Here is a 72089-nt window from a genome sequence, read left to right as displayed (position 1 = left end):
GTGGGCTTGCTGCCATAAGAATAATAATGAGTTAAGATATCTGCCAATTGCAGCACATACACAGTATCCAAAGGCTTTTTGGTCATGCAGCAAGCGCAAGGTTAGGTAGGATTAAGATTACATGTAAGTAATACATAGACATAGTGACAAGGCAGACTGCAGAGAGTTTTTTAGACTCTCCTTCAAGTTCACTTCTGACTCCTATACCAGGCTGGGCAGTGCCAAGTGCACAAGCACTGGAAGCCTCTAAAATTATTTCCAATGTCCCAGTCCCACATGCTCATGTACAGACAGTACAGGTAACAGGTGAGGTAGGTAGGACCATAAGACTAAAGGGCCCCACACACCATAGAGTCCGATTCACGAGTCTAAATCGGCTAACCTCAAAACCCCCCAAATATGGCGCCAAACGGGCTGAGGTGGGCGAAATAAGGCAAGCCGAGCCAAGGCTTCCACTGCTTGCTGTGGGGCTTGGCAGTTGGTCGGCTCAAGTTCAGTTTCAACCCAGACGCCAAGCTGGTTGGGCGTGTGCAGTCATGGCGGTCTCCAAGCTATTCATGAGCCTGACTTCCTAAGTTTATTGAAAAATACCGCAATTTTTGAAAAATACCGCAAGTCCATGGCGCCTGATCTCGTTCCAAATGCGTAATGAACTCGACCCATACTCGTATGGTTCCCATAAAGTGCCATCGAAGCCTTATTTAAGACTTAAGAGTAACATTTTTTACTCAATACTCAGCCATACCTCAACAGGTTTAGGGTGTTTGTCGGACCACTAATTAACTGCCATGTCAGTTAGTTAGACAAGTTTTGCTAAATCTGCAATTAACTCAATTTAACTAGTAACTGTCTATGGCTCTATTAGCAATAAAGGGATAACTTGGCATTCTTCAACCCATGTTTTTGAATTGATTCATATCGTAATCGAAAAACTTGTTTTGTCTTAAATAATTAAAACAAATCTCGTCTCGTCTTGGTGTTACCGGGGGTTGTAAATACTATTTTTATAGCACAACCTTCCTGCGTTCATGATCTTTATTCTCATTTTTAATAATATATTGAGTGGACAGGTAGATCATTCATTTTACTTTGTGTTAGTTAATATTGTTCTTTTCTTATTTTCTTTACAGTATTACAGAATTACAGTATAAACAGAATTCAACCAGCAAGTGCAATAGTCTGATCAAGTGCTCATTCAATTTATCTGCACCATAGTATAGGCATCATCACCTGTCCATGTTCCTCTTTATTTGCTAATTCTGGACTACTCAGGTTCCTCTCTAGTCTCAAACTCTTTACTACTCCATGTTTCTCTTATTAGCTAATTCTTTACTACTTCTTGTCCCCACAATTTGCAATTTCTTAACGACTCATTTGGCACAATCCTTGATGTCTCTCATAAGCTGCTGATCCCATGTAATAAACTATGTAACTTGTTTTTAACTTTGCTTAATAAAACTTAGAAAACACCAACTTTAATTCCCCATAAACTAAGTAGCTGCAATAGACAAATACAAGCTGATGACGAGTTCATCACACCCGCATAACAATAGTCAAAACTGCTACATTGGTATGTCTCATTTCAAATCGGTCTGTCTTGTCCCGGTTCATAATTTACCAGGACACAAATTTTAAGTCCGGGACAGAAGTTTGTCTCGGTTCATACGTTTATTCCGGGACCAATTTTACCTTGTCCCGTTATTTTTTTCCTGGAATTTTCTCGTCTCGTTTCGTCTGTCCCGGTTCATTTCGAGAAAATTATTTTGAGACGCAGGAGTCTACTGCTGATGCTTCAAACCATGCAACAACAGCATAATCTGCCTACACAAAGCATGCCCAGTCACGTCAATGTGCACCACCAATCCATACAACTGACCTTTTGCATATCCTATTCCTAACCAACTTATTACCATTCCTTATACACCTAGGCTTCTTTATACATATTGCTGAGAAGGTTCAGTGCCTCCTCAAGAGAAGCCAAGTCTTATATGCTTACTCCATTGTTGCAGAAACACTTGTAGCTTTCAGGCCTTGATTTTATATAAAATTTACTCAAAAACTCTAGAAAAACCAATATTATCTTAATGAACTGCTGTTTATACCTTTCTGTCAGACCTGTGTTCTACTCTTTTACTCACTCAATTGCAGCCCTTGTACCCACTGCTGACCTGACTTCCAAAATTCTTCAGATTCCCTAAATGCCCTGTCTAAATATAGTGCAATCAGAAGTGCACAGAAAAGAAGCACCTAACAACAATACTTTCATTGGTGATGCCTTGTCCATCTCATCCTAATCAAGGTAAGTTCTTTCTTCACATTAATCCTAGAACTGGTACTGTGTTTAATGGGATGCTGTGGGCCACCAGATGTAATGGGCAACTGAACCAGGTATCATTTGTCCTAACGTTCAATGCTTCTGGGGAGTTGTTAATCTGTGACAACTCCCCAGTTCCTCTATAATTCTCCAGTACCCATAAATGAAAAACAATGTCTTGTGAAATTTTTGTTGTATCACTCACATGTACATAGTATTCTGTATAACATGTAGTTTATTCTAGTAAGTTACTGCTCTAGAACTAATGTCTATTATTAAAATTAGACTGGTTCCTGTATGTTACTGTTCTGTTCTTTGAACTACTGTTCTCCTTATAAGTATTTTGTAATTTCTTGATGTATGTGCAAGATATTCACATATCAATATATTCCCTTCATGTTGTGGCAGTACTGTTTTAATAGTAGTGCAATTTTGTTTCAGGATGTTGCATTCTTCTTGAATAAAGCTCTTAAAAAACACCTTGGCTTTCACTTATGACAATACAACACTGTAGTGATATACACTGTATATATGTTTTAAATAGAAGTGCATCCCACCTTGAAAATTGGTGGATGTTTTGGAACTACTTGATTCAACATCAGTTTTGGATAGATCTGGTCTAAAGGCCAGCTCTCAGATCCCTAGCAGATGAGTCAAGAACATTACAGAAATTGGCAAGTGGCCAAGCATGTTCTATTCTTTAATGCCAATATTACTATTCAATAATACTATCAAACGGCGTAATAAGGGATGGGCGGGGTTAATAATGACTGCTAAACTAATCAAAATATTGCAAAACTAAAAATAGTGGCGTAAAGATCTACATTTTTACTATCCTTTACTACTATCATTTTACTATGCTATTAGTACTATACTATTTTATTAAAGCAAATTAAGAAATCATACATTTACTATCTCTAAATAATCCTTGAAAAAAAGTTTGATAAGTGAGATTTTGGAAACGTACCTCTGCTAAGGTCTGTAGCAGAAAAAATTTGCTCTATTAAAAAATTTTACATGCATAAAAGTTGCACACTGGTGTTTCCTTAGAAATGTGATTGACGGAATTTGCATATCTCAAGTTCATTAAAAAATAGTGGCCATTTCCTCACGACAGGGCAATAAGGGACACCCCCCGGGGTAATAAGGGGCACCCCTAAAAACAGGGTTGGCGATTTTTTTGATTTTTTTTTAAAAATCAAAAATCAATGATTTTTTTGATTTTTTCATGATTTTTTTTATTTATTTGATTTTTTTTATTTTTTTGTATTTTTGAGGTGTTATTTTTTATGTTGCAGTTACCCTACTAACAATAACATTATATGGATCATAATGGATGGCTAATAAGGGCACTTATTGCCTTCAATAATGGCCAACAGGCCAAGGTGGTGTTCACCACTTAGGGATTTTTGGGTAAACAATTATTGATGAGTCTATTCATTAGCTTTGTAAAGTTTGTATGGAGCAAGGTAATGAGCTAAATATTGACCATTTAACTGGCTTCAACATACTACCAAAAACATTCAATTTATTGGAACCTAATGCACACTAAAGGCAACAAGTTTATATACCAATTTGTCATTCATAGTACATTTATACTAAAGCATGAATAACAATACCTCAATATAAATTAAAGACTGCCACTTAATATATTTAAATATATGAAAAAATAAAAAAAAAATAAAAAAAAATAAAAAATGCATTTACATTAGAACCTCAGCTAGCAAAGGCTCCAGTTAACCAAAAAATCAATTAACAACAAAAAATTTTGATTACATTTATCTTGCTCAGTGAAAAAAAATTTATTTACTTAAAATTAATGCATCAGCAGTCATCACAAAATGTCATAGATAGAATTGTGCACCAGGCAACATAGAATGAAAAGTAATTAACCTAAACTATGATTTGTTTCTCCAAAAAATATTATGGCTGTTATTAAAATATTCATTTCTGTTTCAGGTATGTTTTTATGATCTTTTGTTATAGTGAATTCACTTGACCAAATTAAAATGGTTTAGAAATTACAAGCCATCCTGTAAGCTGCAACATTTACCCTTGCAACATTCTAGAGACAACTGGACAAGTGGCTGAGAAAGATCCCGGATTTTCCAGTAATGGGAAACTACCCTCAGCGAGTGACAAGCAACAGCATCTTGCATCAGCTGGCCCAAAGGAGGGCAAATAGATGGAACACGTCCAACGTTTTATCTGGGACCCGAGGGTGGGGTGACCTGCCTAGCGACAACTCGGAGACAGAGGATGACGAAGGCAGCACATCAGCATGACCAGGGACTAGGAAATCCCAAACTCATCATAAGGTCATAAGGTCTTACAGACACAGATGAAATGATATGATACTTGGTGGCTGATGTGACGCTTGCAGTGGACAAGGTCATTGTAAATGCACAATGGCATTTCCATGGATACTGTAATATCACTTTAATAATATGATAATATATGGATATGTTAATATCATATCATCAAAGGAAAAACAAGTAAAAATAACAGAAAATGTCAGTTATTCTACATCTACACCATCTACAAGGACGAGGAGGACTAAAGAGTACTGTTAGGAATGGATGAGTGCACTTTGCATGCTTCAAACATTTTAAAATTGAGTTTTATTTCAAGTGTCCCAGATTACCCCATTCCCAGGGATAATTCAGGATGCTTTTATATTGCATCTGGCACTCTATTAATAGCATCTGGAATATTTTTTGGAGATGCAATTTGATAGCCCTTGCAAAGAGCTTTAAAATGAGCCCAAACTTGTTTTTGAAATGTTTAATGGTAAGAAGTTATTAACAAAAAATGCTCAAAACCGTCCCTTATTACCCTGTTTGATGGTACTATACTTGCCTGGCAAATTTTTTTAGAATCAGTTTATTTTTAATTCCCTGATCTAATTCAAAATTTCATTCACTGTCCATCTGGCAATGCTGGTTTCCATGTTACTTAACTGGTCATTGGATTCATAAAAAATCTTAAAAAAATTTCTTCTCTGCTACTGTATCTGGCTGTCATGTGATCAAGTCAAGCATAGATTGAGCAAACTCTGCATCCATTTGATCATCAACTTTATTTATGGTAATTTAGTGAGTAAAGGCATATGAAACATATCATTATTAAAGCAATGGGCACATGTCATACAAGTAACAAACGTATATAAGGAAGCTGTGAGGGGTAACGGGGAGCCCTGCAAGTGAAGAGTGTCTGATCAAAGAAGAAAAAAAAAGAAACTAATTTCATGTCAAATTGACCAAAGTAATTAAACTGCAAGTTGTGAAACTTCATCAAACTTTGTTGACCATAGCCATGTCCTGGTGTGAAAGGTGGCCTGTGTAAGGTCATCTTAACACCTTCAGCAAGTCAAGAACAACAACAATAACCAAAAATTTTTGAGGGAATTTTATATAGAAAATGTATAATTTTTTCAGTGGTTAACTGGTTATCTTGAAAAAAAAATGAGTACTGACCACCAAAACTTCATAGTTGAATAGTACCATCACCTTTTCTGACCCTTTTCTTCCATTAGTTATGTACTTACTTTTGTGCTAGTGTTGTGAGTGCTTCTGAGCTGTGCAAAAAAGAAAAACATTTGAAATGGAATGGGATTTGAATAAAAAAAGAGGTAAGTTTTCCTACATCCTAAGTCTTTATTAGCACCTAATTGAAATTAATTTGCAATATATTATATGTTGAATGATTTCATAGAATGAAATTTGTATACAATGAGAATACTATGATATGAACTGATTCTGATGTTCAATTACAAAGTAACATAAATATTAATAACACATTGAGTTCAATATAACCCTCCAGTGGGTCATTGCTGATTCCTATCTGCTGCAAAATGACCCACAGGAGGGGGTCTGTAGTAAAATGAAAAAAATATTTGAAAGAACCCCAAAAATTTAGTTATTGTTGTTAATTGTATCATATCCTGTTGATAATAAAATATAATAGTTTGAAATAATAGAAAATGTGCTTCACTATTTTATTTGTATAAAAGAAAAAGCATATCTGTTATTTTGAATTGGAAAGTTCAATTGGAGCCTCAACAGAATTGCAGTAGCAGGAAGTCAGCAGTTATGTGAACTGTATTGAACATGTTGATATATGCAGAGAGGAATTTTTAGGAGAAAATACTTTTAAAGGTTTTGCAATAATAGTGCAAATTTTTGCATGCAAGTCATTAATGACATAATTTGGAGGTGATTGAAAACATTGTGGCAAATGAGAGATTTTCTAGTTATCATTTCCTTTATATTTCCTTGAAATTGTTTAAAATTTTATTTACTATTTCATGCATGATGTTGCTTAAGGTGGTCCTCAACAATGGGGGCCAAAATTTGATTATAGTTTTTCCATGCTCCTACACCACACTATGATCCTTTTAAGGAGAGTTATTAATGTGTAAAAATTTCAAAAGAATCAGTTAATATTGAGATGTTGCTCAATGGCCCTGAAGCTTGACCCATGGCAGGCATTTGGTCCCATTTATTATTTATTAGCTGCTCAAGGTGGGGTTTCATGCTGCCCAGGCACTCATTGTTGCTCAGTTTGTGCTACAGTGGATTTCCAGGAATCCTGATACTGCCTGTGGTGATTTGCATTTTTTTGCAGCAGGAACTGCAGCTGTTCCTCATCCTTGGTGAGAAGCCCATTGTACTCTTGCAACAGGAACTGCAGCTGCTCCTCATCCTTGGTGAAAAGCCCATTGTACTCTTGTAACTGGTCAACCCCATGCCAGGATGGAATTCTAAAATTTACAGTTCATATATTATTTTCGCTACACCTAGACCAGTTTTTCGATACAACATTATTTGAGGCAAAAAAATAAACTTCTTATAGGCCTAAACATGTATAGGTAAAGGTATAAAAAGTTTCTATAAAGTAATCACTTCACTTGGAAATGTTACGTGTCTGCAGGGCAGCTTGCACTCAACAATTAAAATTATAAAAAGTACTAGTTCGTTAAAGATTTGTCTCTTAATGTGACAGCAAAGAACTTTTCCGTGATGCACACAATAAACACGCAATTCATGGGAGCGAGACTACATTGAACAACAACAAAAGCAGGCTCCCGGCATGCAACTGACAGAAATGAATGACGATCGCGGATGCGGCAGCACGAGGCATACCGTTCATATGCTCAATGCAAGAGAATGATTAATTATGATATTTTTGATAGAGGTTTGAAATATTTTCGGAAGCCTAAAACGTGAACAAATTATTTCGTTACTCTGACATGGTTGATTTCGAAATAAATATTTTAATGCGAATTCATGAGAAGCAATTAAAATATATTGAATGATGTTTTGATTATATTTTTATATTAAAAATTAATTTTTATTAAATTAATTTGTATTATTAATGCACTATATGGTACGTGCTCTATGTTTTATATAATGAAATAGTTTCCCATGTTTAACAACGAAAATTTTCTAAAAGACAAAAAATGTTTGGAAACGCGGGATGGCAGACGAAATCATTCAGAATTTGAAGTGAATTTATCAGGATAAGTTCAACATAATAGGGCAAAAAATTCAAATCTGGAACGTATAAATAGGTTTTTATAATTTAAAAAAAACTTTCAATCATTTAAATCTCAGAATGGAATGTGAATCAAGTCTATTTATTGTGAAATCAAACTAGACACAACCAAAACATAAGTTTGTGACACCATCTTGTGAGAAGTAAACAGAAAACGCCATGTGAATGTAAGCAGTGAAAGAGTTGAAGTTTATCTCATAATTTTGTGTGAAATCGAAAACTTTGTGGGTGCTGTCCAATCGTGAGAATTTTTTACGAAGCTGGATGTTTTTTCTTTATTTTAGAACGTATTCGTTGGAAAAATGTGTCCGCAAGCCTACAGATAAACGACTAGTTAACTTATTAGTCGTTGTCAACACGGGATTGGATTTCAAACCACGCGCGATTTTGGAAGCACGCTATGTAGTTTCCAGTGAGCTCAGTTTATAAATTTTCATTGCAGTGGAAGGTGGTGTAACGCTGTGGTAGGGTTGGTATTTCGATACGTTTTCTTATATTGACATGAGAATATATTACCTATACAGAATTCCACACTGCCCCATGCTCAGCATGATCATTGGTGACAGCAAGCTCCAGAACAACCTTAACTGCCTCCTTGAAATCTTCCCTCTCGTCGCACATCTCTGGGTCTTTGGCAAGAAACTCTGCATTCAGCTAATGCTTTGAGAAGAATTTCTACATGTTGGTTGCAAAGTCTTCTAGACACTGGCCATCAGCTTCACCCGACAGGACAACAGGGTACTTTGAGGACTCTGTACCACCTTCTCTCTTCTGGATGGCCATCACAACCTTGGTCTCTAAAAGCACCTTGTCATCAGAAAGAGAGACACTCAACTCAATTGGGTACCAGAGGTGTCCTTCCATCTTGGCAAGGGCAGGATCAATGTGCTTAAAAGCATCAGGAGCCTTCAATAGCTCCAGGTTGTTCCTGGGAGCAATGGCAGTGAATAGTGCATCATTCCAGGCTTGCACATACACCAGTGCTATAAAGATGTCTGAGTCCTCAGCTTTCCCTAGTTGTCAACTTGAATTGTTTCTGGTGCTTCTGCTGGTATTAGCAAATTGTGGAGCAGTTAATGTTAACCTCTTCTGGCTTGTGGCCAAAAGCTCAAGCTGCCGTAGTAAGAAGGAACATAGCTCCTCTATTGCTTACTTTAGTTTGGTCAAGAGAAGCTGCAAAGCCTGGGGTAGTACCATTCTTTGCCCTCTTTGGTGGAATAATGCCATGGTTTGACCCCACAGCTCCCTGTACTGATTGCATACAGAATTCCTTGTCCAATTCCTCCACTTAGGCACTGGTTGACGTAGAGGATGAGTTGCCAGGGCCAAGGCAGCAGAAGCTGACATTGACTGCTATTTTACCCAATGACAGCACTCTCATGCACTTGCAGCCATTTTTGGCTCTGCTCCTCTTAAGGGGCAAGTTCCACATCAATACCTCCCAGGTACCTCAGGCAACCAGGCTGCCATTGCACAACAACAAAGGCCTTATCTTCCTCAATCTTAATGATTGACAGCGCATCATTATGGGCCACATCAAAGACCCTCTCCAGTTCCTCATTGAAGTCGGACTCCATCTCAGTCTGGGCCTTGTATTCTGGATGATGATTGTTCTCAACCAGGTGATATTCATGCTCAATCTTTTCCAGTTTTGTTAAGATGTTTATCAGGATGCATGGTTGGAATCCTTGCACTCCTGCATAACTGCAGGACTATAGATGTTCTCCTTGAAGGCATCGTTGTAAGTAGCCCTGTTTCCATGATGGAAGTGGACAGCAGCCAGCACTGGCTTGCATGAAAGAAGCTTTGCTCTCATCAATGTGGGAGAAGGAGCCACAAAAAATCCCTTCTATGTGTGTATCGCAGTCACTGTTGCTTATCTTCAATCTGTGGATGAACACAACTGCCTGACTGTTAGAGGTGCACACTGCACTTATCACTCTAGAATGAAATCGGGTCATTTGGGGTGGGGCTGGAGAAAGAATCCCTGTTCAAGCATGTTCAGACTAATTTCTTTGTTCCCTCTATGTACCTAACAACTGAACCATTGCGGTGTAACTTTGACACCATTGAGCAACCTCTCAATATTAACCGATTTGAAAGATATTTTAGGGATATTATTTAGGCATCTAGACAAACTGGTTTTTAGGTAGGAACCTTTTAGAAAATAAAATTTTTAGGACCACTATAATGTTGCTGATATAACAAACTGGAAAATGCGGCTGAAGAGAACAATGAATGAGATAAGAATGCCCATGCCTATGGTAGATTTAATCAATTTTGATGGACCTTGCTTATTTTTCTTTAGTAAAAATTAGATAAAAGAATGTCTCATTTTTACCAATAATTCCACAAAATCATCCACATGAGTCATTTTTTACCTGCAAATTGTGTAAAATTGTGCTGGGTGGTATTCTGCATATTGGTGGTAGTCATGGTCATGCTGGTCTACTACTACTTATGTGGTCATGCTGGTCTACTACTTATGGGCCTCAAAAAGGAATGTAAACAGTCAAGTCACATTATCCTTCATGAACTTTTTTTATTTATACTGAATTATTAAGTAAAAGCAGCAGTGGGCACAGCTAACCAAAAAGTTAGCATTGATAAACATTAATCCACTAACTAAAAAGTTTGCTTTTACAGCGCTAATCCAATAAATCAATGAAAAGTTTAGTTTAATTTACTGTTAACCACCAACTTTTAGTACATCTATTTAGCTTTGGCTTTATCTTTTTGTGGGGTTCTAGAACTATGAAAAACAGATCTAGAGAGCTAAACTTTTAATATGTTGTAGCATTGACTAGGAGCTTTCCAAAAATGGTATAGCATGCCAAGATCAGATGATGATAAAGATGTACATATATAATTAAATAAACTAATTGAATTAAGCAGTAGTTTCCATTCAACATACAATTTATTAAATGAATAATAAAGTATTAAACAAATAAGAAATATAAAAAAATGCAGGGAAAAACAGGGTTACATGCTGCTTATGCTCCGGGCTTGCCCTTCATCTCCTGGAGGTGATGATTGTTGCCATGATGTTTATGATAACATTTATGATAACATACCTTGTCATCCCTGACACTGTAAGACTGTAACCTGTTATGTGACTAATGTCCATAGTGAACTACAGAATTACATAATGCTGCATCAACAATCATGTCTTGTGCTACTACATTATGTAGCAGTAACACAAGATGTGATTGGTTGGTTGACATTCATATGTTTATGTAGTCAGCCATCAGTGTGGCATATTTCCAACAATACTTAGCATTAAATATTAACACCAGAGTTTTGTATCAGAAGAGATTTTTAAACATTTTTAGCGGACTTCCAGTCCATGGAACTAAAATTAGTGGAAACTAATTGGTTGGCTGCTGGTTTTCAAAGTTGGCTGAAAAGCTAATCTGCTAATGAAAAAGTTAGCTTCACTGATTAGCAGTTAGCATATTAACTGAACTGTGCCCACCACTGAGCAAAAGCCATATAACTGGGAAAATTTTCTTAACACATTGACTCTGAAGTGGTACATATGTTTACCACGAAATGTATTTCTCCAGGAGGTAGTGGTACATAATTCATGTTGCCTAAAATTGGCCAAATCTGAGAACAAAAAAGGCTGATAACTCAATATATACTAGTTTATTTGTAGGTTCTGCTATAAAAATTTCATTTATTTTCTTTTTGCAGTATTTGAAATTTAATTTGGAAGTACCCCTATCATGATTTTAGCCGGCCAACGCAATTGAGAAAAACTAAATCACAGAATTTGTCCAGAAAAAATGACTGTTTGGCAACCCTGCTTAAAAACAGTACAAAAAATGAAATAATAGTACAAGATGAAGCAATCGTAGTCAACGTGTTAAGTAATAAGCATTTTTTCTCATTCAAAAGTTGCTTCTAGCAAATTTTCATCTATGTGTTGTGTTGATTTTGAATACATGAAACACCAATTTCAATACTTGAGCCACCACCCAAGCTGGCTTGGGCCAAAGCTGTGCAGCAGATGTTATGCCAACCCAGAGCCTGGGTGTTGCCAGCTCTGGGAACTTGAGCAGAAGAATGAGAAGGTACTTGATTGTGTGGGAGTTCATGACACTGGGGGCATAGGTCTGAGTGAGTGCTATCCAGGCAGTGTTTGTAGTAGTGTAGTGAGGGATAGTAGGAGTATAGTGAGGGATGGTTACCATAGTAGAGTGCCCCCTATCTGCATGATTTAACTGCTCCTCTATATGGCTGATGTCTGGCAGTGTGTCGTCTATGATAGTGTTGATTGGTAGAATTGAGAGTGCTTTCTGGGTTAGATGTGTTTTATAAAGTTGGCTCGGTCTCTGGTGGAGGCAAGGAGTTGAGTATTGTGAGATAGTAGTTGTAATGTATGGAGTGTGAGCTATTTGCCTTGGTGTAGGTGGTAAATGCTGAAAGTGATGGCAGTGGATGAAGAGTTTGTAGACTGCTGTTGCTGATGCAAGGAATTTGGTGCCCCTCATACATAGGTGTTCTTTCAGAAGGTTTCTGCATAGGTGTTCTTTGGTTTCTGCATGGACACTGTTCCCGTGTATGCCGCGGGGGGATTAACTCGTAACCCACTTAAGTGAAGCTGAATTGGTCTAATATGGTGTAAGTAAAGAGTTGCCAGAAGTGTTCTGTTTTATTATGGGATTTTAAAATACAACTGACATGCCGATGAATGTACAAAGAGAATATTGCATATAGTGCTTTAGGTCTATGGGACTTGTTTGTCTCTCACCAAAGATTGCCATGATTGTGTCTCACCAAAGATTGTCATGATTGCCTCTCACCAAAGATTGTCATGATTGTGTCTCACCAAAGATTGCCATGATTGTGTCTCACCAAAGATTGTCATGATTGCCTCTCACCAAAGATCTCATGATTGCCACTCACCAAAGATTGCCATGTTTTTGTCTCACCAAAGATACAAAAAATGGAACTCAGTAATCACTGCAGTGAGTGACAGAGCGCATTTTCTTGTCAACGAAAACACAAAGTCATGGATGGACAGACAGATGGACAGACGGACATGGCGAGCACAATAGTGCATTTTTTTCATAAATGAGAAAATGCGCTAAAAATCAAACAGCAAAAAGAAAACATGCCAAGACAACGTAATAATTATGCAAAATGATCTTGCTAAAACTTTGGGCATGCACAATTTTAGCATGTCACTGAAAGTTCTATCAAATGCTTATGGCTACATTGATCTGTCTGATTTTTGGTGGAGAGCTGGAGAAAAACATAGGGAACAAATCCTGACCTTCCAAAATTTTTTAACTCTATTACTTTTCGAGTTACAGCCATTCAAAGTTGAGTATCATTTTTTTGGGACACCCTGTATATTGTTTGTACACTAGTGTGAGGGTTTATTTGTTCTATCCAAATGTTAATCCTGTGAGGGCTCTAACTGTGTTTAGCCTAGGTCTACATTTTTTATGTTCTGTATATGTGGCCTGAAAAACATGGAAGTGTTTTATGTGACACCTAGAATCTTGGTTTCATATGTGTGGGATGATAGGATGGTTTATTTTAGTAATGTTCTTGTTGATTTAGTGGGAGGCTACTTGGAGTCTCTTGCATTCTAGACAGCCCTCTAGATGTGTGATGTAGGTTTGTACTTGTATGGAGCATGTGTTAGCATTGGTTTGTTGATGTAATTGTGATGTCTGTGTAGGATGAAATGTGAATGTTGTCTGGTAGGGCTGGAATGTCATGCATGTAAAAATTGAAAAGGGTTTGTGAGAGGACTGATGATCCTTGGGGTACCCAATTTTTAATATTCTTTGTGTGATGACTGCCATTGCAGTGTAAAAATGACTGTCAGCCTCTTGAGTAATTGGCAAACTGGCGGCATCTGGTAATGTGATGTATGTCAGATGCCTTTTGGTAGAGCAAAGTAAGGATTTAATTTATAATTCACAACAGGATCCAATAAGTTCTTAATTGTCCAATCAATACAATGGAAGGTGAATGAGGAGTCTTTTAATTCACTGAATACTTATTTAGGCTTAGACTCGAGGTTTATACAGATATTCCAGAGTTGGTACAGATAATAATATTGACACTATTGCATTAGACACAATTGCTGGAACCGTCATAAGTAGGTGTGAATAGAGGCAGACTGTCAAAGCAGCATTGGTTAGTTGGTTACTTTCTGTTCTGCGAGTGATACAGGGAACATTTGTGGAGCTTATAAAGACACACAACAATGATGTCACAGGTGACACAGTAACTGCATAGGCAAGTTTAGGAGGTAATGGCAGACAACCTGACATGTAGTGTTGTTTTGTAGATTTTGCCTGTGACTAGGGTTGGCATCAAAGGCTTTGCAATGTTGATTGTAATCAAGAGTGTGCATTGTGTGAGGAGCTCAAACTAAGCTGAAATTTTTGTATTTTGCTAGAAAGCTTGTTTATTACTAATTATATTAAACTCCCCATCATAGAATTCCACTCTGCTGTGACACTAGCTTCAGCATTGAACTCAAGACAGCTTCTCTATTAAGAGATACATAAGGCATTTTATAATAAGAAAGCAAAAATGTTAGAATGGTGGCGTTGCTACTCATAGACTGTTATATAGTATGCACAATTGATCAACAATGGTGATTCATTGACTTAAAAACAGCATCATATCTGGCAACCAACATTTTTGATTCCTCATTGAAATAGATAAAATTTTTGGAATGTTGGTTTCATGATTGATCTTATGGAACCCAGAAATAATTTATTACTTTTTTCAGGCAAGTATAATGATTGAGCTGAGCCATGATGGGCATAACATTTGCCCCTGCGTCAGAAGTATTAAAAATATAGCCAATGCACCACTTTATTGTAGATGTGAGCAACATTTACTGGTAGTTCAGGCTTGAAATGGGTACAGTGGGCAAACTAGATTTGGTTACTCAGCCATTTGTTGCTTCATGTGATATAGTAATGTCATATAAAGCTTTACTAATACCGTCAACTGGGGTGACTTCGGCCACACCTACAACAGAAACAAATGGCAGCAAAACAAAATAATAAAAATTGGCCAAAGTGACTGGAGTGACTTTGGCCAACATTTATTATTTTGTTTTGCTGCCATTTGTTTCTGTTGTAGGTGTGGCTGAAGTCACCCCAGTTGATGGCAAGAATTATTTTTAATCCATGTGAAAATTGGTGATGGTACCTTGTCCCAGCTACTGCTGTTTTTTTTTATTTGTTTGTAATAGCTTAAACTCCATCTCCATATGAAGACTAATTTATTTTTGACAAATTTCCATCACAATATATGATTCAATTTCCCTAAAACTTGAAAGAATTTAGTTGGACTACAAAAGCAACACAACTCCCTCCTGCAACAAAATATGTTATTGACTTATTGTACATACTTTAGTGATACTTCAACAGAGCTTTATATTTTTTTGTTATTCTCCATATTTTAATTCATTTATATTGTTACCAGGGTTTTGTATATGCTTCTTAGCTCAACTTTCATGTTCTTTTATTGCCTTCGTGATGATTACTCATTTTAAGTCATGTGTACTATTGCATGATATTACAAGATATTACATTATATGTGTATATCTATACATTTACATTTTGCTATCCCATACTTTCATTTATTAGTCATAGTTTTTTTTAGAATTTTTCATCATCTTTTATTATTTTAGAATATTTCATCATCAGTTGTTTCCATTTAGGTAGTCAATTATTTGGAAAACAGGTTTGTCTTGCCTGCAGCCACAGACATTAGATGTGGCAACAATATCGAGTAAATTTAATTGTGATGAATTACTGGCATTTATATGTTTTGAAAGTAAAATTTTGATAAAATTTCCTTCATTTCCATGAATAAAATACAGAAGAGTATAACTGAATATTCAATTTGGTTGAAAGTTTTTTATCTGTACATAAAAGACCATGTACTAACTTTAGCATTGCTTTTCAACTATAACCAACAAAAGTTACTTTGCAAAACATCCTTACTAATGTACTTGTACTTGTTATTCAACCTAATTGACTTGCAGTTACTGAAAAATAAACCTTTTTTGTGTATGAAGCTGTTGTTTTAGAAGTAGGAGATAAATGTTAGAATATCATATTAATTAAGATTAAATATCATGCCAAAAGAAGTTAGGAGCCTCATCTCAATTCTGCCATAGATTAGCTATCAATTAATTTATTTTCCTCATTGAGCAGGTCAAATGAGACTTTGGGGTTACAAATTTCCTGACCTCACGTCTAAAATTGCACCCGTGAACATAGCTATTGTGGATTTACCTTTATCAGTAAGTTTACTCCTAAACGTTTAGACTTTGCTGGTCTGTATCGGCCTAACTCTATTTTAACCAGTAATCAGTTTGTCTACTTCTATTTTATTGTGAATGGATAAAGATTATGCAATTGTAATTTATCTTTCATTTCTAATTTGTAAGATTTCTTGATTTTGCATGCATTGTTCCTTAATCGATCATGCAATTCTGGCATTTATATTAGTTTGTCTTGGAGTGTCAATTTTGAAATGTGACAGCTAACAATATGTTGTAATACATAAGCATTATAAAAAAGGCTATTGGAGCTGTAGTTGACCATTATTTGTTTGACAGATTTTGCAGAAAAATCTTGAAATGTGATTCTATCCTCTTCACATTTTTTTCCAATTTTTTTTGGAGCCCAATGACTTTGGTATCTAAATAATTGAGGTGGCACTGTATAAATATGTGTTCATGACCATAGTATTTTGTGCCAATATCTTCTGACTATATATAAATAATTACCATATTATTCAACTGGCAGTTCATGATTAGATTATTTTTTATATGTCAACTAATGCAACTTATTTTTTTTACCAATAATCACAACAACTGCAATCAATTTCAATTTTTTTAGAGCATAAAAATAATTTTGCAAATAATTTTTATTTGAATCTTCATCTTTTGATTTTTATTTGAAATTGAATATCAGGTTACTAAAGATGAGATAGCGGCGCAGTTTTCTATTGATCTCGACTGCATCACCCTGAAGCGGAAGCGTGGCAAGAAGTCTGCCTCTGCCATCATTGTTCTCCCTAGCTGGCGTGAAAGTGCTAGGCGAGTTGAGAAAGTCTAATAAGCATGTTGTGTAGTTTTGATGATGTTGTGAGAAACTGGAGCAATTCCCCACTTGCCTTTCTGTCCTGCTAAAACATTGGTGTCATAGTTTGGTTGGCTGATAAAGGTATGGCCTCAAAGTATTAATTCCATACTGAATGCTGAAAAAGACCTCAATTTCCCAATTACTCTTTCTGATGCCATTACTAATTGATATAGCTTGAGTTTGAAAGTAACGCCTTTTTCATTTCTGTCAGAATTTGTAGCATCAATGAAATGGTTTGAGACATTTGTTACAATATAAGAATTATTTCTGTATTAGTGTAGGAAGACTTTAGATTAGGTTCACACCAGTAGTGGATTTCTGGGAAAATAGAGAGGCAGCAAGAAGTTGGCTAGATGTCTCAAAAGGTGCATTTTTCTGATGTGCTAGCTGCAATATCCACTCTAACTTGCTGTTATTTTCAGTTACAGTTCCAAATGCATGGATTTTAAGGGTACCAAAATCATATTAGTGTATGTTTTGTCACTTTTATTTCTGCCTATCTATAAAGCCCTTTATTTGCACAATTTCCATTGGTCTCATTGCTGACCCTACTGCCACATTACTTGCTGGATAAAAACCTGTCTTTTCACTTGAATTATTGTATTTAACACCTTACGTTGCACCTCCTATAATATTTTATCAATGCATTGGAGTGTAACTACAGCTTTGCCTTATCTTACTGATTCTACTGCATTTGCTGACCTTTATTGTTACTTGTTCTACTTACAACTATCATTTCACTGATAGGCTTCTTAGCCACTTCCCAAAACTGCAAACAGCAATATTATAGAAGACAGGTAAATTATGAGGTGGAGAAAAATGAGTTTGAGGAAGAGATAGTTCTTTTCTGAGAACTAAGGTTTTCTTGGTATTGATACCCCAGACACTAATTACAAGGGGGTAAAATTATGTTTCTAGAGGGCATTGAAAACATTCTGGAAAATTTTTCTTTAATTGTACTTGATAAAAGTTTAAAAGTTTTTAATTGTACTCGATAAAAAGTTTATTGCAAATAGGTACTTCTTTTTCAGAATTTTGAGTAGTCTTGATGCAGTGTTCTTTGGGAAGCATAAAGCATTTTTAAGACAATCCTATGACTCGGACGCATCACGACCCTCATCACAGCACTACAAGCCTCATAGACTGTCCAGTGAAGAGTTTGACTTGAGCCCTGCACGCAGTGGACAGCCTACTCTTCATGTCCTCAATGATGACGTCTTGCTTCATATTATGAAATATTTGAATGTTGCTGAGAAACTGATGCTTGAAGCAGGTACGTTGCATGAATGAAGCAGCTTATCAGCTCAGGCTGTATGGCAGCAGCTATTTTAATCGATCCATTTATTGTTATCATGTGAGTTAACTGTAGTTGCTATTAAATTAAGGTAATACATTTATGTCATACATCATTATAGAAAATTTAAATTTGACTAAGCAATAATGAAGAGAACGAGGAGCACGATATTTTAAATGGTACTGACAGGTGTATCTCCAGCAAATGTTTAATGAACATTTCCGTTTGCCTTTTTTTATGGTCTTGGCATTTCTCTTTACATTACTACACTCTATTGAACGTAAATTAATTCCTCCCCGTAATCACCTGCTTTCTGTTCGGCTGAAGTTTTTTTCCAGACGTCGTGCGGTTAAACAGGAAGAAGCAAGCTATTACCTATTATCAATATTCTGCCTTTTTATAAAACTCGGTATATTTCTGGGTTCATTCTTGTTGCAGTGTGTCGACGCTTCCAGTCTCTGGTTTACCGCGAGCTGGGCCAGAATAACGTCATAGACTTCTTCACTGATGACGGCTGCGTCTGGCAGAGTGCTCACTCCAACCTCCCCATATGTCGCAGGTGGGCTTTTACCGGCTGACCTTGATGGAAGTAATGCAGGGAATTGAAGGCATCGTATTGTGATTGTATTTTTTACAAGATAGTTGCCCGCGTTTGGCCGTGGGGCTCGAAGTATTCTGACAGGATTAAAAGTAGCGGCGAACGTCAGGTGACACTTATAAATATCACAATATTTTGACTCAAGTGTACATGTACTAGGCTGTGTCATCCATTCTTTCTGCCAAGTTTTTGCTTGACACATATATTGCCTTGTTTTGTATTATTATTGATATTTTATGACTGCATAGATGCTTGCTCTGCATTTCAGCGAGTCGCCAGCCCAGCTCACGCAGGGCCTCAAGCTCTGCACCTACAAGATGCTCATCATGAACGCTAACCACCTCACTACTCTCAGACTCGACGAGTATCGCTGCATCTTTGATGTCAACGTATTTGCTGCTATAGGTACGCAGTTAAATTTGTCCCTACTTCTTCTAAGTCAGACCCATAAACTACAATATTTATGAGTAGCTACAAATTTCAGTTACAAAGCCGTTCAGATTCTTTTTTTATTTCATTCGTGTTGCTCTATTAAATTGTTCTCTATATTTTTTGTTAGAAACTCTGAATAAAGACTAGTTAAAAGATTCAAATAGTCTAGTTGAGTTCATGAACGAATGTTTTGCAAATAACTAAGAACACTAATAGTTTTAAATTTTAGGTCGACTTGCTGTGAATTTGGAGGATTTGTGCCTGCAGTTCTCGTTAAAGAGAAGTCACTACACTCCTATGAAGACCATTTTCTCGCGCTGCACCAAACTCAGGACTTTTTGTCTCGAAGTGAGGATTGTGTTATGCAAGGTGGTAACGATGGTGCATTGTCCGCGCCTGTGTATCATGCATGGTTGTCTAACAAATGCACGTTATCGGCACAGATATACCAAGCTGGTCTGAGTTGTTATAAAGATGCATTGTCGGAATTTATCGACCTGTACATTGACGTACAGGTCGATCTTAAAGATCAACACTCACTTCATGTGGTGGTCATTTCCTGGTCGTTAGTCGCTCCAACACTATTGCATATTTTTCCAGTGGTATTTTCCCTACGTTGTGTGCGACTTGCAACTTCTAAATCTTAGCGATTAGCTCAGAATGTTTTTCAAGTTTTTTTTTTCGAGTGGGTGTTACGATCTGCTGACAGTTTTGGGATTCTGCTTCAGATGAGTATTTTATCTTTATTTTTTATACTACAATCTCGATAAAATGGTAAAGATAAATTTCGTTGGAAGTGTTCCAAAAATTTATTAGTTACGTTCGGGGAATACGAGGAATTTGCTTGAGACCCTTCGAAGTGCTAATCAACGAATGTTTTTTCTAGGGCAGAATTGACACTGACGAATTGCTGCGAGACTTGCAGCAATGCAAATGTTTGGAAGTGTTGCGGCTGGGCAGAGTGGAGAATCTTAACTGGGCTCTTCTAAGCAAGTTGAAAATTCCTCTGAAAGAGCTGTCAATCCACAACGTTGAAACGTTAGAAAACTTTTATTCGTTAGAAACGAATGAATGCCATCTGGACTTCGCATTCAACTCAAGCCTCACGGCATTCCGCATGTTCAACAATATCTTGCTGCCAAATCTGTAAGTCGAATACCGCCCAACAGATTTCAGGGAAACTAGGTTAAAGGAGTAATGCTTTAGAGGAAGTAACATATTGGAGAAATGTAGTTAGCGGTTGGCATGGATGAAATTCTAATGGTTGATGCTCCTCATGAGCGACTCAGATGAAGATCAAGCTTGCTGTTTTAACGGAATATATTACGTGATTAGCTAAATATTTGAACAAACTTTATCTGCATGGAATCTCTATCTTCAAGTAGATGTGTTCTCGTTATAATGCATTAGGGCAGTTTCTCTGACAACAAATCTTGATGTATCTCATAAATAGTTTGATTTGTAAAATGTGGCAAATTTTTATTTTAATTTTCATATCAATGCTGTGATGAAAAGGCAGAAATGTGTGTGAAATGCGCATCACTACTAATGAAGCCTTGGCTCATTGAAGACCTTTTGAAGCCTATATTAGTTTTGTTTAAAATCGCCTAAATGCGAGCATCATTTCTGAATTGGCTTGAAAATGCTTATAAAATATATTAGTTAATGTTTCTTTAATTGTCCCTTGCCGTGAAGTTGAGTATAGTCGAATCAAGCTGTTTATTCTCGCGGGTCCGTAAATCAGCACGAAAATTATTTTAAGGACCTTTCCTACAATGAACGTGCTTGCCGGAACATCATGAGTAAATATCTGAGTTGCATTTAATAAGGATGAGACTGTCATGCGAAGTCGAGTTGTTGTTGTTGTAATAGCCCATCCTGGCAGTGGCGACTAGGTAAGGGAGGGGGTGATAGGTCAGTTTTTCCAGGCACTCGGTGCCACTGGTAGTTATACGACCATCACTGGCTCGCTGACCCGCCAGAACCATTCAGTTGCATTACACAACAGACATTACACTTTGTCAGTTGCATTACACTTTGTCATATTACTTGTTGTATTTCTTGCATTAAGTCATTTGACTTTACGAGTGATATTTGCTGTGCTTGGCGTGCAGGGAAATTTGGCTGGGGGAAACTCTGTTGTCATCCATGGCTCGCAAGTGTCCTGCCCTGACCCAACTCCAGCTTGATTGCTCCTGGTATTCGTCACGCAATTTCAAGCCATTCAATAACTTGAAGGTAGGAAAATTGACCTTGTTTCTAACCTGCAAAAATTCATTCATAAAGATATTGGCCAAGATTTCTATCTGAGACGCGTGTGTACGAAGATTGTTCTGATTAGTCTCAAACCCGAATCGTAATTAACCATTCGTGTGCCATGCCAGCTGATGAAATTGTTTGTTTCATTGTTCTTTTGACGTTTCATTGGAGTGGCTAAACGGCTTTTTGTTGTTGCAGGTGCTGCACTTTATTGCTTCGGACCACGATAAAATCGAGGTTCTTCTCAAAAGCGCTCTGCCGGACCTCGAGGATCTCTACATCGAGTTCTCAAAAGAGAAAGTATATAATGTGAGCTGCTAGTCCAAGCGGGACTGAAATTTCACGTGAATTGAGTAAAGGACCTTCACCTGTAAACCTCCTTCTTGATATTTTCTTTTCACCATATTCACAATTGTTGCAAATTTCAGAGTTCTTAACTTCATGGTTTGCTATTAAGATTTTTTACTTATATACTTTGAATTTACCTTTTTGTGATAATGTGATGTATGAACTCTTTCATATTTACAGTATTGATTTGTCAAGGCTTACAGTCAAAGCCTGCTAGATGCTCGACATAACTATTCGAATACTAAAAGCTAGCATACAGATATTCCGGAGCGGAAAAACTCGGGGGATGAAATGAACCTGTGATGAAACGAACTCAGGCACGGGGAATCTTACTTTCAGTAATTTTGCACGTTTTTGATCGTAGACTGGCGACTAAGTCTTAAACATATCATAATATGTTTGATAATATTTTGATTTCGGAATAATGAAGTGTGCACGGGATATGCCAACTATGATTGAATAGCATTAACGATCAATTTCCCTCATTGTAATCCCTAGCCTATCGCAGGTGTTACGTTCCAGGTACGGCTTCGATGGGGAATTGCTCGATTGATAGTACCCATGCAAGTATTTATATTGAATTGGCTCTTTAAGCTTCCCTTGTTTCAAGTGCTAATAAACCCTTCTCACACTCTTACGTAATACAAATCAAAGTAGTAAATATAGTACTACTATACGCATGCTGTTTACATTCGTGGGCTGTTTAAATCTGCCTGTCGACTTCCACAGAAAATTGCGAATCAGCGAACCGCGAATAATTTTCTTCGTTAACTATTTCTTGAAAAGTGATATAGTTATACAGTGGAGTGAAGGCGTGATAGGTAAAGTGTGATATAGCAAGGGAGTACCTTATCTTGTACACGGAAGAAGCTTTGATCTGCGTGGTCCTGTATAATTTGGGTGCAATATTCGTTTTGCACAAAATTGGAAAACAATTTAAATGACCTGCAATTCCTCTTGACTAGTTGAAAGTCACAAGTTTGAAGTTGTCCGTCTGTACGTCGTGATTGAATTTGCGTTGCATTGGTCATCTAAGGCAAATAGTATTCACCTAAAAGATACGACATTTGATTTATTTTGGGCACTCGTAAAATTTCTTCATTGTAAAGATTTATGCTCTAAATGACTACGTTCAGTCCATTTGTGTACACATCTTGAACTGGATATATATTATTCTAAATTTTAGCCCTTTACCTAGTGACAGTAACTCGCATTATGGGTCCTATTAGAACAAACAGCGTTAACCAATGACTATGCAACGGAATCAGTGTTTATTCCTTATCTGCAGACTGGTGACAATCATTCTTAGTCCTGTCGAAAAAAATAAAGTCTTGTAAAAAAATAACACTAATAACACTCAATGGATCCGCGAAAAAAAGGTTGAACCTTTGAAATTGTTTAGGCATATTCTAGTAAGAATATATTTTTGATAATTTTTTACTCATCAGCAACGTTTAAAAGTATATGTTGAAAATAATTCAAATGACGGTGTAACGTCTCTGTAACCGTTTCGCATGGGACAGTGCAATATTTTGATTTTATGTGAGGAAGAGACGGTATTTCACGAATTTTCATCATAGCAATTTTCCTTAAGGAATACAGTCGTTTAACCCCATTGGACTATTTCAATAGAATATCATCCAAGCATTATGCTGACGACAGGAAGTCTTGAAAAATTAGTTCGGCTGGGAGTTGACCTTTTATTTTTTATCTGCTGATAAAATTTAATTTTCTCATCAGATGCACGCTGAAAATGAAGTCTTAGCTATAGATTTTTCGCTGGCGCCGACGTCAGTGACGTCCCTGACGCTGCCTTCCGTCGCTTTGGACGATAACTCCTACAAGAACCTCCTGCGCATGCCTAAGCTGCAGCGAGTCTTTGTCAAAAGCAAGAAATTCTCAATGGCTCAGCTTAAACTGTGAGTCTATCTCTGGTCCTCGCAAATTTGTGTGAACTAAAGTGCCGGAGTGGTTAGCTTCTTGGCTGGCACGTTTGTCGTTGCTGGGCCAGCAAATGGGGCGGGTGATCGGCAGGCATTTCTGTCCCACGCACAAACGCATAATTATAAAACGTAGGGCTACAAAATAATTTTGGGGAACAAATTGAAATTTTTGAGGAACAAATTGAAATTGATCAGATGATGAAAGGATTTTAGCGTGTGTATTCATATCGTATAAAATCTGTTAGTCACAATTTGTGTTTTCTTCACACTCCATTGCTGTTACTTGAAATGTAAATTCGAGCTTTTCATCATTGCGTGATGCTTATGTATTTCATTCGGAATATTTTTATTCGTTTTCAACTTACTCGCTCAGATCAGGTCAAGAATTCATTTCATCTTCCAGTCACGGTTCGTTCTAGTTCCACACAAGCTGCTAGCGTACCTCTATGGTGTGTCCAGATAAAGTGGTCACCTATGAAATTGTGCCGCACTCTCAATAATTCCTCGCTGCTGCCCGCGTGTGCAAGCTACAAGCTTTACCTCGCCGGTAGCCGCCGTGATGTTGCTCCAGACAAGCTCCCTAATGTGTGCTGCATTACAGACTCGTGGCGCACGTTCAGCTGGTCGAGATAGGCGCCGCGATGCTGTCCGTGGATCTCTCCACGGCGCAGGAGCTCGCTGCGCTGCGCAGGAAGGCGCTGGCAGAGGGCAGGGCCAAGTTCCCCTCACAGAGTCTCGACCACGACGAGCCCCTCGTGCTGCATGTCAACTACGCCCACCACGTGGCATTCGCAGATCCTCTCATCAAAATCAAAGGTTCACTCCCACATGTTTTCAAGTAACATATCTTAACTTTCTTCGGATAAGTCATAATGAATTGATATTTGATGCGATATTTTCAAGAGACATTTTCTATGCTGGTGTTCTGATACGATCATCAATTAGTTTCCCCCATCATCCCTTGATAAACATTGTTGAAAGTGCACACTAGCTCCAATTTGCTGATTTTTTTTTACATTACCTAGCCGTGCATTTCTCTTTACTTTTATTGCTTTTGAACTTCCCATTTAAAACAAAGCATTAATCCCATTCAGGAATTAACACCACACCTGTATGCCCCCAACTCTGTTGTACTGTGTCAGGTAGTAGTGTAACGTTAAGTTTTACATCACCACCCAATGGCACCCATACCTCCAGTAGCAACACCCGCGTCACCTTCCGTGACGTCTTTTTGCGGAGTCTATATAAGTGCCACACGCATCTCACGTGTCAGTCGCAGTCCAACCTCTAAAAGCGCCCACTAACGTAAATACGGCTCCGAAACTTCCCGGTTCACTAGCGAACGTGTCGATCTAGCAACGTTATCTATTTTTGTAGTAATACTTCACTGTGCTTCACCATAAATAATTACTACTGTAGAGTTGTCTTTCGTTATATACCAGTTTATAAACATTTGGAAAGTAATCGAACCGTAATCAACTTATACAATTTACTTATCTTAAAAGACATCCAGACGTTCTGATGTTCATGAATGTGTTTTTCTTTCAGACCACAAGCTAAACTCGTACATCTACGAGCGCGTCGGGTCGTGTCTCTTTGACAACGAGTGGCTGGACTTCGGCCACGACTTCCTCCAGCAGGCGGCTGGCAAGGAGCTCCTGGACACTGACGACGAGGACGTACCGTACGGGGACATGTATGACGACTGGTATGACGACCACGACGATGATTTTGACGACTACGCCTTCTCCAGCTCCGACCACGACGACAATGGTGGGGACGACTGGCTTTATGATGAAGAACTCGACGAAGATATATGTACGTTCGTGGTTTTTTGAGCTTGAGCTTTCATAAAAAATGCACAGCTTCATATTTCTAGTTGTGTGACCATTTAGTTTGATCAGAGTTGTATTTTCGAAGTGGTCATGGGTGAAGCTGAGCTCTTGAACAAAAATTATAAGCTATCTTACACAATTACAGTTGAATCGAGAGAATTTTTTTCCGAAACTTGTAAGTATTTGTAGATGTGACATTAGTGAATTAATTGGCTCAATATCGTAAAAAATTTTCTTGAATATCGAAATGTATACCTAAGTGTTGCCAGTATCAATGCTTCGATGTGTGTGTGCATTGTTTAATTTATATTATATTGCATTTACTATTTATAAGTTTCACTTGTGTACGTATTTCAAATAATAGCCTGAACTATAATTGCATCAGTTTTGCAAGACTTCCTCAAACTCTATTGCGTGATTTGCAACTTAAATTTATTTTGCAGAGGACGATTTGCTCTACGGTGGCCATCGTGAATACTGAGCCTCACCATTGGCTTGTGCTGCTGTGATACAATGAGTGGAGTTGACCAGGCTGCTCTGCGGTGTAGTAGCGATCTAGTCTTCTTTTGTTATGTTCATGCCAAAATGGCGTCATTTCCTGCAAAAAAAAAATTTAGATGTTTTCTAGTTTTACGTTCCGAATGATCTTTCATGTTTAGAAATTTTGAGGCTGTTGCTACGGATTCATAAAGGAGAAATTCAGTTTGATTATTTATAGTTCAAACCCGCCTCTTGGTATAACTTGCCTCTGAACGGTTCATGTAATTCAATGTTCGTTCAATTTTTTTTAGTTTCGTTTCAGTAGAGTTTCTTTTGTTCTACGTCGACCAAAATTAACGCTGGTCGTCCAAGATATTACATATACGCTATCTAACCTTTGGCTCTATGCCTTACCCATAACTTAATCTTGGATCGTCTTGGAGATCTGCACTATTCTCTGTCACGCGAGTGATACTCGAGACTTGGCAATCTCTGTGTTTTAACCATATTGATATGGTTTTTGCTTCAGTTGAAATCTATTTTTTTTTTTGCCTCAGTAGAAATCTCTTAACTATAAGGTGTTGCAGGGTTTACTTTGAAGTATGAATTTTTGCAGCATTGTTTAGATGCCACTAATGGACTTTATTTTCCATTACTTGTATTCTTTTTGAATTTTCCATCTTTGTAGTATTAAAATGATTTTTTCTGATAAATTGATCTCTTTACATGGAAAAATAAGTTGAAAGGTTTCGATTGATTTACTCATTTGGGGACTGGGGTTGACATCGTGCTGGTTCTTGTCAACTGAATTTTGTCACTATCGCTGCATTTTCAATTTGAACATAAAACTATTTAACTGTCGATTTAGGCGATCGGTTAACTTGCTTTACTGTTTAGAAATTGCACTCCAAACTGCTAGGTTATTTAATCCTGTTGAATTGATTTGCTTGCTTTATTTCTATTCACAAACCAAAACTTCCGTAGAAAAAAATGGAAAGGGATATTTTTCTGCGAAGACCCCGCAGCCACTCTTTATGCTGGAAAAAGGATATAATTTTGTACCTACCATCTAATGTATTGAACATCGTTCCTGCTTAGGTTCACACCGCCACTACTTGAATTTTCGGTTAACCATTTACAAAGGAAATTTGAGCGTTTCAGTCCGGTTTTTTTGACTCTCCAGTGCTCACGTGTTCCGAGTAACTGAGTAAGTTCTGTAACTTCTGTCAAGATGTAGAGCTCAAGGTGACACTGGCATTTCTTGGTGCAATTTTGAGCTTTCATGTTTACGCACTTAATTAAATCAATATTTTTGTATTGAAGAAAGAAGAGTATTTAATTTTTTTTATCCTTGAAATTCACATGCTGAGTAGAGAATCTAATAGAAGTGTCCGACTGTCGGCATTGCAGTCTTGCAGAAACAGGCCCATGGGGCCATGGCCTGCTGCCGCTGCTGATCCTTGTACTTTTCGTGACGATTCACAAGGGATCCAACCTTTGGAACCCGATCTTTCTATAACTGACGATTGATTGAGAATGCTGCTGGACTTTTTGCCTCCGCAAGCTGCTAGGTATTTTAAAACTGAACATATGCTCCTGCATAGCTTCATCTAGATTCTAGGCTCTAGCTAGTCTGTTCATGAAGGCTTTCATACTCGGAGCGTCAACGTCTCAACGATGCAATCAGGGAAACTGTTCCACATGTCGGTGACTCAAAGCTAGAAGAAATGTTGTCGCATCATCTTGCATGGTTGTGTTAGGAGAAAGTCAGTTGCGTTCGTCGTGAAAGCACGTGTGTGAATTGCGATCCCTAAAGTAAAGTAACCGGTAAATTTTTGATTCAGATTCTTATAATTATTCATAACCTTTATTATTTGATTTGTTTCTGCTGGCCTTCTCCCTCAGAGGTTTGCCAGTCCGCATTGTTTTTTTTTTTTGTTTGTCCACTCCATTTCTGTGTAAGGTATATTCGTCATCACAAGAAATCGTCCTCCGTCTTGATCATAGTCTTGCATGGGAGATACAGGCTGTCTTGCTGGGTCTGGGTAATGGGTTTGGTCCCCCTCCCACAGCAGTACAGCACCAGCAGCAGGCTCTGACTCAGCAGCCTCTAGTACTGTTACTGACCTACCTACTGTGGAGCCTGGAGCTCAGCTGGAGGTGAGTGAGTTAGCTGAGTGTGCTGCAATGATGGAGGAGGTCAGGAGGATATTGCTATTGATGGTGGTTTTGTTATTGAGGACTCTGATCCAGATAGCATCATTGAGGCCATTCCTGTTGCTGTTGCGGGTAGACGCAAGCGCAGGGACCGTGAAACTGATGGGTCAAGTGAGACTTGAGAGTTGAGAGTATATCTAGGCTCTAGCAATAGAGCCAACTCAGCCAAGAGTGCAGCTGTGCTGCTGTGGCCAATACCCGTGAGGATAGTCAAATCCTTCCAATTGTGCCTAATCAGACTAATCCTACCAACGAAAATGGAGCTTTGAAAGTGAAGCTACCATCAAATGCTACCTTACTGAGTGCTGGTTCTGGCCAGACCATTCTAATATGGCCTCACCGCCTCAGGGACCCAATGCCTTAAGCTTTCTAAAGGACCCAGTTGGTCTTGCTAAGGGTATTAAGAGCTCACCTTTTGGTGCAATTGGGGACCTGATTGTTCGCACTAACCCACGATGTCAGCTAATTGCCTTGGAGTTTCCTTCATTCTGTGGTAATATGTCCAAGTATCTCTCGGTCACAACGATTGGCAAATGGGCAGTTCAATGTTATCAGCCTGGCTCTGATATACGAGTATATGGAGTCCTGGGCCCAATTGATCCAAGTGTTGAGGTAAAGCCATAAAGGACATACTAGAAGTTGCAAATGCAGGAGATATTGCTATTGAAGATATTACTTGCTTATCCAGATCCCGGAATGGAATCCGTGAGCCATTGGCCACCCTGAAGATAACACTTGAGGGATTAACTTTGCCAAGCAGGGTAAAAATTGGGTATGTATCATACTCAGTAAGGCCTTTTGTAGCTCCTGTGAAGCGATGCTATAAGTGTCAAAGATTGAACCATTTTGCCGAGGGCTGTGACTCTCCCAGAAGATGTCTTTTATGTGCGGGACCCCATGAACATTCTATGTGTACATCAGCTGCTAAGTGCTGTGCGAACTGCAAGGGCCCACATCATGCAAATGCTCCAGAGTGCCCTTTCATCATGAAAGCCACTGCAGTTGAAAAGCTGTGTGCTACTGGCCGTTCCTATGCTCAGGCTGTGAAAGAAGTGAGGTAGCTGAACACAGACAGGTTCCAAATCAATATAGGGCAATGTCAAGTGCTCCTTTTCCACTCCTTTGGCCAGTGACCCAGTGTATCTCCTTCCTGCCCTCCACCAGGGGCCCTTTCCACTGTGACAATTCCTGTAGATGTGCACCAATCCCAAGGTAGTTACTCAGACTCTGGTTCCAGATCCAGACCACTGACAAATCTACATGTTGCTAAAGCTAATACTTCAGCTGAGGCTGTTGATAATCAAACTGGTGAAAACAATTTTGCAGACCTTAGAAGAGTAATGAAGGAGGAGCTAGCTTCTAGTGAGAAACGTCTTAGGGAAACCATTTGTGTGTCACTTACTGAGTTTTCAATTAAATTGGGGAAATTCATGAATGAGGTGTTTAAACTTATCTACTGAGTGAAGATTCTAAGGAGAGATCTCTGCTCCTAATTAGCCTTCTGAGAAATGCTTTTGGGCAGGAGGTTGGTGAGGCTCTGCAGAGGGAGTGGGTTTCTGCCAGTTGTGGTACTTCTGGTCATGATCGGGTTCTGGAAGCATCTCCCGAAGGTAGTGCCTCAGATTTTGTGCAGCCTAAAAAAGTAGTCGATCGAGTGTCAGTTGGAAGGTTGATTTCTCCTGTTGGTCCATCACCCTCTCAGCTGACTCGTGTGGTCTCAAGGCAAGGTGGACGAGCTAAGGGGCGTGGCAAAAGTAAGAGTGCAACCAGTTCAGCTCAATCTCAATGAGTTACTCACTAAAATCACAGCAATTGACACAACAGCATAGGAGGGAACTAGGGTTAGAAATAGTGCAGCTTAACTGTAATGGCCTACGTGGGAAACTTACGGAAATCAAGCTCTTTCTGTACAAAGAAAAGCCAGATGCTGTCTGTCTCTGTGAGACATGGTTGAGAGTGCATGAGCCTTCTTTTGTAGGTTATTCTGCTTTGTGGTCTCACAGAGAAAATGCATTGAGAGGTGGTATGGCAATCCTTATTCACAGAGACATTGAAATGAAGAAGTTTGATCTTCCTCTGTTTCCTAGGGATGCAAATCTTGAGATCCAGTCTGTAAAAATCTGTACTGCTCTTGGCTGGATTGCAGTTGGCAACTTTTACAATCCTGGCAGGAATGTGAGCTGTGAAGAGGTGAGCTATTACTTATCCAAGTTTGGTGATAATTTTGTGGCAGTGGGCGATTTCAATACACATTCCCCATTATGGGATGCTCGGGGAAGGTCAAATTGTACTGGAAAATCCATCGAGGCAGCCATTGAAGCTCTTCCTGTATGCCTCCTGAATGATGGCAGCTTCCCCACATACATAGATAATCGCTGTGGTACCACTTCTTGTCTGGACTTGGTCATGCTCAGCTCACATCTGTCCACCAGAGCCACCTTGACCCAGGGGCCTGATCTGGGGAGTGACCATTTTCCAATCTGCTGCAAAATTGGCATTAAGGTGGTCAAATCTTCGGAAGAGACCCCAGTTTGGTGGAAACTGTACCAAGCAAATTGGTCACAATATCAGCAACTTCTTGACAAGGCACTGGTTGTCTCAGAGTATGGACCTAGAGATGCTGACAGTGCCTATGCTTCTCTGTCAAATTCCATTTTGCAAGCTGCCTCTCTTGCAGTGCCCCGTAGCTGAGGAAAAAGATACTGTCAATTCTCCACACCTTGGTGGGATGGTGAGTGTTCCAAGGCTGTTGCGCTTAGAGGTAGAGCTAAAGGCAAACTGTGGCACTCCCCTACTCCAGCAAATCTCATCGAATACAAGCGCTGTGAGGCTGTGGCTAGAAACCTCAAAATTGAAAAGCAGCGTAATAGCTGGACAGAGTATATAAACACCCTCTCCTCATCAACAACCACTCGAGAAGTCTGGAGGAAAATACACAGCATTCAGGGTAGGCCTATAAGCAGTTTCTCTTATCCATTGCAAGGTGCTGCCCATGATGACGACTACACCAAAGCTAGTCCTTTTGCTGGCCATTTTGCTCCAGTTGCTCCTATGACAGGTCATCAAGCAAGTGTGGATGCTGTTTCAGAAGTCGTGAAAGCCATAGCCAACCTCGAACAGTACAGCTGTGTTCCATTTACGATAGGGGAGTTTTCTCAGGCACTCAGAGCTCTCAAAAATACAGCTCCTGGTCATGACTCAATTATGAATGTTTTCCTCTCAAAGGCTCCATTGCGGTGCAAGCAAGAGCTATTTGCACTTCTAAACACCAGCTGGATTTCTGGGCTTGTTCCGGATGCATGGAAGCAAGGAATTATTATCCCTATACCAAAACCAGGGAAGCCTCCAGAACAGTTGGCAGGATACCGCCCTATCACACTCCTACCCTGCATGGGCAAACTCCTGGAACGCATGGTTTTACGCCAGCTGGAATATACTCTAGAGAGTAAAAAGGTTATTCCATCTCTGCACTTTGGTTTCCGTAAGGGCAAAAGTACAATTGATGTTTTGCACTTGCTAAAGAATGCCATAACCTCTGCTCGAACTGGTCGTGAATATGCTTAGTGGTATACTTGGACATTGAGGGAGCTTTTGACAGCGTCTGGCATGATGGACTGCTGTATAAATTGCACCGCATTGGAGTGGACAACCAGATGCTGGCCTGGTTGTACAATTATCTTCAGAATAGGACTGTTTGTGTTCGGGTTGGTGTTACTAAATCCTCGTCTCAACCCATGAGNGATCGAGTGTCAGTTGGAAGGTTGATTTCTCCTGTTGGTCCATCACCTTCTCAGCTGACTCGTGTGGTCTCCAAGCAAGGTGGACGAGCTAAGGGGCGTGGCAAAAGTAAGAGTGCAACCAGTTCAGCTCAATCTCAATGAGTTACTCCCTAAAATCCCAGCAATTGACACGACAGCATAGGAGGGAACTAGGGTTAGAAATAGTGCAGCTTAACTGTAATGGCCTACGTGGGAAACTTACGGAAATCAAGCTCTTTCTGTACAAAGAAAAGCCAGATGTTGTCTGTCTCTGCGAGACTTGGTTGAGAGTGCATGAGCCTTCTTTTGTAGGTTATTCTGCTTTGTGGTCTCACAGGGAAAATGCATTGAGAGGTGGTATGGCAATCCTTATTTGCAGAGACATTGAAATGAAGAAGTTTGATCTTCCTCTGTTTCCTAGGGGTGCAAATCTTGAGATCCAGTCTGTAAAAATTTGTACTGCTCTTGGCTGGATTGCGGTTGGCAACTTTTACAATCCTGGCAGGAATGTGAGTGGGCGATTTCATTTCAATGCACATTCCCCATTATGGGATGCTCAGGGAAGGTCAAATTGTACTGGAAAATCCATTGAGGCGGCCATTGAAGCTCTTCCTGTATGCCTCCGGAATGATGGCAGCTTCCCCACATACATAGATGATAGATAATCGCTGTGGTACCACCTCCTGTCTGGACTTCAGGACTTGGTCATGCTCAGCTCACATCTGTCCACCAGAGCCACCTTGACCCAGGGGCCTGATTTGGGGAGTGACCATTTTCCAATCTGTCGATGCACATGGAGCACCGAAACGAGTAGTGCTGCCATGTAACCGGGAGGGAGCAGACTGAGCAGGGGTCCGGTCCAGGGTTGGGATGGATACCCTGGGTCAGGAGAAGAAGGACGAATAGGAAGAAAAGGTGAGAGGAGAGAAGGGCATAGGGCGTCCCCGGAGAGATAGGCGGCCAAAGGTGTGGGTAGGGGGAAGGGGAGGCCGAGGTTCCCCTGCCCTTAGAGGAAAAGATGGTGGAGCCTCCGTCCGGTAGCGATCCGGGCGGGGGGGCCTCTGCCGTTTGGCCCGGCCCGCGAGTAAGTCGGGCATCCGGCTGACGCGCAGGCCAGGGTACCCCCACGACGAAGACGCGGCAGAGATCGGGGGAAATGAAGTGGCAGACAGGGCAGCAAACCTTGCGCACTCTAATGACTGCACAGCAAGATCTCAACTGTGCTTTGAGAAATGGATCTTCACTGTGAAGTCACTCACCAATCAAGAATGGGCTTGCAAATGGTCAGATGACGTACAAGAAACAGGAAAAGGGACCTTCCGAAGAAGTTTGGGACCTGAGATATCTTATGTGGACTATGGATCGCTGCCACGCTCAGTTGAATGCGCTGTGTCACGTCTACGCCTTGGGCATGCTGGTGTCAATGCTCATCTGGCCAGATTCAATTTAGCTGACTCAAGTAACTGCACAGTATGCAATGTGGGCATTTGTGTTCAGGCTGGGAGGTATGCTACTGGCATACCCGAAGCCTAAAAATCAATTTAAAAAAAAAAAAAATGGATGTGTTACAACGCAGTTTTTTTTACTTTATAGCCGTGGCCTCCTGGTGTTGGTTTTTGTTTCAAATTCTGGTAAACCTTCTGGCTCTGGGACCTTGTATTATATTAAGTTGTATTATAAGCCAAAGCCATCATTAGCCATGAGTAGGTATACTTGTCATGTGTGCTTCAGTGAGGTCCCCACGTGGACGTCGATAACTGAGGGCGGCTGAGGCTTGAGTTGGAAGCTTCATAATTTTTAATCTTTCCTCATAGGAGTTGCCGTTTAAGTCCGGAATTATCCTTCTTGCGCGTCTTTGAACACTCTCTATTAATTTTTTTGAACTCTCTGAATAACAAAGGTCATGAAAGTCAGGTCTTTGCTGTTGTGGCAGTCTTCAGGCCAGCCTGCCAGGGTCTGAAAATGTCCGTGAACCGGGACCGGGTCATTGATTAAACAAGCATTGGGTGATCTTTCCAGGGCCCAGAAGTGGAGGGGGCTGAACAGGCAATATACAATGGTTCCAAACGCCCAGAATGTGCTCCACATTGGCTGCTCTACAAAGATGCAGAGACAGGGAAAGCTTAAATCTATCCCAAAATAAACCTGTGAAAAATATGAATACACAATGATCTTCCTTATGCCAAACTGTAACACAATTTGAAGACTTGATTTACACAAACATTTGATAATTAAAATTTAGGACTGAGATGCTTGGCAAGAGTGTTCTCTTGGTCTTGTCTATAAATTGTAGAGTGGTGAATTCATGGTGGAATTCTAACATGTAGTGCTCATTTATACATGGTGGAATTCTAACATATAGTGCTCAAAGGTACTTGTGGGTGGAGTCATGTCATCTCCCATCTGTGATTTCCTGATTGGTTAAGATGTCATTCTTTCTACACTGTGATTGGTTGATAGGATCATGATATCATCCTCTCAGCCGGTGATACTTGTGGGGTAGATCAGTGACATCAGCAGGTGCCAGGCAGTACTGGCACTCACAAGCGACATACTGTCGAAAGATAATAGCACCATAGGTCTTCAGCCACTGCTTAAGCATGCTCGCTCATAGGCAGTTCCCCATCCGGCTTAACCCCGGCAGTTCCCCAACTGCAAGATTCCTGCTATGGTCAATGCCAATAATCTTGCTAGCAGTACTTGACTCTATGTCGCCAGGCATGCCAGTCTTCAATAGTAATGATCTATTTTATAAACAAAACCAAATCATTATAGCACAATCAAAACAGTTATTTAGTTAATATGTGGCAATTTAACCCTACAAATTGAATTTTTGACTAGTATTATACAGTTTTTAGTGATGTGCAATGGCAGCCAGGTATGTGCAGTTTCTGCTTACTGGATTGATGACATGTGGCATTGGTGGTAGATAAATTTATAATGTAATTTATCTACCACCAATGCCAATATCTATGTAATTGTAAGCAAAAATGCATGATTGGGCTATAAGATTCCAAATTTAGATATTAAAAATTTGTCCCTTTGAAGCTATGAGATTGTAATAACAAGTAGGAAGAGCATGCTGAGGTCCTCAAGAATTTGTTATATTTAGGGGTGATTTATGATTTGGTTTATGGAAAGATCTTAGAGCTGGTTGATTGGAATTCATGATTGCAGTTATTAACACTTTCCTCAAGGTTTGGAGAGTGGTTGGTACCAATTTGACTGATGGCTGTCTGCTGCTGAGGCCAGGAGCCTTTCTCTTCTCATTGGTCACTAGTGACCTATACTGAATGAGTGTAGGCTATGCCTCTCCTGGGTGGTGAATTAATACCAGCCTCCAGGTAGTGATCAGTCCCAATATCTGCCTAGGTTAAGGCTGTTCATATTGGCTGCAGGTCAGTGGTAATGAGAGTGTGGTCCAGATTCTGAACTTCTGGTAATGGATCTCTCTCTCATTTCCACTCTGGACTCCAGAGTAGAGAAAGTGTTCTGGTAGACAATTTGGATGTACGAAAATGCCCACTGCCATTGGGATAACTGCTCAACTAAATGCTCCTACAGTTGTGGAGCTACAAGGATGCATCTTTAATCTGTAATAGCTACCAAAAGGATTACCAGGGTGCTGAGTCAGTTTAGTCAATATAAAGTGAAAAATGTCTAAATATCTTTTGTGACTTAGCAGCATCAATATATTGATTTCTCAAGTAGGTCTTGTCAACATATTTCTCTTTAAATGCATATTTACATGTATTTTTGCAAGAAACCTTCAAAGTTTAGTTAGGTATGATAACAAATCCTCAAAAAATGCTGGTAACATTACAAGGGTAACTCTGCATGGCAGCAGGAAGAAGAATAAAAGTGATAAAGACACAATTTAGCCTTGATGTGTGTTAGGTATCTTCCAATACAAGTGCTAGTAATTGTATCCTTAAGCATGCCAGAACAATTCATTGAAAATGACACCATTCTGGATGTGTATCATTAAAATCCACCTCAAACTTGCCCAGAACTTACTGCACTGCAAACTGGCGAGATTAGTAAAACAACAAAAACTATCCAGCTATGCTCATATAACTGAGCAATAGACAATACTAGAACAACTTTGCACTGAATTTTCACAACAATTTTCATATCAAGGTGCTACAAGTGACCTGCAAGAGATCATTTACAGCACCCTTAAAAAGACATCATTTCTTCATCCTTAAATCCCATACTTATAAATAAGCATCACACTCCCTTATTTGATAACCATCATTTAGCTACTATGCAATTGGATGAGGGTTGCCAAATTATTGTTGAAACTACTAAATCTGGGAAGCATGCCCAAGTGGTCCTTAGATAGACACATTCAAAAGAGCCTAATTGGTTCTATCTTCATCAATCAGCAGCACTCCATTACCTCATCAAGAAGTCAAGCATCAGATTACTTCAATTAGCTTGGACTTGGAGGTGGTTATGTCCCCAAAAATTGTTTTCACACCTTAAAGCTGTTGACAGCAAATTAATAATTGTTTTCTTACTACAAAAGATAACTCTTGAGTGAGTGTTCTACTAATAATTTTTCTCTGCTCCTGCAGTTGATAAAAATTAGCTATGCTCTCCAAGATTCCTGCTGTTGAACGTCTAAGTGCAAGAATAATTCGCATCCTAGGATGCAACCCCGGGCCTATGACCTTGCAAGGAACCAACACATATTTAGTTGGAACAGGCAAGAGGTACAACTATTCCACTGTGACAAATTTGTTTATGTTGCTAATTATTGTGCTTTCTCTTCATTGAGGTTGTAGACATAAAGCAAATATAATGGCGATGATAACTTTAATATTAATGTTTTTGTAGACTGGCTCTTCACCAGTTCAAAAACTTCAAAAGAACATATTCAATATGATGACCGAATTTACATGGACGAAATTCTTACCACTATATTCAGCATTTATTTTGGTCTGATGGCATTCAAGTTCAAATTTCATCAATTGAAATTAGGTTAATCTGTTTATTATATTTGTAAACTAGAATTTTGAACCATGTTAGAACAATCTCTGAAAGGCTTTTAACAAAAATATGGTGAATTTGCTAGTCCTTTTCTTAGCATGCAAATTATTTGTTCATAGTAACCTTGTTTGCATCCAAAATCTTCCAACTTTCTCAACACTGACTGTTTTCGCCCCTAATTTCCCATCTATAAATAGCATTGAAACAAGTCAACAAATCATCTGAACACATGTGCTTCAAGTCAAAGTATCAATTGAATTTATTTCAGTAGTTTATTTATGTACCTGCTATTGATAAACTGTTAATGTACCTTTTCCCAGCTGAAGCAAATTTATGTTAGCTAATATTACTGACTAGGAGATTTTAGATTAGCAAAAAATTTGTGCTTTGGCAGCTCATCATCTACTGGATCTATTAACAAATCTTATTAAAAATGTGAATTTGATTTTGGTTTGTGATGACTTTTTTTAATTTTTAAATGTGCCTTGAGCAAAGTTACCTGAAAAATAGTGCTCTGAGTTAACTTTGTTATAGATGCAAACCATTTCTATTCAAAAACCTGATATCAAGTCATTGAAAAAGCATGTAGTAAAGCTTTCCATTACTGGTATCTACCGAAAGAGTATGAACCATGCACCCAAGCTGAACTACTAGGCAAATTTAATATTAGCTTTACTAAATTTGTTTAGTTTTATTCATTAATATTGAAAAGTAATTATCATACTATCTTTTATTTAAAGTTAAAAAGAAAGTTTAAAAAAGTTTGTTTTATAATTGCAAAATAATTGAAATTTTGCTTCATAATACTAATATTCAATTTTATTACAGAATTTCATGTGATTTTTATCATATTTTTGTAAAGTTTCAATTGCAAATTAATTTCATGCATTTATGAAATTTGAAGAAGAATTCAGCATGGAATGTATTAACCCAACAAAAATATTCTAAAATTTGTATTGTACAGCACACTGTTAAAACAATTCACTGTATTGCAAAATCAACACTAATTTCTCATTTTTCCAAACTTTTAAAATAGGTTATTTTAACAAGCCTAATCTTCAAAGGATTTGTAATTACATGTATGAGTGTTACCTACTTCAACAACATATAATTTTTATCATTTGCTCAGGAGACTCCTTGTTGATGCTGGAGAACAAGACAACAAGGCCTACATCTCATCACTAATCAATGTACTGAAGGAACAGGAGGCGGAAATCAGTGATGTCATCATCACTCACTGGCATCAGGATCATCTAGGAGGCTTGTGTGATGTTCTTAATGCTACAAACAGTGAGTTTTAGTTCCAAAAAGAATACCACTTGATTAGTAATTTTTTTATCACATTGTGTGGACATCTCTTATCCTCTTTCCATTGCCAGAATTTATTCTTTGTTGGATATTTGCAGTGTAAATTACATGTGGTAACCTAATATTTAAGGAAGCAAGTCTCTTAGATAGAATTTGTGTGATATTGATTTACTTTATGGTTAAAAATAGCTAATATGCAAAATGTAAATTCTAATACTTTTCTTATCTTTTCTTTTAGAGTCTGCTTTGGTTCATCAATTCCCATATCCTGATACAGCTCCCTATGACCCTCTTCCTGACTGGGTTAATTTGAAGGCCTTAAATCACCTTGATCAAGTATCAGTACCTGGGGCTACTCTAAGGTAAGCCTGTCTTCATAGTGCAGAATTAAAAATTTCAACAAGTCTTAGTGCTAAATTTTGTCATGCTGGTACTGATGCCGATTTTTATTTAATGTTTTTACTTATGTAAAATAACGGTACATAATAATTACATTCCAGTTGTATGTTGAAACACAACTTCCTGTGAATTTCACAATTGCAAGAAATAATTTTTTATATGTATAATAGTATTGAGTATCAAGGTTTCTTCTCATCAAAATAATTTTCATTATTGTGTTCATTTGACTGAATTTCATATACTTTATTCTTCACTGTACATTTATAGAGTTGTTAACTAGTGTGTGTTGCTGCATACGGTTGGTGTTGTGCAGAGTTCACTATACTCCAGGACACACCCCAGACCACGTATGCCTGGAGGTGGTGGGTGGAGAAGATGATGGAGCCTTGTTTACTGGCGACTGTGTACTGGGTGAGAGCACTGCAGTCTTTGAAGACCTTTACGACTACATGAACTCTCTGAAGGTTAGCATTATTAGATACAACTTAATGGACTCCCTTAGATCAAGATATATTATATCAAATATAAGTGTTAACTACTCTCTTTTATCAAGAATTTAAAAAATGTTCTGTATATTAGTCCCATTGTGTTATTGTACTGTATTTCATTACCCTAATAGTAATTTTTCAGCCACTGTAACAAAGGATGAAACTAAACTGAATTCAAAGGTTAATTCTTGAAAATTTGATATTCAGCCGTGTACTACATACATTTGATACGTTTCTTGTTTGCTTTCCTTACTAGAGGTTCCTAATTTAATTTCAGATTCTGCTGAGCGTGTCTAAAGGAACTCTGTACCCTGGACACGGTGAAGTTATCACTAACGGCGCTGAGAGAGTCCAGCAATACATAGACCACAGAAATGCCAGGGAGCAGCAGATCTTTGAGACTCTTCTTGCGATGCCGAACAGCACGAGCACAGCATCGGAGCTCGTTAAAATAGTCTACAAGGTGAAAAATGACACCTTCGATGTTGTGCAAACAGTCACTGTTTTACACTTATTCTTTATTAGTACGTATTGGTAGTTTATATTTGCGGCAAGTCACATCGCTTCAGTTTTTTGAGGAAAAATTTTACTCTTATTTTTATGCAAGCATTACATAATTTTAGCAGAATTTCTGGCATAATTATGATCATCTACAAAATGATAATTTGTTCTGAATTTCATACCACGTAAAATCATCTATGGTGGTATATATATAATCATCATATCAAATGACAACAAGAATTACTTCTTGTCAGTGATGAATGTGGTCTTCATTTTGGGACAACTAATCACCCTTGCTGTAGGATGTCTCTAATTATACTTATATTATCAGTCTGCTTATATTGCAAGTTTCTTTTTCTGCCAGAATCTCTTGAAAAAGCAAGAAGTTTACCAGAATTCCAGGCAATTTGAATACTAGATAAAATCACAGTAAAGTGAAATAGTCCAGCTTACGGATAATCATTTGCTCGTAGATAGCCCGGATTAGTAAAACTTATAAAACATTTTGCAGGATACACCGTCTCGGTTGCACATGGCTGCAGAGTGCAACTTGAGGCTACATCTTGGGAAGCTTGTAAAGGATGGAAGAGTCAGATGTATAGACGACACATTTTCTGTCGTGGCGTCTAACAAGCTTTAAGTCATCTCTGCTTCTGGGTTCCGATATTTTCAGGCTTATCCTAGCTCTAGTAAAAGTCTTCAAAGCTCTGTTTGTTTCTAGTATTGAAATTTCTTCATCTGTACCATTAACGCTGACTTTTAATTGCAAAAATGATATATTATTATTACTTTCGATATATCTTCACTGAAAGTTTCAATGATTTGGCCCCTATTAGTATATTTTTAGTGCTAAATCTTGAATTTAAAAAAAAAATGGCATTTAAAAACGGTAATGGCAAAAAGGTAAATTTTCATGCTATTCTGGTAGATTTTTTTACGTTACGGAAGACTTGCCGTTATGATATAAAATGAATTTTTGCCTGTGCTTAATGTGTCGCATTTGTGTTGAAAACTTTGTACTATATGACCTCAATTAGTGTTGTGCATTATCTGTCGTCGAATAATTGTTAATATTGCCAAATTATTTAAATCTACTTAATCAATTTAGCAGATTTAATATATTTTTAGACTGGAAACAGAACAGTGATGCCCAAAATTCTTTTTTGGTATCTTTTTTGTTTATGTACCTACATACCTATATATATCTTTAGCCTTTTGTTGACTATGTTGTTGCGCAAAGACTATATTTCATATTTTGGAAGTTTTGAGCCACTGTTTCAATATCCTTCTCTAGATCTGCCGCTTTTCAAATTATTGAATTAAGAGTTATTAATTTGAATTTTGGATGACGAACCCAATTTAAAGACAATTTTTGTGGATTCATTTCTTATTAGTATGATAGTATTCCACAGATTTCCGCCTTAATAATTTGATGAGAACTTGCATCTTTTAACTCTAGGTAAAATGGCTAGGTATATTGCTGGTGTTTGAAACACCAAGTTGAATTAAATTTGAAGGACTGAGTTTTCTAAATTCATATTTTAATTGAGGTTTAAAAAAAAATGTAATATTTGATGTTCTTGGACGATTAAGGGCCTAATTGTTATGAAGTTTGCTTAACTTTGCTATGAGCATTTTAATGATTACTTTATCTTCAATTTATTTGAAATCATTGATTGGCGTGAAAAATTGAATTGATTTTTTCATTGTTGGCCGTATACGACACATATCACCACTGTTTCGAAAACGTCCTCGAAATTGAAAATATAAATCTCTTAAACCCATTCGAAATGGGACCTCCTATTACGATTTAAATGGAATTCATTTTTTGGTGTATTACCTTTACCTCAACGCAGCGAAGCGAAAAACTTTTTCGTTTATAGCGGTAGGCTAAATTCATTTTCATACATCGTTCATTATGACGTGACCTACTCCGAGTCTCCGGCTGCCAACAGCAGCTGATGCTGTTTCGGTGTTGCAAGTCCTGGATTTCAAATAAAACTTCTAGCACAAATTATTTGTGCTATTGATTACTTTATAGAAACAGAATGACTACGCTCTCTCGAATTTTACCTTCAGCAAGAGGGCTTCTTCACAAAGGTACGTTGTATTAATAAGAAATATGGTTAGTTTTTGGGTGTTACATAATGAATTAATGATGATTCACTTCACTCATGATTGTTGATTGATACCTAATGAGATAATCAAATGATTCAAATCAAATATCTACTTCCTAAGCCACCACTAAAGCTTTTCGTCATATTCTGAAACCTTCTTATCTAATTCTAATTGTTAAACATGTTTGGTTCTTGAGATTTGGGATTACCTACAAATTCACTTGAAAATGGCTAAAAAATTAACCTTAGAGTGGGCTTAGATAGGATCATAGTGGCAAACCAGTGATTTTTAAGAATCAGTTCATTTTTAATTTCCTCATTTACCCAAGATTTTAACAGATTTCTCATGTATGATAATTCTGGTATCCAAGATACTTTAAAGGTCTACTTATAGGACTCAAAAATGAACTTGAGGAAGAGTCTAAAAAATCTCTGCTTTGCCACTATGGATAGGATGTTGTCTAAAGACTAAAATGAGTAACTTTAGACTTGAAGCTGAGAAAACAGTAAGGTGTTTTAAGTAAAAAGTTGAACATTTGAAATCTAGAACTGAATTGTAGCTAGCAAATAATAAATAATCAACTAACCAAAACAGGTTAGGAAAAGTCCTACTGTTTTCTGAATCGTTGAAGCGTGCATAGGTGCGGCCACCAGGGTGGAATTCTAGAAATGGAAGTTCACTTATAAAAAAGCTTTCCACCCAAGGTGGAATGCTTTCCTTAGATACAGTGCTCTGCCAAGTGCCAGGTGACCTAGTATGGAATATATCTACTTGGTGTGGATGACGGCATTACGTATCAGTAGAATTTGAAGCGCGGACGGAATATGCCTCACCACGTGCTGAATATTGCCACACACAGTGACAGAATATAGGGATTTGGTAGGTTTCCATTCTAAAGGCTTTTAAATAAATATGGCAACATTTTGTGACGTTTCGTTGTTGCTGACACGTAGTGCGGTGTTTTGAGAGTCACATAAAGCAAACAGAACTTGAGTAACACATACGGTTTTTTTTATAGTTTTTCATTTCTCGATGCGTCCTTAATGTGACGGAATATACCGCGTTTACCCTAGACCAGTAAAGTATCATGGATACAAGCATTAGGATTAGCTTACTTAAGAAATTTGTTGAAATCTTAAGTAAATGAGGAAATTAAAAATGAACTGATTCTAAAAAAATCTCTGGTTTGTCACTATGTCAGTTCAGTTGCCACTAAGACTAAAGAAAGTAAAATAGAGAAAAATGTTAATTGTTATTGGTGCTGTTTGACTGCTTTTAGGGTAAAATTAGAGATTTTGGGTAACACATGCACAGGTCAGTCAGGACTTAGTTAATAAGTTCTTATCTTGTAATTGGCCAAGATGTGGAATTCACGGCTTGAAGAAATGGAATCACAACTGGCAAATCCATAAAACCATGGCTCAAAAATCCAGTTGTGGCTCACAAAGTAGATATATTCCATGCCTGGACCAAAATTAAGTTTCTGCTTGATTTTGCAAAATGAAGTTGACTGCAAGCACAGTCAGTTTTGTCCTTCACAGACAGCTTCTGCCTTTTTTTCCAGAATGGGCTATGGATAGTTTTTTAGATACTTGCAACTATTCAAGCATAAACTGCATATCTGAAGAGCTACAGTACAGAACAACCAGCTCTGAGACTTGGAACTTGATTGCAATAGGAACATGAAAAGGGACGCCTGTTGGAGTCTTGGAGACCACCGTGCCGTGCTTCGAATGGACTATCATGATCCCTTCCCTAAAGAACATAGTAAACTACAATACTTCTTGACTATAACATTATCAGCTGCATGCCACCAGACTGATCAGTGATCACATCCATTGAATTAGACCAATCAGCCCACAGGAAAATAGCCTGATGTTGTATGGCACAGCATCATCTGCCAATATGCAAAAAATGTTTATACCACCCAGACGAAATGCACCAGAGCTGTCCGTATCTTTCCCTTTTGTCAAATCAGCCTACCGTCAAACAGCCACACGTCATACAACAATAAATTTTGGAACAGAACTATGCTATCTAAAACCTAACCCCAGATGCTGTGAGCTAAAAGAACTTTACATAATTTAGCAAAGCTGCGGATGTCGCTTGTCAAAGGACGATAGATTTTGGAACAGAACTATGCTTTCTGAAACCTAACCCCCAGTGTTGTGAGCTAAATGTGACGGTCTGGTGGTGCACAACAGGATGCATGTAGTTCCACTGGCAACCTGGGCTGGTTGGTGCAGTCCGTTGTCCGCAAGTTACAGTTCGAGCTAAAGTCAGGGTAGAAGTGATGATTCGATGCAACGTTCATTGGTGGACAACCATCATTCTCTGGGCTATACGCTTCAGAATATGGTGGTGTAAAGCTCCTAATATTAAAAGAAAGATGATGTCATGGACTGGTTACCGACGGATGGCTTAATCCACGGCTGATTGGTGGTCATCCGGATATATGCTAGGCGCATTCCTTTCAAGGCTCATTGGTGCACAAATTTGGTGATGCACGGCTGCGTGCCCCATGAAAATAGGTCTAATGTCTGTCAACTTGTGGTTATTTGTTCATCTTCTACATGTCAATTTAGGTCTTGTTGTAAGCAATGTGAATGTTGGTTAGGTAATTGAGTACTAGCATTCTAGGATTGTCAAACTAATTATAGAGCAGGACTCCAGAAATTGTTTTCTATTAAGATATGGTGAATTTTTGACATTTTCTTTCCTTATTAATTGTTCCTTAACAATATATATATGTCCTGGTGGTTGCATTGCAAATCAGTGGGACATTAGCTGTTAATTATGTGTTGCTTTGTAACAATTTTATTCCTTACACAATGTAGTTTGTCAAAAATTACTATGATTCTACTATTAATATAGGTTGGCGTAATTTGTTCATTCCCACCTTCAGAATATTTGATCTGGTATAACCTAAAATCATCTGGTTATGAGAAAAATTCATATACAACTTTTTTTTTCATGATACCAGTAACAATCTTTCTTGCAATGATTCACTGGGAACATAGACAACAACAACATGACCATCATCCCTATATTTTATAGGTATCAATATTAATGTTTAATCTTTTAGTTATCACTAGGATTGCTAATCATATATATATATATTTATATATGACATGTAAAACCTTCTAATTCCTGCCACCTAATGCATGAGATTATGATCATGGCAAATGAAGCTTCAAATTTTAATAACCCTCCTGTCATTATTCTCAATATTCTGATGCTTTTACTATCAAATAAGTAAGTATTTATCAAGTCGCAACTATTTTTAAGATTGCTTTAATAGAATTTTCTTACTAGTTATCACAGACATGAGAATCATTTCAGTAGACTTGAAGTGCAATCAACATTAGCTTTGATTGCAGGTGCTCCAGTGACTGAGTTTGATATTTATCAATTTGCATGCAGTGTTGTGTTAGCAGTGACAGAAAATTAAAAAAAAATTTTCATAATTTTCCTTATTCTCCAATAATTTTTCTAAATAATGTTTTTTATTCTTGCAGTGTCAGTCAATAACGTGGCTGTTACTGCTGTAGCTGTTCGACACAACACAACAAAGGTATCATTTACATTGTTTTGCCTCATGTTTTTGAAAATTTGAACTACTATACTGCTAATATTAACTTCTGTGTGACTAAAAACTATTACACAAATTGTTCTTTTTCCCTATTTTTTTCATTAGATGAAGAATTGCATGTCAATTTTTTTTGAGCTTGCTAAAATTTGTCCATGATAGTATTGCTATGCTTGTGAGTGTGATAATGATGGACATAACCTTTTTTCAATGAGAAAATTGTAATTAAACTCTACAAATATTAGTGTTCCGATGAAAATACTTGTTTAACTCTTACCAATTACAATAAATTTGAACCTTACTTACCTTACCTTACTGGAATTTGAATTCCATTGAAAAATTCTTGTTTACTCTATGTCAAGTTATGAAAGTTTTTAACATTCTAGCTCTAAGTTTTGGGATGCATGAGTCTTAACTTGTTACTCTGTTTGTGGGATTTGTTTACTAATGCAAACCATGCACTAACCCTGATATTAGTGCACACTCCTTGTTCTACCGCTCCAACAATCATTTACTTTTGGTGAATGCTGGAATCAATTTCTAGTTAACTATTCAATATCAGCATTTGTTTATCTAATGTGCATTTTTTAAACTTGTTAGAGTTATGCTTGTAAAGCTTCTTCCAGCTAATCTTGTTCAGCAACATCAGCAGCTCAGCTGACCTCTATGGAGCAGTGTTCTAAAATTTAAACACTGGTCACATTTTGCTAAATCCATTATGATTTATGTGTGCCTTAATGTGGATATAGTGTGTGCCTATTTTATTAATGATCTTGTTGTGGCAATTTATTCTGAAGCTGTTTCATCCAGTTCTATGAAATTACCCATGTTATATCAATTTTATAATGACAATGCAGGTTTATGATCCTATCTTGCAGAAAAATGACATATTATGCATTCTATTCGAAGTTTCATCACTGTTGTGACTAGTGAAATTCAGTTCTCAGCCATAAAATAAGTCTTCAATGAATACTTTGGTATTCATTGAAGTCAGCGTTAACATCATGCTTTTGTCATACTGTTGGTGTTTGACATTAGGTACCTTGTTTATGAAGGGTGAACCTCTTGAATGACTATGTCTATGATTGTCAGTAGGTGAAGCTCAAATTCTCTTCTCGACAACCAAGAAATATTCAATATAGATTTTTGGATAAAATTTGTTTACCTCATTTCATTAAATCTTGTTTCATCTTGATTTTCAAATGACAATCTTGTAATTTTGACATGTGTAGCTTATATTTTCAAATTAGGAGGGGTAATGTATTCTTCTTTTGTGAACTGGGAGCTATCCCTTGGATCATGTTTTGATTTATATTAATGCCTACATTTAATCATCCATCAGACCTATGGAAATTTGAGTGATGAAGATCGTATCTTCACAAATCTTTATGGTCGTCATGAGTGGCGCCTGAAAGGAGCTCTGGCCCGAGGAGACTGGTACAAGACCAAGGAGATTCTACTGAAGGGAGTTGATTGGATTCTCAATGAAGTTAAAACGTCAGGTCTTCGAGGCAGAGGTGGTGCTGGTTTTCCTACTGGTATGAAGTGGAGCTTCATGAATAAACCGTGAGAAATGCATGCCTGTTCCTGTTTTTGTTTTATTTGTATAATTTCTTATTATTTTTGTGGGCCAAGAACACACCAGAGATAGTCTCTGGTTGAACACATTATGTTCTTTTTCACATTCCAAAATTTATGTTCTTTTGATTTAATTGAATCTTGATACTTTATCTCCCAAAAATCATTCTCTAGTTAATTGTTCAAAACTTTAACTTGATGATTGTGCCTCAAGTAGAAAAAATAAATTTTATTACATATTTAAGAAGAGACATGAACTTCCAATAGGAATGTATATACGGACTATGATTGAAGCATAATTTATTTCAGTTCGGATGGCCGTCCCAAGTACCTGGTTGTGAATGCTGATGAGGGCGAGCCTGGCACATGCAAAGACCGTGAAATCATGCGTCACGACCCACACAAGTTGGTGGAGGGATGCCTGGTGGCGGGACGCGCCATGGGGGCTCGGGCGGCCTACATCTACATCAGGGGGGAGTTCTACAATGAAGCCAGCAACATGCAGGTCGCCATCAATGAGGTGAGAATCATGAAAAACCTACTACTCGGATGAGGGAAGAGGTTTATAGTTCTGCAGTTTGTATTTCATTCTCGTACAAATGAAGCTACTTCAAGAATACAGCAGAAGCCTGTAGTAGGTATCAAGTGATTTCATTATATCCATCTTGAATGATCGGCTTGATGATGTGAGTTAAAGATACCTTGAACGTCTTGAAAGATACCTTGAACGTCTTGAAAGATACCTTGATCGTCTTGAAAGATACCTTGAACGTCTTGAAAGATGATACCTTGAACATTACACCTAAAAGTTGCTGCTTCATTTCTAATGTATTTTGGATGAGAATTTTAAGTTATTTTTGAAGACGCAAAGTCATGTGGTGAATTTAACATAACAATCAATAACTTTTCCTTTCACCTATAATTTTGTGTAATGTTATCTTGATTTATTTTCACAAAAGCACAAAACAATTTCTCTACTTATTTGGATTACTCAAGGCTGAAGAATGTAGATACATATGCGATGTTTCTATTATATTGCTGTTTCAGGCGTACAAAGCTGGCTTGATAGGCAAGAACGCGTGCGGGTCAGGCTACGACTTCGACGTGTTCATGCACCGCGGTGCAGGCGCTTACATCTGCGGCGAGGAGACGGCGCTCATCGAGTCTCTGGAGGGCAAGCAAGGCAAGCCTCGCCTCAAGCCTCCTTTCCCTGCTGACGTCGGCGTCTTCGGCTGCCCCACCACCGTCGCCAATGTTGAAACTGTTGCTGTTGCGCCTGTTAGTTTCACTTGATCATTCGACACCGGTACCTCACTTATATCATGTTTTACGGTTAATAATTGCATCAGAACTTGAATAATATGAACACATCCGCCTTCTATGGCCAATAAAATAGTTTATTAAGCACTATTGCTAAACAATTCTAACCATGATATTTGATTTATCTTTTCAGATAAAAATCCAAGTTTTATGAGACTAATTACTTTCAGTTTCGCATCGATCTCTTACTAATTTAATCTCAAGATTTTTTATTGACGATTGGAGTTCATTAATGGAATTTATAGGTGTAAATACTTAGTAAATTTCTCTCGGAATGTTTCGTCTTCTGTAACAAGTTTTTTACCTTCCAAGTTTTTTTATGGCCAACCATGAATTGTTCATTCATTCCATAGATCTTTTCACGGTGTTTTTGTGCGTTTTCTTCCATTTTAGTATTGTTGCTAGTTCTATACATCAAAAATATAAAATAAAAGATATTACTTTATGAAATCTATTTTCCAACATCCTCCAACACGGTGATTTTAAGTTAATTAATTGTTGCTAGTCCTATGTATCAAAAATTAAAGATTTTACTTTATGATATCGATTTTCCAACATCCTCCAACACATTAATATTTAATTGGTTATTTTTCAGACAATTTGTCGGCGAGGCGGCGCGTGGTTCGCCTCGTTTGGTCGCACTCGTAACTCGGGCACGAAACTCTTCAACATTTCTGGACACGTGAACAACCCGTGCACCGTCGAGGAGGAGATGAGTGTGCCCTTGAGGGAGCTAATCGAGAGGCACGCTGGCGGCATCGTCGGCGGCTGGGACAACCTTCTTGCCGTCATTCCTGGAGGCTCCTCCACTCCCCTCATCCCTAAGAAGTGGGACTCATTCCGCTAAATTTTCTATCCCACTCCTATTAATTTTCAGCATTCTTTTTTTTTAAACTTTCCCTAAATATATTATAAATTCCTATCTGACTACAATGTCGTTTTCTCGGTATTTTATACCACTTGGCCTCATATTAGTAGCTAACCATTTTATTTCTAATATCTAATATGCGCCTGTTAATACTTGATAAGTTAAGACCCAAACAAGTATTCATAATGCTAAAACTGTGCAGATTATTTTCTATTGATATAATTCTGAATTTGAATGATTGAAAATATTTCTGCAGCTTGGCAAGATTAAAAAAAATACAGAGAAATATAGTTTTTTTCACTGTTTATTATACCAAATACATTGTATAAATAATATAATCTTGCGTTTGACCTAATAGAAATATTTACTAAAACTGACAACTCTGGAATGTGCCTCTGAGTATTTAAAGTAATATTTCGACTATTTTGAATGTAAAAATAACTATTAATTGAAGTGTGTGCGAGTAAACGAAGTAACATTTCGTTTACTTTGACTGTAGAATAACTATTAATTGAAGTGTGTGTTAGTTAATGAAGTAAGTTAATGAAGTGTGTGAAGTTAATGAAGTACACGAAGTAAAAATAACGGTAAATTGCAGTGTGTGCGAGGAGGCGATCATGGACTTCGACGGGCTTGTAGCGGTGCAGAGCGGCCTGGGCACGGCGGCCCTCATCGTCATGAACAAACAGACTGACGTTATCAAAGCCATCGCCCGCCTCATGGAGTTCTACAAGCACGAGTCCTGCGGCCAGTGCACGCCCTGCCGCGAGGGCGTCGGCTGGATGTACAAGATCCTCACCCGTTTCGGTAAGCTGTGTAATTACTGATTGATGGTTGTACATTTTTAAGTTAATTTTCGGTCTTGTGTTTTATTGATGAAGTTAGTTTACACTATGGCAGTTGTAGGAGTTTTCTCGTTTTCTTACATGTTTGTCAGCGTCTTCCGGCAAATGATTACAGTTTTGTTGATATCACAGTTAAGCAAAAAATGGACCTAAGTTGTCAACTTTTAGTTCACTGAAGACGAATACCTTACTTGAATTTGAGGTTCGCTGGAAATAATTAGATGGGTAAATGTATCAACTTGCTTTTTTCGTTGAAATTGTATTGGTATACAGTACGGTCTTAGGTGTGCCGTATTTCAGTTGTTACTGGGGTGATTTTTTCTAGATATTCTCTCAATTGGAATTTTTTGTTCACTATTCACTAATCCTCTATTTTCAGCGTCTCGATGATTTTAATCGTCTCTTACTTAATTTAGAATTAAGCAAAATATGTATTTATTCTGTGATGATTGATCATTCAATCCACGTGTCATTTCAAGCCAATATTTTCATTGTTTTCCTTTGCATTTTCTATGGATGCAGATCAGTTCAGCATAATTAACAACTTGATATTTGTGATTTCAGTGAAAGGTGACGCGCAGCCTGACGAGATCGATGCGTTGTGGGAGGTGTCAAAGCAAGTGGAGGGCCACACGATCTGCGCGCTGGGGGACGGCGCCGCGTGGCCGGCACAAGGGCTTATTCGCCACTTCAGGCCTGTCATCGAGCAGAGGATTGCTGACAGAGACGCAGCAAAAGCCGCTGCTGCTAATTAATCTAGTGTTCTTCATGTTCATATAGGTTGTGGAACCGTAAAAACATTTCAGCTGGTGATAAAAAGTCGCGAAAATTATTTTTAAGTCATTAGCTGACACAGGTTTATTATTCGTTATTTGCTGCTGATATTGATCAATACCGACCAGCAACCATGACGTCAGCACGTAATCAAGAACTAACTAAATTTGACGTTTTATTATTTATCAATAGTAGGGATCAAAATTATCGAGGGAAAATTACGTATAATCTTAGAGCTGCAGAAACGTTTAAATTGATTGAGACTATCAATCTGCAGACGCAGACTGATACACTACTTGTTGATAAAATCGTGAATACTTAATGCTTATCTTAGAATGAATAGAAAACCCTGAACTGTGTGAGCTTAGTTAACATAAAAGACACGAGTCAGGTTTTGTTTTTATGAGCTTTGTTACAGGTTACATGAAATTTAATTTTGGTTTTCGATATGAAGTTATTTGAGGAATTCAAAGCAAACCAGTTGAAACGTTGTGACTAGATAATTTATGTTGAATGAAGAGAATACATTTTTAAAATTAGGTTTAATTTTTTTCTAACAATATCGTAAACAATGTCAATACATTAAGCAAAATCCAAAAAAAAATTTAGTTAAATGTTATGTCTCAAATTGAGAACTTCTGGCGGACATGGTGTTTATCTCCCTCAGTGTACATAAATATTCAAATAAATCTAAAAATAATTCTTATCTTATGATTTTACCTATTCAAGCAGTTATAATAGTTTTCGCAATGTAAAATCTACATTTGTTAAAGGGTTAATTTGAAAAAAAAATTCGAGGTTCAAACGTTTTCAGGCATTTGGGCAATCTACGTAAAATGTAAGCAAGAAAATAGATTCTGAACAGAAAATGAACTATGTAGCTGAGAAATGTAATGACAGACAATCAGGTAATCGCAATGTTGCCCAGGGATGAACAGCCGTGGGAGTTTGAAGTTTCTCGACGTGAACCATGAGTCCATCTTTGTCGACGCCACGCAGAACTCCTGAGACATGCAAGTTGTCCATCATCTCCACACTAACTGGCTTTCCAGTCAAGCTCGTTATGGCCCAAAGAAATCTTTCTCTCAGCTGTGCGCGGCGTTCTTGTATCTCAGGATCCACATTGTCTTTGTTTCCTCTGAGAGAAACATCGTCATATCTGATATCTATTTCTATGCCCGGGGCCATCGTTGTAGTATTAGACACTATTTTATTATTATCATGTTGCGAGACAGTTGTATCATTGGCTTCGTGGCTAAATGAAGTTGCCGACTCGCAGCCATCCTGACTATCGTCTGTTGTAGAATTGGCACTAAAATAATCTTCATTCTGGCGCATGTTCTCCAAAACATCGTCTTGCATAATCAAAACTTGCCTATTGGAAGATTCTGTTTGAATTATCTCAATAGATTGGTTATTTTCCATTTTTAGTTATTCCTTCTGACCGAGCTTATATACCTGTTTCACACCAAAAACTTGAAAGAGGAATTTATACCATTAGTTTGCAATTAAAGAATACGCATTAAAATCAGTATTTGATTTAAAATTTATTATTAAATTGTACAACTGGTAAGTGTAAGGCCAATATATTTGTCAGTACTCAAAAATAACTAATAAAGTAGAAAGATTCGTTTGCTAGATGCATCTAAAAATGAAAGTAAATATTGACTGTCTTGTGATGGCTGATGAGTTTTGGGCTCCATGAATAGAAATGTTTAATGGAAATAACTCAAGTTCGGGAATAATGGATAGGCAGAGCACAGTCCAGTTTGCTGTGTATAGCAAGATTATTAACCCTAACATCGTTTCGTTGCCATCAGAAATCTATTCTATAGATTTCTGATATACTTCTTTCACGAGAAGTCAACCGTCATCATGTGCTGGTAAATTTGTCCTGCCCTACTACGAAATACGAATATCCTACTGTCAATTCTGATAGACTGAAGTTGCCACAAGACTAATGTCGTCGGCCTATAAGGAACAACAAAAAGAAAACGTAAAATAACCCAGAACCCAGTACACTGAGTACAAGACAGGCATTGTCAATTTGTCATGTTGAGGTAGAGAAAAGACACAAGAAAGACATAATTGGAGATTGGCATGTAAGATCACATTAACAGCATTTACTTTACATTTTTAAAGAAATTTTTCATGCAGTTAGTGGTAACAATGCCCTAATCAGTACCTAACATGGAGTTGTAAAAATTACTGAAGGTCCTGCCTGAGGAGGACAGCATGAAGCTTTTTTTAACTCAAGGGCCAAGGCAAAATTCTACTCAGTACCCAACTAACCCAACATAACTCAATCCTCTGAGTGGGAATGTGAATAGTATATAGGGATATAATTGTATATATAGTATATATACATACCCCCCAAGTATATAGGGATATACTTGGTAGTTGGTGAAAGAGGAAAAATTAGCAGTGCAGCATTCCTCACATGAGGCAGTTATTGCCTAAATAGTAATTAACTATATTAAATCTATTGAGACTACTTAGAGTGTTTTGTTTTCCATTTTAATTGACACAGATGAGTCAGGGAGGGATTTTTAATCTAGGTTCCTAAATCCTAATTCCCACCTATAGTGGTTGCACACTTGCACTTAATTTACTTATGGTTGACAATATTACCTGCAAAATATGCACTATAATATTAAATTACATAACAAATTGAATGAGACTGACAATTAAAAATTGAATCCTGGATGGTAAGTACTTGAGAAAGGGCCTCCTCCAAGCCAGTTCTTTAAATTGACAGGGATATTGATTAGTGAGTTCTGTTAGTGATACTGTATTGAATCAGTAAGGTTAGTACAAGCAAGTTAGCAAGACAATGCTTTGGGTTGGGCAACCTAAAAGGACACAAGGGCTGTATGCTAAACTTAGAAGGTACTAGATGTGCTCAAACTCTAACTCAGGTCTTAGTATGCTCAGTTCAAAGTCTGGTCAAGGTGGTCAGTGGTCTCAATGTCAATGGTATATTTTTTCATTGAGGGCCCATGGCAAACTGCTTACTTATTCTTTAATTGATTTAATTAAGAGTGACTGGCATGAATTTTTAGTATTTTTTAATATTGCAATGTGGAAAAGTGCAAAAGTCCATTAATTCAATACATTGAGTGCAATATCATGAATATGACCGGATAATGACCCGCTGGGCACTGGGGAATGGGGGACATTACTGATTTCAATCTGCTGCAAAACAACCAGGTTGTTAATGAAAATGATACAGAATATTTGGAACTCAGATCTCTGAAGTCTGAATATATATTTATGTATATATAAACATTAAACAAACCCAGAACACATAAACATGCGGTGATGCAGAAAACATAAACAGGTATTCCAGGCTTCCAGCTTCCAGGACCCCAGATCCCAGAATAGATCAACAACCTCAGGCGGCGAGTCAGGTCCCAGGCGCCCAGCCAGACCTCACTCTCAGTCCTCACTCCTCAGAGCTGACAGAGCACATGATATTGATAAAGAACCCCAGGGCAGCCCACAGCAGGGCCCAGAATATATCAACAACTGAACCTGCCAGTGGTTTGTTTTTGGAAATCCCCAACAACCCTCCAAATTACCAAATACAGCTAGGTAATTGTATATTTGTATTGCACTCAACCCACCATTAGCTGTATTGCCCAGGCAATGCTGCTTATGCTGGCAGCCGGCAGGCGCCAGGTGGCAGCCTCAGCCTGTGCCTGACAATCATTTTTCATAAACAGGCTGACAAGGACAGTTCAAAACTTCAAGGTGCAACTGTACAAATGCGCTGCAGTGCCAGTGGGCAGTGGTCAGTCCCAGTCCCCACTGGCCAGTGGCCACTGCCTTGCCTCAGCTTAGTTTAATAGCAACTGGCAAATCGAGGATTTTTTATAATCAGTTCATTTTAATTTCCTCATCTACTAAAATTTCAAATTTAAATCAATTTTTATGTATGATTGGCACTTGCCACTTGGCAGTGACACTGTCTGACACATCACGTCAGCAACTAAACTGGCAATGATTGGCTAGCCTTAATTTTGGCTATGTATTTAGTATGTAATAATATGGTGACGGGTCAGCCCTTATTGTTTTGTAAATGAGACACACAAGTGCAAGTGTGCAACAATGAGCTTCGTTCCTCTTCCAATCAGCCTGAGAATGCCTTGGCTTAGTTGCTTATGGCGTTATGAGTTCTCGACAGTCGGCACTGTAATCGTAATGTTGATGCCGCGGACGCAGAAGCATGGTTGAACTCTACTACTTGAACAGAACTGCAAGGTTGAACTTTAGTTCAACCATGCGCAGAAGTATGTAAAGTAGATGAGCAAGCATCTCCGTCTTTAACTTAATCTGCGACACACTGCATCCTTTAGTTTAGAGTTTAGACCGCTTCGGGGCCGACGGGCTCCGGCTGTCAGGCGACGCATAACGTCTCAGACAAATTTACGGCCGGTATCGCGGCCGGACTCTCTACCTGGAATATCTCCCAAAGTACTGAACGTAGCGATGAAACTTGTTACACGTATTCATTATGGCCTAACGGCGATGTCGAGCTTGTGACAATTTTTTGATATCGCCTTCATTCGTGAGTTATATGACGAAACGTGCCGAAATTTGCAGTGTACCAGAGATTTCTTCTAAAATACTGAACAGATTTGAACGAAACTTTGCATTAAGAAACCTAACTTCCCAACGGTGATGTTTAGCTCGTGACAATTTCTTCGATTTTGCCTTCGTTTGCGAGTTATACGGATATACGGAGATACGACCGATTTCGATTAGTGAAATTTGTGTATCCTTTAAAATCTAAGTTTTACCTTACACATCGTATGACTTGCAACACTATAGGTTATTAGCGGTATCACTATAGGTTATTATTAGCGGCAATCACTTTTCACTTCATATATCGGCATATTCTTCTTCAGAGAATGTTGCTGGGAGCGGGTGCTTGTAGTAAAACGTTTTTTTTTTTCACCGGAATTTGGCATCAGTTGGGCTGGTGTCTATGGTGGTGACGCTGTCGCCAGCAGCCGTGATTTGTTTATCAAGGAAACGGTGCCGCCACGAAATTTTCTCTGTTACGTGAGTTCACGAAAACAAGTCGATAATGCTTCGACTCCCCGGCCTACCTTGTTTTTCACCTGCACTTGGCGACGGCGTTGATGGACGGAGTCTTTCATTTCCTCAGCTATAGTTGCAACAATTTCATCAAAAGCCTCCATATGCTCGCCATTACTTTAGTTTATTGATCCTAATTCCACACCGAACTCCACTTGACGGCTTCTTACGACGCACTGGAGTTTGGAGCTTGCGCCTTGCGGGTTGCCGTTTTTTTTCTCGGCGAGAATACCAGATTGCCTAGCTAAAAATACCAGAAATTCTATTGTTCAAAAACAGACTATTATCTCCAAATTTAATGAAATTATTCGTCAGAAACGTTGGTAATAGAAAGAAGACAAAACTTTTATCTTATGTACTTTGCATTTATCTGGCTTGACGATAATTAGCCAAATTGGACACATTTGATTTTTTCCCTCCGTTAGACTGTTTGGAACATTTTGAGACGTTTCTTTTACTGTGTTTGATTACATTGACACCTTTTCCTTTTTTATCACAGTGTCGCACTTCTTCCCCTTCGCTCAACATGAGCAAGCCACGGAAACAGGTCATCGTCAGCCATCATGTTTCCTGTTCATTTCTTTATCACACGACAAAAGTGATTTGTAACACCGGTTTAGCTTAATATAAGACTAGTTGCAGTAAATAAAGTTTTTTTTGCCATTTTGAGGAGGTCAAATTTTTTTTAAAATGCTTCCAAAGAGTACATAAAAACAAAGTGTCTGATCTCCACTGTTTTCATTTTGCGCCCAAAATGACGTCACTCGAGACATGCGCAGAGCGGCATAAAAATCGTCTTCGCCGTGGGTCAACCTTGCATTAGTTCAACCATGATCTATATAATCCACACCTACGCTGGAGGAAGTTCAAACTTCCGAGGTGGAACTTAATGCAGTAAATTTGCAGTAAGCCAGAAAATACAAGAAAAATAACAGATTTGGGCAAATATACCAATATACCAGAACTACAATATTCACACCAGACACCTTCAAAAAAAAAATACCAGATTTGTGAAATCTGGTCTAGAAATATATCATCTGGCAACGCTGGGCCTTGCGCATAAGGAAATACTTTCCTCCTGTCTAAGCTTTCAGCCGGCACAACAACAAAGGGGAATTACTTACCGTTAATATTCTCGGCTAAAATTTTCTCCGAGTACAAGTATCTTATTGGGCTGAATTTTTACGGACACATTCACTATTTTTTCATGGGTAAGCAGTGAATTATTGATCGGTATTAAAGAATTGAAGAACGGTTTGTCGGCATTAAAGCCTTTATTTACTAAAATGAGTCGCAGACTTTGCTACTTGCGTACTACTCACACACTTATTTTGATCAACAATAAAGTACATCGTGCTGATGCTTCGTGCTGCCACGGAGTGGGATTGCAGTCACTGGGACGCTTCAAATAAAAATTAATATTAAACAGTGTATAGTGGAACTAATGAATTCAAGCGAATCTTAAGATTTGCCACAGGTTCGAACTTTACTTCTACTAATGGAACATTTAATAGCAGTAACTAAGAATTCATTTTTGGTTATGATCTTATTTATGTTGGAAACATTCCATTTCTCGTGGCTGCAATTTTTACTACTAAACATTTTATCTTCATTATTGTAATTTCTTTTAATTGCGCATTTAAAATGACGCCGAGAAATGGGCTTATCGAAACGAGTTTCAAGGTCAGCAATTTTATTTCTTTTGAATTAAGAGCATTAATATATGGCGCTCATAATCCAGGTTATCGTTTAACCCCTTTTAAAGCCATTTATAAACAAATTACACGTTGATAATCACTATTTAAACTAATCTCTCTCTATTTCCTGAACGCACTGGTCGGCCCACAGCGTCCGATAAAAAGCGGCATTTAAATTTGCGAACTGCAATAGCATTACCAATATCTCGAAGGAGAGGGCATTCAGAATAGGGTGTTAGAAAAAACTACGAGTTAGTTTTAATTTCTGAGCAATTTCGGGCATAAATTTCACATCCACACTTGCTATGTGCTTCATATGGTTTGGGTGACGTTAGAAGTAGTTTTAGCACACACATTTAACGTGCAACTAGCTTATCGCCCCCTACTTTACTTCACTCTTCTCTGAAGAATTTTTCGCCAGTTCGTTGCCCGACCTCGTAGCAGCAATTCACAGGGTGCTGATAAAGCTTCGTGCCATAGGTCTATTCCACTGTATTTGTCGACACTTCAAGACATTGTACGGACTAACTTTTAAATAATCTTCGGCCCCGGTTTATCTTTGTATACTCGTAGAGTAAAGACTTTCATGGAAGCTTAGCCTGATCACGGTCAGGACCTTTGGACGCGAGGAGCGTAGGCACCAGCTAGTTTTGGAGTCGTCCGAGCTACGATCGTTCTACCTGGCTCCATGGTTCCCACTCCGTCTGCTGCCAATGCCTTGGCCTCGGCAATCAACCTCTGCGTGGGTGTGGACCAGCCCCAAGAACCAGCACTTCACCAGCGATTTACCGACGGATTTTGTAATTCAGGCACGTCATCTTATATTTGTAGGCACGGACTAAGCAGCGATGAGGTGCTAAATCCTGTTCGTTTTCATTTAATACCCGGCTTGATAATAAGCTCCTAATAATCAGTACTTTGAAAATCTTGATATCTTTGAATTTATGTATGCTGCCTTGCAAGATTTCTTTTCGTAATTAAATTTTCATGCTTTATAAAATGTGTGGCAATAATTTGCACCAGCTCGGCATACTTTCTGCTACGATTCGCGAATTTTGTTTTTGATTACTTTTTACCGCATCGAGCATTTCGTTCCAACGTCCCAGCTAACTTTGTGCCTTGCTTGAAATGGGTTCGATTCCCAGAATCGGCAAGGAGGCCGGGCGGTTAAGCACAGCAGCATTGCAGCAGTGAGTTGCGTGTTCGAGACATCATTAAACTGTGAATGATCTGCGATGTTAAGATTCGGTGACAGGCCTACGGCCTAATAAACGCTGAAACTGTTATTTTTATTATCATATGATTTTTATTAGGACTGCCAGTGAGAGGTTAAGATCCATTATCAAACGTTTTTTCAGCCATTAATTAATGCTTCAGATTCACATATGTTATTGACGAGGCTGCCGTCAACTCCAAGGGTTCCTCCTCTAATGAAAATTTCTGCATGCTTTGTCAGGAGTTTATTGTTTGGTCGCGCGCGTATGCCACGAAGATGCACAGAATGGTGGAACAATGGTCCTGCTCTGGGTCTAACATCTTACAAATCTTGATTCGATCCTGTCATCAAGAATTGTGTTTTTTAATGCAACACAACAGATAAAAGTTATAGAAGAGCTTGGTGTAGAAAGATCTTCAAAATATCTGTCTATGTCGTTAAAATATCAGTCGTCGCATCAGTCGCTATCGGTCCGTGGGCTTTTTTTCATCCATGTTACATTTTATTGACCTTGTTACGAGTACATGCATCGGGACGGACATGTTTTGCTACTTATAAACAACGCTTCGTTATCTCAAAAGTGCAAAGTTGTGAAATTTGTGGATAGCCTGCCATAAAGTTTCTGGACACTGTTAAAACGTATGTATTTGAATGATTATTCCGCGCAAATTATCGTCAAGCGTTTTTTCAGCAAAGAAACTTAAAGTCTAATTTCTCTGTGACTTTATTTTTTAGTGAATGTTAAATCAATACACGTTTAAACATAATATTTCAATATGGCGACACCGTTATTATGTGTGAATTGAACATCGGAATATTATACTGAATGTGTTAAAATTATAGGATGTGTTTTTGACTACTAAAATAAGTAACGTAAATCATTCAAAAATAAAAAAAAATTGGTTGATGGTAATTTACGAATTGATTTGTTCTATATATTAATTTGTACATATGAACTTTTCTAACTTTGATGCAATCAATAATTATTTGTCGTTATTTGAATTATGCATCGATCGAACATTTATTATATAAGTTGAGTGATGTAGGATTACGGTAATCACCGGAAAAATAAATGAAATGCATAGTATTATGATCCATTGATTTCTTTTTTTTTTTTAATTTGAGAATAGGGGACTGAGCGAGGATGATAAAAACAGCTATGAAAGATGTCAGTCATTGCCGTTTATGCTGTACAATTTCTTTTAATTTAGCATTTTATCATTCTCGTCTAGAAATTAGTGAAGAAATTTACTTGGCTTGAACTTGGCTACAATATTTTCCACATTTATTCTGATGTTATTCAAATCTTATAAGGAAGTCTTGCAACAAACACCATATAGTTGTCTAGCAGACGAGATCAGATTTTGTAGTTAAATTTCAGGAGCAAATTCCGTAGACTTTAGGACTAGCGTACCAAGGAATTTCATGACATATGAGGAAAGGAATATTCTATATTAACATGTAGATTGTTTAACTCCTGCAAATAGTTAATTTTTTATGATTTACTGGTATTTTCAGAGATAGCTCACTTAAGATTTACTATGTTCGAATATTTTTATTCTTCAAGTGTTCTTTAAAATGTAACAATTTGATTGACGGCTGGCAATTGCCCTTACATTAACACACGGAAGCCATTATTACAGGTTATCAGTATTTGCTCAGCTAGCACATGAAGCGCTTGCCAGAGGTGCGTAAGGTTGATGGTTTTAGGCCTAAAAGACTCTTGTAAACAAATTGCAAACAACAGCCTCCAGAACGCCTCCTACTCATCGGAAATACTTCCTAAGATTCCTTTAATGTTTGGTAACCAAGTTACAAGCTCGGGGTGGGGGGCGTAGGGGTGGCGGGTTTGGGCTGGTTGCTTGACCCCACATGCTGAGGAGGCGAGTCATGAGCGTCCAGGACGGGGAATCCAAGATGGCCTCCTGTCGTTGGAAGTGAAAAAATAACACCAGCTCTAAAACTAAAGACTAAAAATTATATTTTAATTTTCCGTGTTGATTAATTAATTTTTATACTTTTTCAATTGCTGTATCTTTCAAATAATGCTTTTGGGGCACCGTCGCTTTGGGAGCTAACGAGTAGCTACACTACATGTGAAACTAATCCGCAATTTATTAGCTGACGTTACGCAATTCTAATACAAGTTTCCACTTCCTGGCGCTTGGGACAGTTTGGTGTAGTGGTTAAAGGCGTCGTTTTGGGCTAGTGAGATGGATCTGAAGGTCGAGGGTTCAAATCCCGGGCTGGGACTTATGACGAAGTAGCCACTTCTGAAAAACGTCCAACCCCCAGCGGGGAAACGAACTGTAGCCCCCCAGACCCCCACCGCATAGTTCAAGCAATAGGCATTACCCACCTCAACAATCTGTCCTGCCCCCCTAGGGAAGATTATAAATATAAAGGTGCAATCTTTCGAATGTTAGGGTGTCGCTGTAGGTAGAGACCGAGCTGTAGGTAAACGGGTTACGTAGGAGGGGGGCAAAAAAATTTTGTCCGAATCCATGTTACTGAAGTAAACTCCTATATTGAAGGTAGCTCACAGGCTATCGAATTCTTTTTGACAATCATGTTATCTAAAATTTAGTAGTCCCTAAACAAACTCGAGCAAAACCAGCTAATTGCAAATGCGGAACCTTCCTGGACGAACATTTTTGTACTGAAGATCATCGTAATGTTCGAAAATTAGTCAACAGGTTTCGTCATTCGTCCTCCGATTTTCGCTAATCCTTGTTTTTATTTCATTGCTATTCCTTGTATATTTGTATTTTTATTGTATATATGTGTTTGTATTTTATTTTATTGTATATTTGTATTTCATTTTTAACTCAAAACATTGGTGCCGTAAGCAGACTATCATTCAAATTTAGCCATACTCAGTATTACGAAGTCAATATGCGACTACATGATAATTTTTTACATTTAATAGAAATATTAATTAGCAACTTTGCTTGCAAATTCACGTTTCTCTCATTCTGTTTACTATGGTTTATTGAAAAGTTAAAGTCTGAAATTTCAGCTGCGTTTTAATGCTGATAAATGTAAAGTAATCCAACTTGGCAAGAACAATGAACAGCAAGTTTACAGTATAAGAAGACATGGTTGCAACGACAGTGTGATGATGTCGAAGTCGCAATGTCGACAATGGAAAAAGACTTTGGAGTTAATGTCGACAATGAGTTGAAATGATCTTATCATATTGATGCTCAAGTTAATAAAGCCAATAAACGACTTGGACTGATCAGACGCTCTTACGAGGAATGATCACTAGATGCTGAAGCGACGAGACTGTTGTTTATCGCTGTCGTGCGTCCGAACCTAGAGTTTGGAAGCGCCTTGTGGTCACCAAAGCTAGAAAAGGACAAAAAATGTAGTCGAGAGTGTTCAAAGACATGCAACACGGATAATTCCAGGATTAAAAGGCAAGCCTTATGCAGAAATATTATGACGCTTCCAAGCCATTTTATCGACGTCTGCGTGGTGACCTCATTGAAGTATACAAGTATACTCAAGGTTTATACAAGGTCCCACAAGGAGTCCTAGAATTTGAAGCAAGAACCAACACCAGGAGCCACGGCTATAAACTAAAAAACTGCGTTGTAGCACATCCATGCGACAACATTTCTTCTCGCTTCGAGTCACCGACATGTGGAGCAGCCTTCCTGATACCATCGTTAACGCTCCGAGTATGAACGCCTTCAAGAACAGACTAGCCGAAGCTGTGCAGGAGCATATGTTCAGTCTTGAAATGCCTAGCACCCTACGGACCAGGGGCCGGATTATCAAAACATCGCTAAGTACACGTAGTGACTTACGTGTGGCGTAAGTGCTGATATGAAGAAGTAACTCTAGCGGTGGTATTATCAAAACATTTGCGCGGGAAGCTACGTACAAGAAGCCGTACGTAGCTCCAGGCTAGAAGTCCAGCAGCTATCTCAAACCATCGTCAGTTATGGAAAGATCGGGTTCAGATCCCTCGCATCCCTTGTGGAATCAAGTCCCGAATAGTACACAACAGGCCCAACGGCCGTCCTCGAGGTCGACCTGTGGCTTTAAGTCTACCCAGTGTAGACACCCCGAAAAGAAGAAGAAGAAGAACGAAAAGTACAAGAATCGGCAACAGGTTATGGGTCTATTTCTTCAGTACCGACAATTCTATTCTATTCATTAGTAGCGGATCGTATGGGTTCTTCCAGGCCTAATGACGTCAGAGAATTCATGATGCCTGTCAGAGATGGAGAGTGGAGACCGTGACCGAGGGAATTTTCACTGTTCCCTTTACCACGTTTTACTGAAAAATCTCTCTGTTTACTTTAACAAGTGCGTGTGTCATGGCTGCACCAGTTCAATGTGCAGAATCGGCCGATCTCATCGATCCTGGCGCCTATCATGAGAGACAGGTGATGATATCAAGTGTGCATGCCCTGGGAGTCCCTCTCACATCTGTGCGTGTGCTCCTTGGTGGAGGAAACTACCCCAGAAGAGTCCAGCACCACATAATGAGAGCAACCACCACATACCTCATGCAAACCGGTCGATTATCTACTATGTAGCTGGTAAAATGCACTGGATTAAACTGTGATTTGCCCTAAACAAGAGAATTGTTGATAACAAGGAGAGCTCATGCCAGCAAAGAAGGAAATGAAATTAAGAGAAACACGCTGAAGACTTCAACTAAATAACTATTGCTGAGTCCAGGTGTTACAAGCGGTCAACGTGCGACTTCTTTTTCACCTACAACCCGCAACCACCACCACCGTGACCGAGTTCTGTTCTAACCGTTGAGGCAAGAGGTTCTTTGTGCTGAGCTCCCGTGACAGTAGTCGGCTTCGCCCGGCTGCTACGTCATCTTTCTGGAACTATCTTCCTCGAACTTTGAAAATTCCATGCTGTCCCGCTCCGGCCTGGAGTGGTGCTCTCTGCCGGCTGCCCCGGTGTGGTCTCCACTTTGGTGGCCCCGTTCTGCAACCCTTCAGCCATTGAGAAATCTTGAGTTTTTTTTTTTCAAGACACCCAATTTTGTACCTGAAAACAAAATTCAGTCAAATTTCTTGAACTGTTCTGATGTGGGGCCGCATTGAACAAGTCATCAGAGGCTCCCATAAATTCCAATTAAAAAAAAAAAAAGAGACCATGACCATTGCTGTGCTTTGAATGGAGTTTCATGATCTCTCCCTTCAAGAACATAGCTTTTAACACTTCTTGACTGTAGTATGATCAGCCGCAAGCCACCAGACAGATCACATCCATTGAATTAGATCAATCAGGCTCCCAATGGTCAGAACTCTGGAAGGTGTGCCAGCCTGCCAGGTGCGCGGGAATTTATATTGTTACATTACATTACAGCACTTCTCTAATTCTCTTTAACTTCATTTCTTGCTGTTTGTCTGCTACAAACTTATAATTGATATCTAACACACTTCTACCTGTCCAATTGATTTGAAATTTTGCACACTTAGGTGTACTTAGTTGGTAGGTTTATGGTTTACCCAGTTGTTAGTCAGCAGGTTTCTTCAGTTGTAGCCTGTAGTTGTAGTGTAGTCACTGTAGTGCTGAGTGCTGACTAGTTGTTTAAAATAGGAATCATGAGAAATGCAGTATTGAACATAATGAATCAAAGAATCATATAATAAATTAAGAACCAATGCCTTATTTACAGAAAACACAAGTAAATTAGAAATGCAGACTAAACATATATATACAAGGTAACAAGGGTGAACACCCACTAACCAGCATGGCCAAGCACAAGTGGTCAGGATTGTCAGACCGCTTTGTTAGACAGTTGAGTGGCTCAGGGCTCATTCATTGGGCTCAGCCCAATGCTTATTCAGCTTTATAGTTAAAGAATATCTGTAACAGAGACTGATACAGAAGAGGACAAAGACGTTGAGGCAAGGTAGAGGCAAGGCCAGAGACAAATAAATTAATAAATAAGCACAGATAGGCTGTGCTAAATAAGCCACAAAAGCCTCCCGGCAACAGTGTGTACTGTAAATAGAAGAGTAAAACATTCCTCAATCATTCATCACAGAATGAACTTCAACAAATAAAAAATGATTTAAATGTAAAAATCATAATTAGTATCATAAAGTTATGTGACTTGCTATTTTTTTCAAAATTGCAGTGTATATGTAGACATTGTGGCATCATGTGTATATGTTGAAATTGTGACTTTAATTCTTTTTAGTGTCTGATGATCAATACCTGACTTCCAGAAATTATATACATTATAACTAAAACAACACTAATAAAAGTTACAATGCTGACAAAAGATATTCTGAAGAAGATTGAGATTGCATTGGATTTGACATTTTTGCAGCCAACAAAGAAAGGTGGTGGAGGTTGCATCAATGAAGGTGTCATTTATAATTCCAATATTGGAGAGCTTTTTCTCAAACAAAATTCAAAACAAGGGGTAAGTCAGAAACATTCAACTGCACTGTTTGTAAGATTACAAGACAGTTAAGAGACTTATACTTGAAAGTTATGTTAACTGTGTTTTTTATTTGTGTATGTAGTGAAATTTTATATGTTCTATATATTTTAAAAAGCAGAAGTTAGAAGCTGTATAATCAGTTGGTTGATAGTGAGTTTGAGTGAGAGACTTTTAAGGCAATTTTCCTGTAGTTAATATATCCTGAATTTGCTAACTTATTTTTAAACGTTGATTAATTTCTTATTTTCAATGTTTATTAATTTTGTGTAAAATGTTGATAAATGTTTTTGATTTGCAGTCCAAATTGATGTTTGAAGGGGAGTTAGAGAGCCTGCGTGCCATACACAAGACTGAGACTATAAGAGTTCCCAAACCCCTGGCCCTTGTTGAGGATGAAAAGGTAAGATATGTTCTCTTTATTAGATTTTTACTCATCGTGTGATAGAAAAGAGAAAAGTGGAAGAATGGCGTCATTAGATCTATATTTTGAATTATAATTTTCTCAAGCAGTCAAAGAAATTTAAAACTTTATGTATCCATCAATACATATGCTCATTATGGAATGTAGGTACCTAATCCTAATATCAATCTAAACTAACTAAGTAAGTAAAAATGGGAGCTATCCAACTAGAGAGCAATGTAATTTGTTACTGAGGTTCAAAGTAACTAAAACCAGATGTGATAAATGGAAATCTGAAAAGAAGTGTCTTCATATTCTAACAAGCATTCATTCTAGCCAGCCAACAAGAGACATTTTTTTGAATATGTAGTGTTTCAGATTTCCTGACATTCTGCTCATACTTCAGTACTCACTTGTTTATTTTTCACTTCAATATTTTTAAACAATTTCAATATTATTAGGCTGAAAATTTAATTGGGAGAAATTTCTGTTTTATCAAGTGAAATAAAGGCTTATTGAGTGAGATAAGGCTACAAGGATTGAGACAAACTAAATAATTACCATATTTCTGATCAACATGTTATGCAGCTTCTTGCATAATGTGGCACAGCAACTGGCAGGTCACATGTTTGTCTTAGATGTTAGTTTCAGGAATAATTATCCTTGTCCTTTTTTCCTTTTTAGAGATATTCAAATATTACTTATGATAGAAATTATATTGACAGCACTTGTTGCAGTATAGGTACTCTACTCCATACCACTCCAGACTATACATACTTTTGTCTATCATGACTAGTGATTTTTACTAGTGAGGAAGCGATGATAGGAGACGTTAGACATCAGGCACCACTGGGCAAGAGTCATCATCAGTCCCTGCTGTTTGAGGTTAAATGTTACACAGATCAGAAGAAGAGCAGTGTTAAGCGTTGGAATTTTGCAAGGGGAGACTATTAGGTTTTTCACCCAGCGTGTGGTGGAGAGGTGGAACAGACTGCCAGCTCAGGTGGTGGAGGCTCCCAGCGTCGATGCCTTTAAGAACAGACTGGACAGTGTTATGCGGGACCTTGTCTACAGTGTAGACGAGCTTCCCACCTTTATTAGAGCTGATCAAAGGATCAGCAGTCAGTATGGACCAAGAAACGAGTACCAGGCACAACAGAATCGGCAACAGGCTGTGGAAGCCTAACATCTGATGCCGAGATTGCTATGCTATGCTATGACGCATCCTTGCAAAAAAAAAATCCTTCACCTAGCTCTAAGCAACATCATTTTTTGGAATAAGTAGTTTTTGGGTAGTGCAGCTGATATTCAAATTTGTATAACTACTTGTTAGCTGCCTATGGAGGAAGGCCATGTAATTTTTATGGGTTCAGCTATGGGAGAAAAACGTGTTTCTTCTCATACCCTCTTAAGATCGTATTTAGTAACCACGAATCTTTCCCAACAGAGTTGTAGCAGCACCGTGGTTTTGGTCATGGAAGCTCTGGATATGAAGGGAGGTGCTGCAGGAGCTCAGCTGGGCTCACAGCTGGCAGAGTGAGTGAGTAATTTAATACCTACTTCTTCTTAATTAAATACCAAATACCAAATTAAATAGATACCTTCTTCTTAACTTAATACCACTTCTACTGCTGAAAATAAATAGTAAGTAAATTGTTTTTGGGTCTCGTAGCATGTAAATGGTAAATTTGTTCTTACAGGAATTAAGAGGGTTAGTAAAGGATCATATGTGAATTTTCAATTTCAATGCTCAATTGAGAATTCTGGCTTTTATTTTATTTTTATTAAGAGAATTATAAATCGTAAACAATGTATGAATCAGTCAAGTTATTTGTCTAGAAACAAGTTATAATTATTTTCTGCAATTTTATTTCCTATATCATAGTATGTATCAACACGAGTTTGTTACTGTTTCGTTGTTAATCATGTATCATCACGAGTTTATCACTGTTTCGTTGTTAATCATGTATCATCACGAGTTTAAATTAATTCACTGTTTCGTTCTTAAGCTTACACCTGCACAACCTGAAGCTCCGTGACCCGACTGGTGCATCGCGCATGTCTGCCTCGTCTGAAGAAGCTGGAGACGGAACTGATATTGTTTATGAAAAGCGCTTTGGTTTCAGCGTGCCCACATGTTGTGGCTTTATACCTCAAGACAACGAATGGTGCGATGACTGGCAGGTGATGCTCGTAATATCAGATAGGCATCATATTGTTTGCGTGCTTTTAGTTAAAGTTGATCGGTATTATTAAATGGGGAAGTTCTTTCACAGTAAAATGGCATTGCTCTATCTTCCTATAATTTTAAGTGGTGGGAAAGTTGGTCAGTGAGAAGATGAAATAAGTTTTTAGATGAAAAAAATAAGTAACAAGTGTTAGTTATTGCTTGATGTGCCAAACATATGTGTATGGGTGATCAAAAACTTTGGCTGTAGTGTTATAAATTACGGAAGTATCATATAGGTTGCTGCCGTTTCTGGCTCTCTGAATATTGAAAATGCTATTGATTGACCCTAATTCTCTGTATCAATTCCTTCCCCAGGTTTTCTTTGCCCGCAAACTAGACTTCCAAATCAAGAAACTCCAGACTGAAGTGAGTTTTTTTTATATAATTTACTTGTCAAATTTTATTTTATAGGTTATTCATTGACGTTTTATTTATATATATGATAGACGCATCTCACATTCCGTGCATTATTTGTAAGAGCTACTTATGCTGCTCTGGATGTTGGTAGCTTTCTTTATAAGGTATCATTTGTGTCTCAGTTTTTCACATGCACGATTGTCTTGCTATTTCTGAGAACCAAAGCATTTGACTGTACAGGCATTATCACTGCAATGTTTCGCTCCTTTTGAAATGTCACTCATCTCTTTGTTTTTTCATCAAAATAAAAGTGATACAAGCCTGACGTATAAATAATTGTTCATCGTAGCATTCATGTGAAGGAAGATGGTTGTTCAGAGCAGCGGCAGGAGCGTGGGAGAGGCAGTGGAGCTGTGGCCACAACTGCAGCGTGAGGTGCCTCGTCTTTTTGAGGGCGCATCTGACGTGACGCCGTCGCTGCTACACGGCGACCTCTGGGGCGGCAATGCGGCCACCGTTCAGGAGCACGGGGCCTCCATACCCGGTTAGCTATTTATTTATTGCAACAACATTACATTCGCTCGCGTAACCTGGATATTTCTTGTGTAAACTGTCGATTTTTTTTTTGCATTTAATTTTTCGTGTTAATTACATAGTTCAGTTGTTTGTTATATGTAAATAAATAGCTGCCATATTTTGTATTTTTTTTTTCATTGTTCCGATTTTAGCTTTGTACAAAGGAAATGCTGGTTTTACATACAGACCTCTTTGAAGTTCAAAATCCCGAACTACAAAGCTTTTTTGGTCATAAAATATAATACAATTCAAAGTCGCATTTAATTTCAATAAACAGATTTGATTAAGCGTTACAAATAAAAGCTTATTATTTATTTATTTTTATTATAATGGCTGCCTCTTGTTCATATATAAAGCAACACTCTCTGGTTATGTATGAAAATATCTTTAGACGATTTTAAATTTTTGTTTCTGTTCTTCGAATTATTTTTGTGCGCTCTTCTCTTGTCATTCTTAGCGACCTTTGAAGTCGCTGATCAAAGTAAGACTTCAATATCTTGCATGTTAACTAAAATGGAAAGTAACTTAATAACTCCTACTCGTGCAGTTGTGTTTGACCCTGCAAGTTTCTATGGGCACCACGAGTATGACCTCGCCATAGCTGCGATGTTTGGCGGCTTCAGTAAAGAATTTTTTTCCTCTTACTTCGAGAAGCTGCCCAAGGCTGCGGGCTGGGAGTCCCGACATCAGCTGTACCAGCTCTTCCATTACCTCAATCACTGGTGAATGTTCAGTCTAATTTTATTGATAATATAATAAATTTAATTTTATTCAGTCTAATTTAATTGATAATATAATAAATTTATTTTATGATTTTATTTATCACTGGTGAATGTGATAGGGTTCAGTCTAATTTTATTTATAATAAAATAAGTTTATTCTATTATTTTATTTATTAGACTGAACCCTAAATTTTCTAATTTTGGCTTCAGTCTAATTTTATTAAAGGTACATATCATTTCAAATGTATTTGTTGAACAGAGAAAGCTGAACTTTGTAGTTGCACGAAACTACATTTAATTCCAGGTGATTGATTTATAAATTTAATTTGCAATTGGTGAAAGGGAGTGTAGTATACATAACAGTAGGAATGTGTTCATAATTGTGGTGGTATTGTTTATTTTCTATAATTTGACTGCAACTAGACAAATTTAAATAAAAAATAATTTTTGAGTAACTTTTCACTGTGAACACTACAGGAGGATTATTGCCGAAAGTGTTTCTAAGGATTTTCACGACGAATTCACTATTACTCGATTTTCACTATACTCGATTTTCACTATACTCGATTTTCTGATCAAGTTCTTTCTGCAGGAATCATTTTGGGTCTAGCTACTCCAGCAGCAGCTTACACATCATGAAGACCCTCACTAAGTAGGCTGGACACCACACCGCGCCACGAGCTTCCACCTGCCACGTCCTCTGCACGGCATATTTTGTTTTGTAGGAAGTATTCCATAAGGAAGCCACCCTGACCTTATATCTAAAGTAGATGCAAAAGGAATATTCGTTTTCGATCAGTTTGTTTTAGTATTTTTTTGTAAGTGATATCGAGAATCATTATTTATATCAGTTGGTGATTCCGGAGTTGATACGATACGGTCCCTTGAAACGGTCCTATGAGGCAGCTACTTCCACCCCCCCCCCTCTATCACCCGAGGGCTAAATTAGCAAATACCTTACCAAATTTGGATCAGTGCATATATTCTGTCTTATTACCGATTAAGAAACATATTGATTTTGTGTTATTATCCCATACTCTCATCCCATACTTTCTTCATAAGCAACTTTCCAAGCATCTCTAATCTCATATCTTCCATTACGTTCCTATTTAATCTTGTGTATAGAAATTACTTCGAATTAAGATTTTACCATAAAAAAAAAGCAAAAGCCTCCACAGATTTTTGTGAAACAGCCATAATGTGCGATGTGACTAATTATAAAAAATCCGAGAAGCAGGTCATTCGCGATATCAGACTGCGGGAAAACTGTATTTCAAAATGTTGTTCTTTATCGTGTTGAGCGGAGTCTGTTCCTTTCTATAAGCTTGAATCTCAATGCACTTACAAATATGACAGGAAGGTATCTTGTCCATATTTAGCTACTCTTTAAAATATATAATAATTTCAATCGAAAGTCTTTCATCGGTGTGACGGAATTTCATGGCTCGCAAGTTATGCGTCTGTGGACATTTCTAGACCACAATCGTTTTCGCAGTTATACGTTTAACATAGTAAAGATCATCAAGGTTCAATCACACTCGATTATAAACGCAAAATCTGCCACTAGGGCGCTGAAGGGTAGGAGATAATAACCGATTGTTTTTTATTATCTATTGAGAAAAGTTATATGTGCTTTGATGTCGATATTTTGAAGAGTATACAGTTAAGTCTGAAGTCTTAAGTAGATAATTATAAATTTTAAAAACAACTCAAGTTATATTTTCATTCTGGAAAGACAGAATATCACCCGCTCGATGATCAGTATTTTTAAGTAGGAAATTCATTCAAGGATTCGAACTCTGCTCTTTCTTGTAGTGCTAAGCAAATTCTTAAAATATAGAAAATCGAATTATAAATGTTGTATACATTGTAGTGGGTAGAAGAGCTGTTCTGAAGTGAAACTATCGTTGATGAGTAACAGTATTTAGTTATGTTAGTATGTGAAAATATTTTAATTATGCATGTGATCAAGTTTGTAGTATTGTTGCTGCAATCATTTTTTTGTTATTAACTTAATTTGAACAGTAATGCAAGAGACGAACACATTATTTATCTAAAATTAAATTATAGGTACTGAATCATTAAAACTAGCTTGCTTCAATGTTGGACATTGATGTAAACATGAAATTAATCATATGTTTGACGTATTTTCCAAGTCATAAAATTTTGTTCCTTTTGAATGTTAAAGCATATCATTCCAAATGAATGCGAGAATGCGAGATAAAATCATTAGACGTTACAAAAAACTTTAGAAAGATATAATGTGATAAGATGAAGTTTATTACGTTATCTAATAACTCGTTTCATTTAATTTTTTCATCTAATAAGTATATTTTTGATATCACGTCGTATCTACATTAATACATAGTTTTCTGAAATTCTATTATTTTTTTAT

General features: G+C 38.0%; 4 protein-coding genes across 5 annotated transcripts; all 4 read left to right on the top strand.

The window, feature by feature from the left end:
• The first annotated feature begins 5749 nt into the window (after positions 1–5749).
• On the top strand, positions 5750–27530 carry LOC108681580. Of its 2 annotated transcripts, none has more exons than XM_018170626.2 (14): positions 5750–5945; positions 16075–16163; positions 16840–16964; positions 18042–18283; positions 18743–18863; positions 19171–19307; positions 19564–19682; positions 20221–20480; positions 21449–21572; positions 21792–21902; positions 23682–23860; positions 24486–24700; positions 25433–25657; positions 26163–27530. In XM_018170626.2, exons 1-14 carry the CDS (start codon positions 5918–5920, stop codon positions 26198–26200), a joined length of 2013 nt encoding a protein of 670 aa, XP_018026115.1. In that variant the 5' UTR covers positions 5750–5917; the 3' UTR covers positions 26201–27530. The 2 variants fall into 2 exon arrangements, with proteins under 2 accessions (XP_018026115.1, XP_018026114.1); XM_018170625.2 differs by having other exon boundaries at positions 25433–25702.
• A 9192-nt stretch (positions 27531–36722) lies between these two features.
• On the top strand, positions 36723–41133 carry LOC108681582 (endoribonuclease LACTB2). The gene is made up of 6 exons (XM_018170627.2): positions 36723–36892; positions 38299–38459; positions 38716–38839; positions 39190–39340; positions 39642–39827; positions 40377–41133. The coding sequence occupies exons 1-6, from the start codon at positions 36771–36773 to the stop codon at positions 40503–40505; spliced, it is 873 nt and encodes a 290-aa protein (XP_018026116.1). The 5' UTR covers positions 36723–36770; the 3' UTR covers positions 40506–41133.
• Positions 41134–41782: 649 nt separating this feature from the next.
• LOC108681576 (NADH dehydrogenase [ubiquinone] flavoprotein 1, mitochondrial) lies at positions 41783–51658 on the top strand. The gene is made up of 8 exons (XM_018170622.2): positions 41783–41965; positions 45502–45557; positions 46915–47138; positions 47460–47670; positions 48198–48428; positions 49066–49298; positions 49937–50145; positions 50748–51658. The coding sequence occupies exons 1-8, from the start codon at positions 41914–41916 to the stop codon at positions 50936–50938; spliced, it is 1407 nt and encodes a 468-aa protein (XP_018026111.1). The 5' UTR covers positions 41783–41913; the 3' UTR covers positions 50939–51658.
• An 11592-nt stretch (positions 51659–63250) lies between these two features.
• On the top strand, positions 63251–70706 carry LOC108681577 (ketosamine-3-kinase-like). The gene is made up of 9 exons (XM_018170623.2): positions 63251–63266; positions 65188–65388; positions 65708–65809; positions 67257–67345; positions 67819–67993; positions 68355–68405; positions 68775–68940; positions 69520–69694; positions 70287–70706. The coding sequence occupies exons 2-9, from the start codon at positions 65233–65235 to the stop codon at positions 70348–70350; spliced, it is 978 nt and encodes a 325-aa protein (XP_018026112.1). The 5' UTR covers positions 63251–63266; positions 65188–65232; the 3' UTR covers positions 70351–70706.
• Positions 70707–72089: the final 1383 nt, after the last annotated feature.

Source organism: Hyalella azteca, unplaced genomic scaffold (genome assembly GCF_000764305.2).
Source record: "Hyalella azteca isolate HAZT.00-mixed unplaced genomic scaffold, Hazt_2.0.2 contig16191, whole genome shotgun sequence".
NCBI lineage: Eukaryota > Metazoa > Arthropoda > Malacostraca > Amphipoda > Hyalellidae > Hyalella > Hyalella azteca.
The sequence above is the reverse complement of the archived record's forward strand: the minus strand, read 5'-3'. Positions and strand labels throughout refer to the sequence as shown.

What these genes read in the sequence shown, in the direction of transcription:
- LOC108681580 (XM_018170625.2), top strand. Translation starts at nt 5,918, where the DNA reads ATGGAATGGGATTTGAATAAAAAAAGAG. An exon ending in GGATTTGAATAAAAAAAGAG is followed by an intron (nt 5,946 to 16,074) that starts GTAAGTTTTCCT and finishes CTCATTGAGCAG; the next exon opens with GTCAAATGAGACTTTGGGGT. An exon ending in CAACGTATTTGCTGCTATAG is followed by an intron (nt 19,308 to 19,563) that starts GTACGCAGTTAA and finishes TTTAAATTTTAG; the next exon opens with GTCGACTTGCTGTGAATTTG.
- LOC108681582 (XM_018170627.2), top strand. Translation starts at nt 36,771, where the DNA reads ATGCTCTCCAAGATTCCTGCTGTTGAACGTCTAAGTGCAAGAATAATT. An exon ending in TTAGTTGGAACAGGCAAGAG is followed by an intron (nt 36,893 to 38,298) that starts GTACAACTATTC and finishes TCATTTGCTCAG; the next exon opens with GAGACTCCTTGTTGATGCTG. An exon ending in TGTTCTTAATGCTACAAACA is followed by an intron (nt 38,460 to 38,715) that starts GTGAGTTTTAGT and finishes CTTTTCTTTTAG; the next exon opens with AGTCTGCTTTGGTTCATCAA.
- LOC108681576 (XM_018170622.2), top strand. Translation starts at nt 41,914, where the DNA reads ATGACTACGCTCTCTCGAATTTTACCTTCAGCAAGAGGGCTTCTTCAC. An exon ending in TTCGACACAACACAACAAAG is followed by an intron (nt 45,558 to 46,914) that starts GTATCATTTACA and finishes ATCATCCATCAG; the next exon opens with ACCTATGGAAATTTGAGTGA. An exon ending in ACTCCCCTCATCCCTAAGAA is followed by an intron (nt 49,299 to 49,936) that starts GTGGGACTCATT and finishes GGTAAATTGCAG; the next exon opens with TGTGTGCGAGGAGGCGATCA.
- LOC108681577 (XM_018170623.2), top strand. Translation starts at nt 65,233, where the DNA reads ATGCTGACAAAAGATATTCTGAAGAAGATTGAGATTGCATTGGATTTG. An exon ending in GCACGGGGCCTCCATACCCG is followed by an intron (nt 68,941 to 69,519) that starts GTTAGCTATTTA and finishes CTACTCGTGCAG; the next exon opens with TTGTGTTTGACCCTGCAAGT. An exon ending in TTCCATTACCTCAATCACTG is followed by an intron (nt 69,695 to 70,286) that starts GTGAATGTTCAG and finishes TTCTTTCTGCAG; the next exon opens with GAATCATTTTGGGTCTAGCT.